This window comes from Scyliorhinus torazame, chromosome 1 (assembly GCF_047496885.1).
Source record: "Scyliorhinus torazame isolate Kashiwa2021f chromosome 1, sScyTor2.1, whole genome shotgun sequence".
Taxonomy (NCBI): Eukaryota; Metazoa; Chordata; class Chondrichthyes; order Carcharhiniformes; family Scyliorhinidae; genus Scyliorhinus; species Scyliorhinus torazame.
The window spans coordinates 99,746,988-99,819,076 of record NC_092707.1 but is presented as its reverse complement, the minus strand read 5'-3'; the positions used below and the strand labels follow the sequence as shown (position 1 = coordinate 99,819,076).

General features: G+C 49.0%; 1 long non-coding RNA gene across 1 annotated transcript; it reads right to left on the bottom strand.

Annotated features, from left to right (window-relative positions):
- Positions 1–17,461: 17,461 nt before the first annotated feature.
- On the bottom strand, positions 17,462–54,091 carry LOC140429589 (uncharacterized). The gene is made up of 4 exons (XR_011949132.1): positions 54,012–54,091; positions 47,881–47,974; positions 30,146–30,200; positions 17,462–17,806 (listed from the first exon to the last, which is right to left on the bottom strand). It is a non-coding gene; the product is annotated as an uncharacterized lncRNA (long non-coding RNA).
- Positions 54,092–72,089: the final 17,998 nt, after the last annotated feature.

Sequence of the window (72,089 nt, the reverse complement as noted above, 5' to 3'; positions counted from 1 at the left end):
GTCTCAAATGCCAGTATATCCTTCCTGAGATTTTTTATTTTAAAGTTTTTTTTCCCAATTAAAGGGCAATTTAACATGACCAATCCACCTACCCTGCACATCTTTGGGTTGTGGGGGTGAGACCTACGCAGACACGGGGAGAATGTGCAAACTCCACACAGACAGTGACCCGGGGCCAGGATTGAACCCGAGTCCTCGGCGCCGTGAGGCAGCAGTGCTAACCACTGCCCCACCATGCCGCCCTCATATCTCTCCATAGATAAGGGGACCAAAACAGTGTATAGTATTCCAGGTGTGGTCTAACTAGTGCCTGGTATAATTTTAGCAAGGCTTCCCTATTTTCAAATAAAGGCCAACATTCCATTTGCCATCCCAATTACCTGCTGAATTTGAATGTTAGCTTTTCATGATTTAAGCCCCCCCCCCCCCCCCGAAAATCCCTCTGTGGTGCAGCTTTCTGCAGTCTTTCTCCATTTAAATAATATTTAACTCCTTTACTCTTCCTTCCAAAGTGTGTAACTTCACATTTTCCTACCTTATATTCCATCTGCCAAGTTTTTACCCAGTTACTCATTTCACCGGTCTATACAATTTTGTAGACTCTTTTCTGTCATCCTCACCACTTGCCTTCCCACCTATTTTTGTGTCATCCGCAAACTTGGCAATAGTACAGTCCCTTCCCTTGCCCCTCATTAATATATATTGCAAATAATTGTTGCCCCAGCACTGATCCCTGTGGCACTCCACTAGTTACAGGTTGCCATCCTGAAAATGCCCCTCTTATCCCACTCTCCATCTTCTATCAGTTAGCCAATCCTCTCTCCATGCTAATGTACTACCCACAACACCGTGGATTCTTATCTTATTAAGTAACCTTTTGTGCTGTACCTTATCGAATGTGTTTTGGAAATCCAAGTATATATCTATCCTGCTCGCTACCACCTGATATGATTTTCCTTCATGAAGCCATGCTGACTCTGCTTGATTAGATTATACATTTCTAATGCTCTGCTATTGCATTCCATGAAGTGGACTCTAACATTTTTCCAAAGACTGATGTTAAGCTAACTGGCCTTTTTTTTTGTCTATCTCTCTTTTTGAATAAGTATGTTACATTGGCAGTTTTTCAATCCTCTGGGACTTTTCTAGAATTTAACAATTCTTGGAAGATTACGACCAGTGCATCCACTATCTCTGTAGACACTTCCTTTAACATCCTGTGATGCAACCCATCAGGTGTAGAGGATTTGTTAGCCTTTAGCTCCATTAGTTTCCCTCGTACTTTTTCCCTAATGATAGTTATTGTATTTATTTTGTCCACCCTTTTTGCCCCGATTATTTAGTATTTTTGGAATGTTATTACTGTCTTCCACCATGAAGACTGGCCAATGCAAAGTATTTATTTAACTCCTCTGCCATTTCTTGGTTCCCGATTATTATTTCTCCAATCTTATTCTCTCAGGGATCTATGTACACGTTGGGCCCTCTCTTCCTTTTTAGATATTTAATAAGCTCTTGTTGTCTATTTTTATATTATTTGCTAGTTTACCCTCACAGTTTATTTTCTCCTACTTTTTTGGGGGGTCACTTTTATTGGTTTTTAAAACTTTCCCATTCCTCTAGTTTACCTCATCTTTTTTGGGGGGGATTTGATTTATTATTGTCACATGTACTAGTATACAGTGAAAAGTATTGTTTCTTGCATGCTGTACAAACAATGCATACTGTACATAGGGCAGGAAGGAGAGACTGCAGAATATAATGTTACAGTTATAGCAAGGTGTAGAGAAAATACTTAATATGAGGTTGTTCCATTCAAAAGTCTGATGGCAGTAGGGAAGAAGCTGTTCTTGAGTCGGTTGGTATGTGACCTCAAACTTTGGTATCTTTTTCCTGACGGAAGAAGGTGGAAGAGAGTATGTCCGGGGTGCGTGGGGTCTTTAATTATGATGGCCGCCTTTCTGAGGCAGCGGGAATTATAGAGTCAATGGATGGAAGGCTGGTTTGCGTGATGGATTGGGCTACATTCACGACCCTTTGTAGTTTCCTGCGGTCTTGGGCAGTGCATGCTCCATACCAAGCTGTGATACAACCAGAAAGAATGCTTTCTATGGTGCATCTGTAGAAGTTGGTGAAGAGTTGTAGCTGACAAATTTCCTCAGTCTTCTGAGAAAGCAGAGTCGTTGGTGGGCTTTCTTAACTATAGTGTCGGCATGGGGGGACCAGGACAGGCTGTTGGTGATCTGTACACCTAAAACTTGAAGCTCTCGACCCTTTCTACTTCGTTCCCATTGATGTAGACAGGGGCATGTTCTCCATTACGCTTCATGAAGTCGATGACAATCTCCTTCATTTTGTTGACATTGAGGGAGAGATTATTGTCGTCGCAGCAGTTCACCAGATTCTCTATCTCATTCCTGTACTCTGTCTCGTCATTGTTTGAAATCCGACCCACTACGGTGGTGTCATCAGCAAATGTGAAAATCGAGTTGGAGGGGAATTTGGCCACACGGTCATAGGTGTATATGGAGTATAGTAGGGGGCTGAGGACACAGCCTTGTGGGGCACCGGTGTTGAGGATGATCGTGGAGGAGGTGTTGTTGCCTATTCTTACTGATTGTGGCCTGTGGGTTAGAAAGTTCAGGATCCAGTCGCAGAGGGAGGAGCCAAGGCCACGGAGTTTGGAGATGAGTTTCGTAGGAATGATGGTGTTGAAGGCTGAGCTATAGTCGATAAATAAGAGTCTGACATAGGTGTCTTTGTTATCTAGGTGTTCCAGGGTAGAGTGCAGGGCCATGGAGATGGCGTCTGCTGTGGACCTGTTGCAGCGGCAGGCGAACTGTAGTGGATCAAGGCAATCCGGGAGGCTGGAGTTGATTCGTGCCATGACTAACCTTTCGAAGCACTTCCTGATGATGGATGTCAGAGCCACTGGATAATAGTCAGTAAGGCCCGCTGCTTGGCTTTTTTTTGGTACAGGGATGATGGTCATCTTCTCAAAGCAGATAGGGACCTCAGATTGTTGTAAAGAGAGACTTCTGGGGTGGAGGGCTCGCTCTCGCTGACCTCTTGCTCAAAGCGTGCATAGAACGTGTTGAGCTCCTCAGGGAGGGGTGCATTGGATCGGCGATTTTACGTGCCTTTATCTTGTAGCCCGTTATGTCTTGCAGACCTTTCCATAGACGGCAGGGGTCCGTGTGGCTAGCCTAGGACTCGAGCTTGGTCCGGTACTGTCTCTTGGCATCTTTGATGGATTTCTTTAGATCATATCTGGCTTTCTTGTAGAGGTCCGGGTCGCCTGACTTGAACGCCTCAGACCTAGACTTCAGCAAGCAGTGGATATCCCTGTTCATCCAGGGTTTCCGGTTGGGAAACACATGGATTTGCTTCTTTGGCACACAGTCTTCTACACACTTACTAATGAAGTCAGTTACTGTAGTGGCGTACTCGTTCAGGCAGGTTGCAGAGTTTTTAAATACTGACCAGTCCACTGACTCTATGCAGTCCCGTAGGAGATCATCCGATTCCTCAGGCCAACAATGCACAACTTTCTTTGACGGATTCTCCTGCTTCAGTTTTTGCTTATAAGCCGGGAGCGGGAGCACAGCCTTGTGGTCAGATTTGCCAAAGTGTGGGCGGGCGATAGAGCGGTAGGCATGTTTGATATTTGTGTAGCATAGAGAGTTTGAGGCACTAGCACCTCATGTTGCCATGTTGTATGTTTTTCTTTCAGTTTAATGCCATCCTTAACTTCCTTGGTTAACCATGGTTGATTATTCCCTTCCCAGAATCCCTCTTCTTCACTGGGATATATGTTTGTTGTGAGCCATGAAATATTTTCAGGACCATCTGCCATTGCTGATAACTACCTTTTCCGATCCAAGATCATTTCTTGCTATTGTACTTACTCCATCTCATACTAACAAAGCTACCCTTTCTTTTCTGCTGTCCTTACAAAAGTCACATACCCCTGAAATATTTCATTCCTAGCTTTGATCTCCTTGTAACCATGTTATCATAATGGCTATAAGATCATACTCATTAACCTCAATTAGTGCCATTAATTCATTTATTTTGTGTGATGTGGAGATGCCGGCGTTGGACTGGGGTGAGCACAGTACGAAGTCTTACAACACCAGGTTAAAGTCCAACAGGTTTGTTTCGATGTCACTAGCTTTCGGAGCGCTGCTCCTTCCTCAGGTGAATGAAGAGGTATGTTCCAGAAACACATATATAGACAAATTCAAAGATGCCAAACAATGCTAGGAATGCAACCATTAGCAGGTGATTAAATCTTTACAGATCCAGAGATGGGGTAACCCCAGGTTAAAGAGGTGTGAATTGTATCAAGCCAGGACAGTTTATTTTGTGTTGAATACGACATGCATTTAAGTAAAGATCCATTCATTTTGTTTTCTTTTAACCATATTGTCCCTTTTTGAACCTATTTGCTGCTTTTTTTACGTTTGTATACTCTATCTCTTTCTGTCACACTCTGGGTATCATTACCAAAATAGCTGCCTTGCAATGCTGTCATCCTTTTGCTTTGTAAGCCTACATATCCCTTCTCCAGAACTGGCCCCCTCTCTAGTTAGTTTAAAGCCTTCTCTACTTCTCTCGTTGTGGTTTGCAAGAACACTGATCGCAGCATAGTTCAATGGTACAGCCCTCACTTTGCCCAGTACTGATGCGTGTCCCACAAAAAAAAACAGTTCTTCCACACCAGTCTTTGAGCTACATGCTCAACTCTCTAATTTTATGTACCCTGTGCCAATTTGCACGCAGCTCAGGTAATAATCCCGAGATTATAACCTTGCAGGTTCTGTCGTTAGTGCTAGCTCCTCAAACTCCCTATGCAGGACCTCTTTCCTCATTCTACCTATGTTGTTAGTACCTACATAGATAAAGAGACCCTCCCCTTCCCACTTCAAATTCCTCTCCAGCCTGCAGATGTTACGAACCCAGGCACCAGAGATAACACAGCTGTCTGGACTCTCACGCGTTAATACAGATGCTGTCAATCCTCTTCATTATACTGTCCCCTGCTACCACTACATTCTTGTGTGCTCTCCCCACTTGAATGGCTTCCTGTACCACAGAGCCATGGTCAGTCAGTTCACCCCCCCTGCACCCCCCCCCCCCCCCTCTCGTCCAAACAAGCTGAGAGAACCTCGAACCTGTGGGACAATTTCAGACACTGACATTTCTGCACTCTAGCTCCGCTCACCTACAAACACACCCTCCTGTCCCTGACCACTTTCCAAACCAGAAGTCCCGATCCTAAGGGATGTGACCACCTCCTGAAACAAAGCGCCCAGGTGAGATGTCACCGTGTCCACAGCTCAGCGTCTCCCTCCGTGAGATGTCACAGTGTACACAGCTGAGATCACAATGTTACTCAGGAGCTCCCACATTCTACAGCCTTGACACATCACCTGTCCTGCCATCCTTAATGTGTTTTAAACTATTACTTAAATGAATGAGTTACTATTTTATAGTGCTTTTTACATATTTTATTCAATAACCACCAAATTGTGCGCTGTTTTAAACAAAACCCTAGGGTACATTCTGTTTACTTCTTTTAAGTTAACTCTGTTTGATTTTGAACTACTTACATCGTCTTAGTATATGAGGCCCCAAGTTGACTTATTCCAGGCTCAAGTCTTTCACATACTGCCCCTTACACTGAGCAGTTATCAGCCAATCAACGTACCAGTTTCTTGTGAACTCTTAGTTGTTTTTGTTCACCAATAGTTGCCGAATACTCACCAAATAACTCACCTCGCCTCCTGCAACAGAGCAAGACCACTCTCTGAAGGGCGAAAAGTTAAAAAGAGTATTTCTTTCCCCTCTGGAGCGAATTCCCACTGTGCTCCAAATTTCCCAAAATACTCATTCGGACTATGTCTCACTCAGGATGTGCTCTCTCCCATGGCTCTTCCACCCAGATGTGAAACATGCCCCAGCCCCGCGTCAGAGTGCGCTATTCAGCCCTCTGCCTCAGAGACATTTTTCTGGAGGGTCCTGAGGAGAAGGGGAATTACCCATTGTAAGTTTAAACTTCCCAGTAAGTTTACAGTTCCCAGTACGTTGAGACCTCCCAATGGGGCCCCACAGTGCATCTTGTGGGGGAGAGGGGGTGGTGGACGGAGAAGGGGTGGAAATGAGGGTATATCTCGTCTCCCACAATCCAGAGATTGGAAGATCTGGGCAGAGGACTTTGTTCTGAGAGACCTAACCACATTTCAGCACCTTGTTGTGAATGAATGAGTCCTGCAGTAGCTTGTTTAATTAAAGCAGAAAACAAGCGAGTATAAATATGTAAACCTGCCCTTCAGTCTGCTGAGTTCAGTTGGAGCAGGATTGGAGAGGTGGGTGCACTCGTTTTCCTCCAGCATCCCTGAATCTAGGAGAGACAAGCCAGGTCCCCAAATTGATCACTGTTCAGCATTCCCATGTGTGTGTGTGTTGCGGGCAGTGAGAGGGACAAGTTTCACTGTGATAACCTACATACGGAGCACAGATCACATACACACATTAAAAAGCAAGCAGAACCAGTGGAACTGGCAGCCCTCGGGCATGTCTATTTGGACAGGAAAGAGGGAGGAAATCAAGATTTTTTTTTTAATAAAGCTCAATTATCACTGCTTTTATATCAAAAAATAACCTTTATTCACATTTATCAGCCAGAGTTCTCAAGAATGATGTGGTTAATAGAATTTTCACTGTGGGGGTTTTATCACTCCGGCACCATAACTAAAGATGATTAATCAGAGCGAGCAATTATTTCCATTAATGAATTCATTCCCTTTTATCTACTACACCCTTATTCTTATTTGAATACCTTCCACTGAGTCATGTGGAGTCTCAATCAGCAGGTCAGTTCAGTCCAGTTTTTGCTGCACTTTAATGAATATTTAAAATGCACTATCGATTTTCCTCCGCTTATTTGGGTTTGAGGCATTCTGACACCAAAACCTGAATTTCATTTAGCTTCAACTATTTTTCTTATCTTCTCCTGAGGTGCTGACCCGTGGATCCAAGAGCTCTGGTACCACAGCCCCCACCCCATTCCTCACCCGAGGTGCTGATCTACACTTCGGGGCAGAATCCAAGAGTTGTGAAGTCCAAATCCTCCCCAAATCCCTCCCTGCCTTGAGCAGCTACTCTTCACGTTGGCAGATTCTTCCGCAGTGAGATTTATCACACCCTAGATGCTGATCTTCACTGTTATCATCACTGAATCACGATCAAGAATGTGAACTCTGCCAAATTTAACCCTTCTTATAACCCTAATGATAGAATGGCAATTGTAACATACAAATACATAAAGCAGAATTATGAGTAGGCCATTCAGCCCCTTGAGCCTGATCTCTTTCAATAAGATCATGGCTGATCAACTCCACATTCCTACCTAACTCTAGTAATCTTTGACTCCCTTGTTAATCAAGAATCGAACTATCGCTGCCTTAAAAATATTCGATGATAAAAGGCATAACTAGTAGCACAGATTAGGGAATCAGCCTGAGTCTCCCTGGTCTATATAACTCAATATTACACCACAGTGTAATCACTGCACTATTTTTGGAGGTCCCAGATGAATGTAAGAAATTGTCACATTTTATATTTTTTTGTAGTGATGTTATTAAAACTTGGGTTAAGATGACTGCTAGAGCAGTGATTAATGTGTCATGAGTGAGATAATCATTGATTTGCAGGTGAAGTGTTTTGCTAATAGATCTTGAGAACCATTTACTTGTTTACAGTTAGCTAGCTAATGGAATATTGTTTAGGTTTGAAGGACAGAATGTTTTATGCTTTGGGTACAGATGACATAGTTAACGGGAGGAGCCAGATCTGTCTGAAGAGAACCTTATTCTGAAAAAAAGTTGTTTCAATTTTGGTCTTGAAAGCTTTTATCTCCAAAGATTCTGCACAGAGAAAAGCAAGTAAAACCCTGGGTGTTAACTTTATTCATGAGTGGCGTTTAGTATATATTGATTTGCTTAATTGGAACTGTAAAGCTATTACTTTGTTGCAAATGTGGTTAATTCTGTGATTAAAGTTTGTTTTAACATAAAAGATACCTATGAGTCAGTGTTATCACTCATGTGGTTCAGTAACATTTCCTCACAGTTTTACAAATTGATAAACAGTTGGGTTCTCGTTCGGGATCCTGACACGGATAAGATGCAACTTGGTTCAAATGGTACTACTCCTGACAGATGTTCATGCCCCACTCATCAGTCTTGTGCCTCTATACCCTAGATGGCCATTTCAGTAAAGTGGTGAGCTGCATTAGGGGAACCTTCTTTCTGTTCAGCTGGATGGGAAGGATCCCATCTCACTATTTGAGTCTTGGCCAACATTCATTCCTTGAGGAGCAACACGAAAATAGATAAAGTGATCATTTGTTTGCAGGGGCGGGCTGGGTCTGCCCTGAGTGCCTGCGAAACAAGATTGGCTACATTTCAAAAATTAATTAATTGGTTGCGGATGTGACAGTTGCTAAAGCAATGCAAGTTCTTTCCTTCCAGGAATTTCTATGAAAACAGATAATGGGCAATCGAGTCAGTCCCTTTTTTTCTACTTGGCTGTTGTCCTATGTTTACCCTCCAGTAAATTGTGCAGCTGGCCAAGATTCATCCAGCTATTCAATAGCATAGGGCATCACGTGGAGGCTGAAACTGCCCTGACACAATGATGTTTTGGACTGCAGTGAGACCTGGATGAATTTGTCTTCCTGAACTCAGGAGCTCATACAAATTATGCAAAGACCATCTTCAAAAAGAAAATGCCCAACCACCTCTTCCTGACCTTCATCATCACCATCGCTGACTGCACAGTCTCATCAATAACTTCAGGCAGAAACCTGACCAGAAACCTATCTGAATCAGAAACAATTTGCTGTGTAGACATACTTAGCTAGACTAGACATAATTAACTAGACCGTAAGTATTCAGTCGAATATGAAACTTAGTCATGCAATCATGACATACCAGATGGTTATGTATTTAACAAATTAAAAGGACCAAACAGAAAATTCTGGAATTATACATAAAGAATCTGAAAAGAGAAAACACAAGTTTACATTTTAGTTGACTGCCTTCATCAGAACCTATAGCTCAACAATCTAATTGCATCTACATTATCCATTTCTCTCAGGATTTTAAAATGGTGGATTATCCCACATCCCAGTCCTTCATTAACTTTTTAAAATCCCAATTTTAGTATTCCACCTTTGAAAGAACAATGTTTTGTGACAATCATTGAGCTGAGAGTAAAATAATCATTTTGGGCTTGGCACCTTCAAGCATTGAAGTTACATTGGTCGGTGTTAATTGACAAGATCGAGTATGTGAATGATTCAGGTTTTCATCATGCCCAGATGGAATCATGTTATGTAACTTGAACTGTAAGACAATAAGTTAGACTTGAGGGTGACACAGTGGTTAGTACTGTTGCCTCATAGCACCAGGGACTCAATTCGATACTGACTTTGGTTGACAATTTGGAGTTGGCACACTCTGTGTCTGCGTGGGGTACCTCCGGGTGCTTCAGTTTCCTCCCACAGTCCAAATATATGCAGGTTAGGTGGATTGGCTACATTTCACCTCAAGTGTCCAAAAATGTGTGGGTTGTGAGAATGGGGTGGGGGAGTGGGCCTAGGTGGGGTGCTCTTTCAGAGGGTCAATGCAGACTCAATGGCCTCGTTCTGAGCTGTAGGGATTCTACAGTAGAGAACCATAAGCAACAATTGAAATTAGAAGGGCCCTCTCCCACCGAGCACGGAATGCACTCACACATAATAATAAAGTGTTTCAACATCTTAGTCAAAAGGCGAAGACCTCTTTTTCCTTTAAGTAGGAAGACTATCTGATTAGAGTTATAAATTTAAATACAGAGACCATTGAATACTGGGTAACAGAAACTCTTTAAAAACTCTTACCTTTACAGGAGCAGCCCTTTGGATTTCGGCGGCAGCGGTGCGCAGGGGCCTTCTGGGAGGTGAGTAGTGAATTTAAAAACTCTTACCTTCACAGGAGCAGCCCTTTGGATTTCGGCTGCAGCGGTGCGCAGGGGCCTTCTGGGAGGTGAGTAGTGAATTTTAAAACTCTTACCTTTACAGGAGCAGCCCTTTGGATTTCGGCGGCAGCGGTGCGCAGGGGCCTTCTGGGAGGTGAGTAGTGAATTTAAAAACTCTTACCTGGTCCCGTGTCTGTTCTCTTCTGTTTTATTTGTTTTTATATAAGGCGGGAACCGGAAATTCGACCCGCGGACCTCTGGGAAGTTCCCCCCCCCCCCCAACCAATAAATTCTGGTGGAGAGGAAACCCGAGACACTACACGTGTAGTGTCTCCCACCTGCCCTCCTCCTCTAACCTAATAATAAGACCCATTGGTGTGAGGTAAGTGCCATATTATATTATTAGCATTGTGCAGGTCAAGGTTCGGAGGAGGAGGTGCAGTCTCTGTCAGCGAGAGAACCTGAGAACATCTAAGACACTCAGAAGGTAAGAAGGTAAGTAAGTGATTTTTACTTATTTTTACTTTTGTACCTTTTTTCAAATTGTGTGTGTCGGGGGAAACTGAAGTGACATCACAGAAAAGCTGTGGCTAGTATTTGGTAACTAATTAAACATAATAACTTAATTATAATTTAGAGGGATATCTAAGCCAGAGATCGGAGAGTACTATAGTTAGCTATCGCATTTCTATTAGAAATCTAGTGCTAGGAAACAGATAGTTGACAGTAACTTTGAAATTTAAAAAAAAATATTTGAAAAAAAAAAAGACAAATTTTAATTTTAATTTATTGATGCAATGTCAGTTAGAGGGGTGCTGTGCTCTGACTGTGAGATGTGGCAGGTCCGGGAGGCTTCCAGCGTCCCGGATGGCTTCATCTGCAGAAAGTGCACCCAACTGGAGCTCCTCACAGACCGCATGGTTCGGTTGGAGCAGCAATTGGATGCACTTAGGAGCATGCAGGTGGCGGAAAGCGTCATAGATCGCAGTTATGTAAATGTGGTCACACCCAAGGTGCAGGCAGAGAAATGGGTGACCACCAGAAAGGGCAGGCAGTCAGTGCAGGAATCCCCTGTGGTTGTCCCCCTCTCGAACAGATATACCCCTTTGGATACTGTCGGGGGGGATAGCCTATCAGGGGAAAACAGCAGCAGCCAGAGCAGTGGCACCACGGCTGGCTCTGATGTTCAGAAGGGAGGGTCAAAGCGCAGAAGAGTAATAGTAATAGGGGACTCTATAGTCAGGGGCACAGATAGGCGCTTCTGTGGACATGAAAGAGACTCCAGGATGGTATGTTGCCTCCCTGGTGCCACGGTCCAGGATGTCTCCGAACGGGTAGAGGGCATCCTGAAGGGGGAGGGCAAACAGGCAGAGGTCGTTGTACATATTGGTACTAACGACATAGGCAGAAAGGGGCATGAGGTCCTGCAGCAGGAGTTCAGGGAGCTAGGCAGAAAGTTAAAAGACAGGACCTCGAGGGTTGTAATCTCGGGATTACTCCCTGTGCCACGTGCCAGTGAGGCTAGAAATAGGAAGATAGAGCAGCTAAACACGTGGCTAAACAGCTGGTGTAGGAGGGAGGGTTTCCATTATCTGGACCACTGGGAGCTCTTCCGGGGCAGGTGTGACCTGTATAAGAAGGACGGGTTGCATCTAAACCGGAGAGGCATAAATATCCTGGCCGCGAGGTTTGCTAGTGTCACACGGGAGGGTTTAAACTAGTATGGCAGGGGGGTGGGCACGGGAGCAATAGGTCAGAAGGTGAGAGCATTGAGGGAGAACTAGGGAATAGGGACAGTGTGGCTCTGAGGCAGAGCAGACAGGGAGAAGTTGCTGAACACAGCGGGTCTGGTGGCCTGAAGTGCATATGTTTTAATGCAAGGAGCATTACGGGTAAGGCAGATGAACTTAGAGCTTGGATTAGTACTTGGAACTATGATGTTGTTGCCATTACAGAGACCTGGTTGAGGGAAGGGCAGGATTGGCAGCTAAACGTTCCAGGATTTAGATGTTTCAGGCGGGATAGAGGGGGATGTAAAAGGGGAGGTGGAGTTGCGCTACTTGTTCGGGAGAATATCACAGCTGTACTGCGAGAGGACACCTCAGAGGGCAGTGAGGATATATGGGTAGAGATCAGGAATAAGAAGGGTGCAGTCACAATGTTGGGGGTATACTACAGGCCTCCCAACAGCCAGCGGGAGATAGAGGAGCAGATAGGTAGACAGATTTTGGAAAAGAGTAAAAACAACAGGGTTGTGGTGATGGGAGACTTCAACTTCCCCAATATTGACTGGGACTCACTTAGTGCCAGGGGCTTAGACGGGGCGGAGTTTGTAAGGAGCATCCAGGAGGGCTTCTTAAAACAATATGTAGACAGTCCAACTAGGGAAGGGGCGGTACTGGACCTGGTATTGGGGAATGAGCCCGGCCAGGTGGTAGATGTTTCAGTAGGGGAGCATTTCGGTAACGGTGACCACAATTCAGTAAGTTTTAAAGTACTGGTGGACAAGGATAAGAGTGGTCCGAGGATGAATGTGCTAAATTGGGGGAAGGCTAATTATAACAATATTAGGCGGGAACTGAAGAACATAGATTGAGGGCGGATGTTTGAGGGCAAATCAACATCTGACATGTGGGAGGCTTTCAAGTGGCAGTTGAAAGGAATACAGGACCGGCATGTTCCTGTGAGGAAGAAAGATAAATACGGCAATTTTCGGGAACCTTGGATGACGAGTGATATTGTAGGCCTCGTCAAAAAGAAAAAGGAGGCATTTGTCAGGGCTAAAAGGTTGGGAACAGACGAAGCCTGCGTGGAATATAAGGAAAGTAGGAAGGAACTTAAGCAAGGAGTCAGGAGGGCTAGAAGGGGTCACGAAAAGTCATTGGCAAATAGGGTTAAGGAAAATCCCAAGGCTTTTTACACGTACATAAAAAGCAAGAGGGTAGCCAGGGAAAGGGTTGGCCCACTGAAGGATAGGCAAGGGAATCTATGTGTGGAGCCAGAGGAAATGGGCGAGGTACTAAATGAATACTTTGCCTCAGTATTCACCAAAGAGAAGGAATTGGTAGATGTTGAGTCTGGAGAAGGGAGTGTAGATAGCCTGGGTCACATTGTGATCCAAAAAGACGAGGTGTTGGGTGTCTTAAAAAATATTACGGTAGATAAGTCCCCAGGGCCTGATGGGATCTACCCCAGAATACTGAAGGAGGCTGGAGAGGAAATTGCTGAGGCCTTGACAGAAATATTTGGATCCTCGCTGTCTTCAGGGGATGTCCCGGAGGACTGGAGAATAGCCAATGTTGTTCCTCTGTTTAAGAAGGGTAGCAAGGATAATCCCGGGAACTACAGGCCGGTGAGCCTTACTTCAGTGGTAGGGAAATTACTGGAGAGAATTCTTCGAGACAGGATCTACTCCCATTTGGAAGCAAATGGACGTATTAGTGAGAGGCAGCACGGTTTTGTGAAGGGGAGGTCGTGTCTCACTAACTTGATAGAGTTTTTCGAGGAGGTCACGAAGATGATTGATGCAGGTAGGGCAGTAGATGTTGTCTATATGGACTTCAGTAAGGCCTTTGACAAGGTCCCTCATGGTAGACTAGTACAAAAGGTGAAGTCACACGGGATCAGGGGTGAGCTGGCAAGGTGGATACAGAACTGGCTAGGCCATAGAAGGCAGAGAGTAGCAATGGAGGGATGCTTTTCTAATTGGAGGGCTGTAACCAGTGGTGTTCCACAGGGATCAGTGCTGGGACCTTTGCTCTTTGTAGTATATATAAATGATTTGGAGGAAAATGTAACTGGTCTGATTAGTAAGTTTGCAGACGACACAAAGGTTGGTGGAATTGCGGATAGCGATGAGGACTGTCAGAGGATACAGCAGGATTTAGATTGTTTGGAGACTTGGGTGGAACGATGGCAGATGGAGTTTAATCCGGACAAATGTGAGGTAATGCATTTTGGAAGGTCTAATGCAGGTAGGGAATATACAGTGAATGGTAGAACCCTCAAGAGTATTGAAAGTCAAAGAGATCTAGGAGTACAGGTCCACAGGTCATTGAAAGGGGCAACACAGGTGGAGAAGGTAGTCAAGAAGGCATACGGCATGCTTGCCTTCATTGGCCGGGGCATTGAGTATAAGAATTGGCAAGTCATGTTGCAGCTGTATAGAACCTTAGTTAGGCCACACTTGGAGTATAGTGTTCAATTCTGGTCGCCACACTACCAGAAGGATGTGGAGGCTTTAGAGAGGGTGCAGAAGAGATTTACCAGAATGTTGCCTGGTATGGAGGGCATTAGCTAGGAGGAGCGGTTGAATAAACTCGGTTTGTTCTCACTGGAACGAAGGAGGTTGAGGGGAGACCTGATAGAGGTATACAAAATTATGAGGGGCATAGACAGAGTGGATAGTCAGAGGCTTTTCCCCAGGGTAGAGGGGTCAATTACTCGGGGGCGTAGGTTTAAGGTGAGAGGGGCAAGGTTTAGAGTAGATGTACGAGGCAAGTTTTTTACGCAGAGGGTAGTGGGTGCCTGGAACTCGCTACCGGAGGAGGTGGTGGAAGCAGGGACGATCGGGACATTTAAGGGGCATCTTGACAAATATATGAATAGGATGGGAATAGAAGGATACGGACCCAGGAAGTGTAGAAGATTGTAGTTTAGTCGGGCAGCATGGTCGGCACGGGCTTGGAGGGCCGAAGGGCCTGTTCCTGTGCTGTACATTTCTTTGTTTGTTTGTTTTGTTGTAACATGAATCAGTAGGACTATGGAAATATCATAGCAACAAATTACGTTCACTTGATGACGTATTTGAGAGGGCACTGGATGATTATTTGAATAGAACCAATGTGCAGGGATATGGGAAAAAGCACCAGAATGGCACTAAGTCATAATGCTCATTCGGAGAGCAGGTGCAGGCATGATGGGCTGAATGGCCGCTATATGCACTGTAACGATTCTGTGTGATTTCTAAGTTATATATAAGAATAGAGTTGGGTGTTCAGTTTGCTTTACCATTGGTATGTAGGGTGAAACCCTGCAGAACGTCACAAAGAGTTGACATGAGTCGGCTAGATTCCCAAAGGATTTCCCAGAAGGAAAAAACAAGTAGAACTTGAGAGGTGACTGGTACTGGTCCGAACTCGTCTTGTACACCTTAAAATGGAACTCCAGTTTGGACCAGTTTCCAAGTTTTCTCAGGTTCTCTTTCTGGGTTGATGGGTGGAATCAATCTTTCTTCCTGTCAGTGTTTGGGAAATCTTCTTGTGAGGTCTGAAAGCAGCACTTTCACACACCCAAACCATCAATAACTTTATTAACACAAACTTAGTTAAAATTTTCAAAAACCCAAATACAAAGTCATTTCAGAACATGAAACCTTCAAAATGATTTTCTCCCCTCCCCCAATGATCACGTTTCCCCTCTCGTGGTCACAACTTCCTTCCTGCCACCTTGTCTCATAATGAAGAAATCTACCAGATCGTATTTTAACTTGCTCAGGCCCAATTTTTTAGCGAGGAACGGGATGACCTGGCTGGTGGCAGGTGGCGTCTCCTCCATTTTGCATCCCAAAATCTTGCAATTAAAAAAATCTCAAACAACAAGCTGATAAGCAGCTCGACTTGGCTCTACACAGATTCTCTGTTAAACAGACAAACTCAAACTTTGGTTCAACAATTATACATCTCCACAGTTGAGAGAACACCAATAAAAATGAACACTTCTGAAACATTACTTTATGTCAATGTGCAAAACTAACAATTCAAAAGCACTTGGCCTGTTCAAGTCAGAAACAAACCTCGGAATTTGGACAACACAATAGAAAACCATATATAACCATATGTACAATCTGACGATGGCACAAATTTGATAGTATAATAGTGTAGGCAGGAGCATAAAATTAGAAAGCGACATTGATTTTGGGTGAGATTCTCTGGTTTCTCGGTGCGTTACCTAAGCAGCGGGAGGTGGCCTGCCGTTGCCGGTCAGTGGAAACTGGTCCCACCGGTCAATGGTATTTCCCATTGAATCGACCCTGTGCTGCCCGGAAACCTGTGGCGGGAGTGCATCAGCAGCGGGACCAGACGATCACGCCGACGTGCACATGCGGAAGACCTCATCCAGTGTGTGTGTGGGCAAAGCTGTGGCAGGTAGATTCCAAAAGAGGGTTGTCGAGGTCACACATTTTGGACCAAAGCACGGATCTGAGTGCTGTGAGAGTGAAAAGCTGGGAACACCGGAGGCCCAAAGGAATTTGGGGGTTGCATGTACACAGATCATTAAAATACAGTAGACAGGTATAATAAATAGTCAAAAGGGCAAGCAGAATACTCTTTTTTAGAAAAGGGGAGGAAGCTTTGGCTGACAAGACACTACCTGGGATACTTTGCACAGTTCTGGACATCAAGGATACAGTGGCCTTGGAGGACAGTGTCGATTCACCTGAATGTTACCAGGACTCCAAGGGTTAGATCATGAGGAGAGATTACATGAATGGGGCTTTAATCCCCTGGGACGTGGAAGGTCATAGGTAATTTAATTGAGGATTTGGATTCAGGGAATTGATAGGGTCGATTGATAGATACATATTCTGCTGCTGGGGAAATTTGGAACGAAGAGGACCAAAAAAAAATCAGTCTTTCACTCTGTCTCAGTGTATGGGAAATCCTGTGATTCAGACTTAATGGCCTTCCTCATCCATCATTCCACGTGACTTTGTTCATCACTGTTAAGAAATGGTCAATGTTAATGGTTCGACCCGCAAGTCTTCCGATCCTTTTCGAGTAATAATTCAGCTGACGCAAGTGGATTCTTTGTTGGCAAAGGAGAAGAGCATTAGAAATGGGAAACAACACAGGTTAGCAAGACAGTCATTGGCCTGGTGACCGGACCACAATGCCGAGTGACAAAGCAAATGTAGCTCTGCAAGTTTTAATGACTTTCCCCAAAAAGGTTTGTCACCTCTTGTAACATGCCAGTCATTCAGCCACCTCGTTGTGTCCTGTAACACACACCAGTCTCTACCTGAAAGCACAGCAATCCTTTCCTACCTCTTCCCATGACTGGTAGGAAGTTCGGGTTCGGGTTAACTCGCTCACACACCTTCCTCTTCCTCTCAATGAGGAGTGAAACCTGAAGCGAGAGTGGAGCTCAGTACGTCGGGACAACTGGTGCAAGCCCAGTTGTGAGGTTTCATAGCATCAAAATATTTCTCCTGGCAGGAGGCTCAGTAACCAAAGGACACAGACTTGTGGTAATTGGCAAAAGAACGAGCGAGGAGAGGAGAATTTATTTTATGCAGCCAGTTATTTGATCTGGAATGCTCTGTCTTAGAGGGCGGCAGAAGCAGATTCAATAGTAACTTTGTAAGAAAATTGAACATAAAGTTGAAATGAAAAAAAATTGCAGGTTTCGGTGCTAAGATCCAGTGAGTGGCACTTATTGGATCATTCTTTCAGAGAGCTGATACAGATTTGATGGGTTGAATGGCCTCCACCATTCAACAATGTGATTCTACAACTAGCAACAGCAGCCTGTTTACAATGCTAAAATTGGGGAGGGGCATGTCGTGGGACACGGATAAGAGTATTCCAACTCCACAGGAAACTGAGGTAACAGAAAAAGTTCGTCTTTGGTGACGGTAATTTACATTCCTTACAAAACCTGTGCTTTCTGGCAGCGTGTTGAAGTGTTAAGGTTTCACCCTTGAAGGGTCTCCAGCAGGTCTCTGAGAGAGTTGAATCAGGGCTTGAGCTGCAATATCCAGCTCTGCATCTTGCTGGATCTGAAAGACATAAGACAAGTCTCTTGCTGTTTCCTTTCATTGGCCCCCTTTTCTGTCCCGAGGTCGCGAACCCGGGTCGCTCCGTGGGCAGTGACGGCCTGCTGTTTTCTCACACCAGCTGGGGCCCCATTTTACAGGTGCACACCTCAATAGTGAGTATTGTAGCCATCTGGGATGGCCACTTACAAAGGGAAACATGGCCATTTACACGAGAAGTATGGCCACTTGCAAAGAATCACGGGAAATATGGCCAATGCAGGATCCAGACAAACTTGGAGCTTAAGTGTATATTTGCCACAAGATAACTAGACGCTATCGAAACCCCCAGCCGATTTGCATTCTAATGGCCCATTTCCCCAGAACAAAAGACTTGGTACTCAGGTATCAGATACAGATACAGACTCATCGGCGCCACTCCCTTCACCCAGGAAGCCCAAACAGCCAAGGTCAATGACCGCTCAGGACACGCCCAGCCATCAAGGCACCCGCCCCTTTATTGGCTAAAATCGAAGGCAGTAATCAAAGTGATGTAGGATAAACAGTAGTCTCCTTGTCCGCACCAAAACTCCCACAAACAGCAATGTGATCAGGACCAGATAACCTGTTTTTGAATTCATATTGGACAGGACAGAAGGGGAACTCTCCTGCTCTTATTCAGAATAACACCGCAAGATATTTTATATTCACCTAAGCAGGCAGACAGAGTCACAGATTACATATTCATCCAAAAGGCGATCTCGGACCAGACCCCAACAGTTGCTAGGATACCGGACAGAAACCCCAATATTATATTTTAATTTTGTAAGACTGTGAGGAAAGGATCACTCCAGCAGTGATTACACGGAGAAATAGGGATATGGTATATTAAATAGGGATATGGTATATTAAATAGGGATATGGTATATTAAAACAAACTTTATCACCTAACAGAGTATTAAAATATCTTTTTTTTAATTTTAAATTTTTTTTTTTTATTCTCCTCCTTCTTCACATTTTCTCCCACATTTACATCCATCAACAATAAACAATAATCAGCAAGATATGTCAATCCCCATAATAACAACGATCCCATCCGCCCACCAACCCCCAAACCTCAGCCCAGATGTTTACATAAACAAATGACAAAAAGGAATCAGGGATTACCCATAGTCACCCTTAATCTACACAGCCCCGCTCCCCCCCACCCCACCTCCCCCCCCCCATTAATGCTCGATGTTATCCAGTTCTTGAAAGTGCATAATAAATAGTGCCCATGACTTGTAGAACCCCTCCGAGCTGCCCCTCAGTTCGAACTTAACCTTCTCAAGGGTCAAGTATTCCAACAGGTCTCCCCGCCACGCCAGGGCACTGGGTGGAGAGGCTGCTCTCCATCCCAGCAGGATCCGCCTTCGGGCGATCAACGAGGCAAAGGCTATGATATATGCCTCCGCTCCCGTTTCCAACCCTGGCTGGTCCGACACCCCGAATATGGCCTCCTGGGGACCCGGGTCCAGTTTCACACGCACCACCTTGGAAATTACCCTAAACACCTCCTTCCAGTACTCCCCTAGCTTTGGACAGGACCAAAACATATGAACGTGATTCGCAGGCCCTCCCCCGCAACGCTCACACACATCCTCTACTCCTTCAAAAAATCGGCTCATCCTCGCCCTCGTGAGGTGCACTCTATATACCACCTTCAGCTGTATCAGCCCCAACCTCGCACATGAGGTGGAGGCATTCACTCTCCGGAGCACCTCACACCAGACCCCCTCCTCTATAACCTCTCCCAGCTCTTCCTCCCACTTTGCTTTGATCCCTTCCAGTGGTGCCTTATCCTCTTCCAGAATAGCTCCGTACACCGCTGACACTGCCCCCTTCTCCAGTCCCCTTGTCGACAACACCTCCTCCAGCAAAGTGGAGGCCGGTTCCTCTGGGAAGCTCTGTATCTCCTTCCTGGCAAAATCCCGAACCTGCATGTACCTAAACTCTTCTCCCTGCTCTAGCCCATACTTCGCTTGCAGCTCCCTCAATCCTGCAAACCGACCCCGAAGAAACAAATCTTTTAGCGTCTTAATCCCCTTCTCTTCCCATTTCCGAAAACTTCCATCCCACCTCCCTGGCTCAAATCTGTGGTTCCCCCGAATCAGCATTTCCCTTGACCCTAAACCCAACCCGAAGTGTTGGCGAAACTGCCTCCAGATTTTCAATGAAGCTATTATTACCGGACTCTCTGAATATTTCCCTGGAGCTATCGGTAGCGGCGCTGTTGCAAGTGCCTTCAGCCCCGACCCCCTGCACAAACTCTCCTCCATTCTGACCCACTGAGAATCCACCCCTCTGACCCAGCTCCGCACTTTCTCCACATTCGCCGCCCATAGTAGTACAACAAGTTCGGGAGACCCAAACCCCCTGCCTGCCTTCCCCTCTGTAGCAGCACCTTTCTCACTCTGGCCACCTTCCCTCCCCATATGAATGAGGTAATCCTTCCCTCAATCTCCCTGAAAAAAGACTTTGACAGGAAAATCGGTAGACATTGAAAAATAAACAGGAATCGCGGCAACACATTCATTTTAACCGCCTGTACCCGACCTGCCAGTGACAGAGGAAGGCCGTCCCACCTTGCCAGATCGGCTTTCACTCTCCCCACCAAACTAGTGATGTTGTACCTGCGAAGCCTCCCCCACTCCCGGGCAACCTGCACCCCCAGATACCTAAAATGAGTCCCTGCTCTACGGAATGGCAGCCCCCCCCACCCCCGGCCGAGACAACACAAAGTACTCACTCTTGTCCAGGTTCAACTTGTACCCCGAGAAAGACCCAAATACCCGCAGTAGCTCCAATATTCCTCCTATCGACGCACTCGGCTCCGACACATACAGCAGCAAGTCGTCAGCATATAAGGACACCCTATGCTCTATCCCCCCCCCCCACCCCCCGCACTATTCCTTTCCATGCTCCCGAACTTCTCAATGCGATGGCCAACGGCTCAATCGCAAGTGCAAACAGCAGGGGGGACATAGGACATCCCTGTCTCGTCCCACGGTGGAGAGAGAAATATCTCGAACTGATATTATTTGTGCGGACACTCGCCTTCAGCTCCTTATATAATAGCTTTACCCAGTTCACAAACCTTGGTCCAATCCCAAACCGCTCCAGCACTGCCATCAGGTACCCCCATTCTACCCGATCAAATGCCTTCTCGGCGTCCAATGCCACAACTACCTCTGTTTCCTTTCTTTCCGCCGGTGCCATAACAATGTTCAAAACCCTCCTAATGTTCGAAAACAGCTGCCTCCCTTTCACAAACCCCGTCTGATCCTCACCTATTACCTTCGGAAGGCACTCCTCCAGCCTACCCGCAAGTACCTTCGCCAACACTTTTACGTCCACATTCAGAAGTGACATGGGCCGATACGACCCACACTCCGTCGGATCCTTATCTTTTTTTAGTAACAGGGAAATCGATGCCTGCCCCAAGGTTTGCGGCAACACCCCCTTCCCTAGCGCCTCCTCAAACATCCCCACCATCAGGCGTGCCAACCTATCCTTAAATTTTTTATAATATTCCACCGGAAACCCATCCGGCCCTGCCACCTTCCCCGACTGCATCCTCCCAATCGCATCCTTTATCTCCTGCTCCACTATTGCTCCTTCTAGTGTAGCCCTGTCCCCCTCCCCTAGCCTCGGGTACTCCAACCCATTGAGAAATTCCTGCATCTCACGGTCTCCTCCGAGTGGCTCTGACTTGTACAACCTCTCATAAAACTCCTCAAAAACCTTGTTAATCAGCACTGGGGCCACCATCAACTTCCCTGCCCTATCCTTCACCTGAAGAATTTCCCTTGCCACTGCCTCCCTGCGGAGCTGACCTGCTAACATACGCCTTATCTACATGTTCATAAACTGCACCCCTTGCTCGTCTCAGTTGGCGCACCGCCTTCCTGGTGGACAGTCGGTCGAAGCTCGCCTGTAGTTCCTTCCTCTTTTCCAGCTTCGCCGGGTCCCCATCCTCTGCATACCTCCTATCTACCTCCAACATCTCATCTATTACCCTCTGCTGCTCCAACCTCTCCTCCTTATTCACCCTGGCCTTAAACAAAATTACCTCACCTCTCACCACCGCCTTTAGAGCCTCCCAGACGACTGCCTTCGACACCTCACCCGTACAATTGAAACCTACATATTCCTTAATTACCTTTTCAATTTTCTCACAGAATACTTGGTTCTCCAAAAGCCCCACATCCAGTTTCCATCCCGGTCTCTGCGCTGCCCCCTTCTCTAGCACCATATCCACCCAATGTGGAGCGTGATCTGACACTGCAAATTGCAGAGTATTCCGACCCCTTGACTCCAGCCAGCAAAGCCTTCCCCACCACAAAAAAGTCGATCCGCGAGTATACCTTATGGACCGCTGAGAAAAACGAATACTCCCGTTCCCTTGGGTGCAGGAAGCTCCAAGGGTCTACCCCTCCCATTTCCACCATTAGCCCAGCCAGCGCCTTCGCCCCCCCTGATGGGACCAGCGAGCGTGGCCGTGATCTGTCCAACCTTGGCTCCTGCACCAGATTCCAGTCCCCCCCCACAATCAGCTCATGCGTGTCTAAGTCGGGAATAGCCCCAAACACCTTCCTCGCGAATCCCACATCGTCCCAATTGGGACTGTATACACTTAACAGCGCCACTAATCTCCCCTCCAATGCCCCTGTCACAATCACATATCTACCCCCCTGATCTGCCACCACCTTCTCCATCTAGAAGTGTACCCTTTTGCTGACCAGCACCGCTACCCCTCGAGCCCTTCCATCAAATCCGGAGTGAAACACTTGGCTAACCCAGACCTTTTTAAGTCCCACCTGGTCCTTCACCCTCAAGTGAGTCTCCTGCAGCATTGCTACATCGGCTTTCAAACTTTTAAGATGTGCAAGCACCCTTGACCTCTTGACCGGACCTCCTAGCACTCTCACGTTCCACGTGATTATCCTTACTGGGGGTCTCCCACCCCCCCCCACCTTTCTTATCCACCATCACCATACCACCAGGCCCTGCCCCATAAGCCTGACCCGCCCCTGTCCATTGTTAACATCGAACCCCTTCCCCCCCCTCCCAAGAACCTCCCCCTACAAAACATCCCCCAACATCCCTCCCTCCACCCCCTCTTGCTCGCCTCTTAGGCCCATTGAAGCCGGCTATCCAGGCTCCAACGTCCTCCTCTCACCTCACCCCCGTTCACTAACTGACTCTAGTTAGCTAGCGCGGGTGGCTCCCCCCCGCCAATACCTCTCGCCCCCTTCCGCCCAGTCCCAGAGAAAGAAACACCAAAACAAACCCAACAATCCACCCCCTATAATTCACTAACATAACATTTAACCGTTGCAACACAGAACGCCATTAACTTGAACTCTGTAACAATGCGAAGAGAAGTAAATTTCAATACAAATCAGTAAAAAGAAAGTTGTAACATTTGTACATTTTCCAGCCGCTCAAACACAGTCCACAGTCTTTCTTCCAGTTCCGCTCTTCACGTCTGTCCCAAGCCTTCTGCCCTCACGAACGCCTCAGCCGCCTCCGCTGTCTCAAAATAAAAGTCTTTGGCTTTATATGTTACTCTCAACTTCGCCGGGTACACCACACCAAATCGCACCCCCTTCTTGTACAAAGCCGCCTTCACTCGCCCAAACGCCGCTCGTCTTTTTGCCAACTCCACCGTCCAGTCCTGGTAGATCCGAACCGCAGTACCATCCCACAGCACCTCACGCTTCTGCTTCGCCCAGCTTAATACTTTCTCCTTCATGCAAAACTTATGGAAACAGATAATTACTGCCCTTGGCGGCTCGTTCACTTTGGGCTTCGGCCTTAATGACCGATGAGCTCGGTCTAGCTCGTACAGGGTGGGGTTCTCACCCTCCCCCATCAGCTCTGCCAACTTCTTAGCAAAGTATTGCGTTGGCCTTGGGCCCTCTGTCCCTTCGGGCAAGCCCACAATTCTCAAACTGTGCCGCCTTGAGCGGTTTTCCAAGTCTTCCAGCTTTGCTCGGAGTCCTCTGTTAACCTCCACCACCCTCCGCAGCTCGTCCCCCATCGAGGTGACCTGGTCGCTGTGCCGTGTCACGGCCTCCTCCACCTCCTTCATCTTCTCGCCCTGCTCTCTCACCTCGGCCAATGCCTTTGCCACCTCCACCCTGATCAGGCCGATTGCCTCCTCCAACAGTGATCTCACCACGACCACCATCTCTTTCCTCAGGATCTCCATGTGCCTCACCAAACGTTTTTCCAGCTCCACCACCATCACCTCGGTCATCTTCTCCACCGTAAGTAGTGCGGTCCCGCCTTGCAGTTCCGCCATCCTGTCAACACTTTTGCTTTTGCTCGTCTTCTCCTTCGGCTGCGAACCCGCGTTTCCTCCTTTCTTTGACGCTGCTTTTCGCATCTTTTAGCGGCTTATTCTTTTTTATCTTCTTTCTTTTCTCCTCTCTCCCCCTTCACCCTCCTGCCCTTCATCAATCTGACATTCTTCTTTTTTGAAAAAAAAACTTTTACCAAACTTCCATAAATCTTCTTTCTTTCTCCTCTACATTCACCTGGGACCAGGATTCAACCTTCTTCTTCCTAGGTGGGAGCCATCCGACGTGGAGCACCCTCCCTACATGGCGCTCGGGCCTGCCGCCTCGACCTCTTTGAAGCTCCGCCCCTGCTGCTCTGACCTGCCGGGCCCGGCACCTCAGCCGCTGCTGCCCGACACCCGCGCGGGGTTCATCGCCGGCTTTTAAACAGGCCCCGCTGGCTGCTCGTGGTGGCCCCAAAGGCCGACGATAGTCGGGGGGTGCATGAAGACTCTGGGATTTCCCCGAAATCGCCGCGAATCGCGGCCACCGGCGGGAGCTCTTTTTCTTGGGGCCGCCCTGCTCGCCCACCCCACCGGAAGTCCAGTATTAAAATATCTTTAACATCACAAAGAAAATAGCTTAAAATTACTCCTTAAACAATGCTAATCAATATGGTGACACAATAACCCTTAACTGCTATCTTTATTCCCACTCAAACAACAAAACCATCGCAGCTCTCAATCCACTTTTAAATACAGTTAGCACTCAGGAATACCTGCTGTAAAGAGATGTCTGGATACTCTACTTCGGGACTGTTGAAAGAGATAGACCTGAATCTTGTCAGAACAATTTCTAACTGAAGTCTTCAGAAACTACTCTCATTATTTGACTTCCATCTCCAGAACCAACTGCAAACTCCTTTCTATCTCAACTCAACTGTTGAAACTGCCTATCCTGTTTACAGGCAAATTCTGCTTCTGGTCTGTCCCCAGTCAGATCTTTCACTGACCCGCAGCGAGAGCGGTTGCTTGACTTCTGCTCACATCGCAATCTGAAACTCACCTAAACTGCTTTTCTGCAAAATGTTTGATTACCTTAGTTCCTCCCATTTATTACACCTTCTTAACAAGCTGAAACACAATGGCCAGGATCCTCCCTTCTGGGGACTAAGTCCCCACGCCAGCGGGAAAACCGGCGCCAATGACTCCGGCGTCAACAACCCCCCAAGGTGAGGAATTCTCACCTTTCTAGGGGGCTAGGTTGACGCCGGAGGGGTTGGTGCCGCTCCAGCCGGCGCGAGTTTGCGCATGCGCAGACCGGTCAGCGTATTCTTGCGCATGCCTGGGGGGTTCTCTTCTCCGCACCGGACCCCGGGCAATATGGCAGAGCCCTACAGGGACCCAGCGCGGAAGGAAGAAGTACCCCCTCGGAACAAGTCCACCTGCAGATCAGTGAGCCCCGATCACGGGCCAGGCCATCGTGGGGCCCCCCCTCGCTGCCCGATCCCCCGCGCCCCCCCACGAGGACTGCCCACGCATACTCACCTTGCAGGTCCCGCCGTGCGTGAGTTGAGTGATTCACGCCGGCGGGACTGGCCAAAAATGTACGGCCGTACGGACCATCGGGGCTCGGAGAATCACCGGGGGGGGGGGGGGCGCTGTCAACGGCCCCCGACCGGCGTGGCGGCGATTCCGCCCCGCCCAAAAAACGGCAGCAGAGAATACGTCAGCCGGCGTCGGGCGGGATTCGCGCCTCCACCAGGGATTCTCCGACCCAGCGGGGGGGTCGGAGAATCCCGCACAATGTGTCTAATTAACTACTCCACAGGGCACCCTCTTAATCCAAACAAAACTCCATTAGCCTAAGCTTTTGCGATGCTTTAATTGCACCTCTGGCTGCTAAAAACCTTTCAAACCAAGATTCTTTAAAACACTACTGCAGCAGTCATACGCACATTAACCAGGCTTTTAACCCTTTACTGCACCAAATACCTATAATACAATATATATGAAATTTCTACATTTATCATACATTGCAGCACTCCTTCAGTACTATCTGCAACTTCAGTTGATATTCTGATGGCTCAAGGCTATGGAGTAATGAACAGTGAGGGCACTGTTGAATATTCCCTCTCCCCACAAGAGGGTTATGGAGATTGGCTATAACATCCCTAATGTCTTTTTAATAGGGAAATGCATGATCCTTCATTTCTTATTTCACAGCTTGCATCAGTTGTTAGCGCTCTCATTACCGAGTTACAAGATAAAGCTCACTAGACGTTTTTGCACCACATCTAAATTAACAGAAGTGCTGCATTAGCGATGCAAAGCCCTGAATTAGATAATAATCTGCCTATTTAGGTGGACATTGAAGTTCCCATGGCACCTCAAGGAAAAGCAAAGGAGTTCTCCCAGTGCCTTGGACAGCATTCCTCATTTGTCCAACGCCAGCAGAAATGGAATAGCTGGTTATTGAACCGTCTGTTGAACCTTGCTCTCCTCAAATGTCTACTCAAATAATAAGTCACAAAACTCTGAAATGCCTCATTCCCAATTACTTTGAGATGTTTGAGAGGTGTGATAAGCTACAATGAAAGTCAAACTTTTTCTTTTAGTTTTTCTCTGACACATACCGTGCATGGCCAAGAAACAAAGTTTTGTCTTGTGGATACAAACCAGTTAAAAGTGTGATTTGATAAGCAGAGGTTCCTTACAGCCAACAGGCAAAAGGAAACATTCAACCTATTAGTCTGAACAGAATTTCAAAATATTCAAATTGAATGTACCTCCCACATGGAATAGTCTTTCTTAATCATTCAACGTGGGCATCGCTGGCTAGGCCAACATTTATTACCCATCCCTAATTGCCCTTCGGAAGGTAGTGATGAGCCCCCTTCTTGAACAGTCTTGGTCCCCGTATCCAAGGAATGATATACTGGCATTGGAGGCAGTCCATAGACATTTCACAAGGATGATCCCGAGTATGGAGGGATTTTCTTATGAAGAGAGGTTGAGTAGGTTGGGCCCACATTCATTGGAGTTTAGAAGAATGAGAGGTGACCTCGCGCTTCTCAAGGGGCTTGACAAGGTAGATGCTGAGAGGTTGTTTTCCCCTTGTGGGAGAGTCCAGGACCAGAAGGCAGAATCTCAGAATAGGGGCTCGCCCATTTAAGACAGAGATGAGGATGAATTTGTCTCTCAGAGGGTACTGAATGTGTGGAATTCTTTACCGCGGAGGACTGTAGAGATTGGGCCATTAAGTATGTTCAAGTATGAGACAGATCTTTAATCAGTAAGGGAATCAAGGGTTATGGGGACAAGGCACGAAAGTGGAGTTGAGGATTATCGTATCAAATCAATCATGTTCTCATTGAATAGTGGAGCATACCCGACGGGCCAAATGGCCCACTTCTACTTGTACATCTTACGGTCTTATGAGCCACTTGTAGTCTATGTTGTGATGATGGATGTTATTGATTTTAATTTCGGGGCGAAATATGGTGGTATTCTGTAAAGAATTCTGTGTGTGCGTGTGTCCATGATTAATTTAACTAAGGGAAGATTAAAAGAAACAGCTTGTCTGTGAGAGCTGAGAGATAAACGGCTAAGGCACAAGGTGCATACTGTTAGGCTGTTGGTGAGGTTGGGTTTACAAGTAAATAGGTTGGGTTTAAAATTTGCATTAAGAGATAAATAATGACTTGGTTTTCAGCTGTTAAATTTCAAAGGAGTTTAGAAATGACAAAGTGGTGCTGAGGACAATGATGAAGGGGAAAAAGGTTATTTAAGGAAAGATGGTGAACAAAGTTATGCGGTGGTGTGGAGGAATTGTCCTGAGACAAGCTCCTGAGACTTCGCCAGGACACCCTTTTACACTGGTTTCCACAAATGTGGACCAGGCGTAATGGCACCTGGGGAGATCTCCCAGGCCATTAGAGGACCCAGGGTGGTAGAGCTCTAAGCAGGGTATTCTCTCATACTCTGGCTGACACCCGGGCACTTTGGCACTGCCAGACTGGCATCTTGGCATCATCAGCTGGGCACCCTGGCAGTGCTGCCCTGACTCAGGGTACTGCCAGGGTGCCTGGCAGGCAGTACCAAGGTGCCCGGGTGCCAAGTTGCTACTACCAGGGCTCAGGCTCAGAAGTGCTTGCCCTTAAGAGGTGGGGTGAAGGCTCAAGGACCCCCTAAGGGGTAGGTTGGGTGCAGTGGGGGAAGCCGGAGGCCACCGTGGGGGAATGAAAGATCGGGGCAGCATTTAAAAATGGTTCCCTGATCCGCGAGTCGTCTTCATGAACTGAAGTGCTGAGCTGGTCAGTGCAGCAAATGAGGTAAGTGCGTATGTATTTATGTTTTATCTTCTTGTCAATAAATCTTTTAATTTTTAAAATTCTGACGGTGCTACAGGAGTTCTATGCTTCTGTGATCAGTAGCCATTCCTCCTCATTTCAAAATGCAGAAAAAAGGTTATGATGAGTAAGGTAGGTTTCCCACTGGGATCTGGCTTGTTGGGCAAATAGCATCTGCTTTGGTCATTACAATGTGGTGTAAGTACACCCACAGTGCCGTTAGGAGGGATTCTTCCAAGGTTTTGACCCAGCGACAGTGAAGCAATGGCGATATTGTTCCCAGGGAAGAGACAACATGTTCAAGGAGTTTGGAGAGAGAATGGAGGTTGGAGATGGTTGGGTGAGTTTGAGAAGTGACGACAGCAGGTTTGAAGGGAAGCAGTACAGTGTCGAAGGAGAGGGAACCATTAACAATGCCAGCTAACCTGGGGATGAGGAAAGGAGGTTGGGTGGTCAATGGTTTGGTGGGAATAGGGCCAAGACAGAAGGAGATGAATCTCAGGGGCAAACCGAGCTTGGAGAGAAAATGGCAGGTGAAGGGATAGCTTCTAGTAAGATGTGAATTGGGGGTTAGGGTGGGCATAAGCAGGAGATTGGTCCAATGGTTAGGGCAAAGGAGGGAAACACAGGCAGCAGTATGGAAGGTCTTGATGTTTGTATCAAAGGCCCTGAACTTTTGCACTTTTGTAATCAAAATGAGTGTGGAGGAGACTGAAACAGAGTGGGCATTGACGTGGTGCTGTATTCCCCACCTCCCCCTGACTGAAAAGTTGTTCGAGAGCCCTGCCACCTAAAGTCCGGCAGCCCAACAGCCATTTTATACTGGGAGCAGCCCAGAGATCTGGGTTTAATTCTGGGCTTGAGTGACTGTGTGGTGTTTGCATGTTCTCCCCATGTCTAAGTGGGTTTCCTCCAGGTGCTCCGGTTCCCTCCCACAGTCCAAAGATGTGCTAGGTGGATTGGCCATGATCAATGTGCAGGGCTATGGGAAGGGCCGGAGGGGGGGCGAGGGGGAGGAGTGAGCCGAGGTATAGTGCTCTTTCAGAGGGTTGGTGCAGACCCGATAGGCCTCCTTTTGCACTGTAGGGATTGTGATTCTGCCTCCATGTGGGAAGGATGTCCCATGTTAGAGAGCTGCCGGCCAATCTCTGTACGTTCGAGTGATGGACACTGCTGGGGGTTCCCAAAAAAGAGGCTCTGGAGCTGGATAGTCAGCTAACAGACCCCAACAAGAGAGGGGAAAGGTGGATTCAGGTTTGAGAGGCCCGTTGTGGGAGGGACAGGGGTTAAAAAAGGGGGTTTGACCTTGGGGAGGGTCTCTCACTTGGGCACAGGCAACTCTCCTCTCCTCTTGCCTGACCCCAACTTATGCAGCATGATCTTCCGGACTAACCTCCTGGCGTGGGCCTCCCTGCGGCCGTGGGTAAAATAGTGCTGGAGGTGGAGTGAGACACTCAAATGGCCTTTTAATCGGCCCATAGGCGAGCAGGCTGTATGAAACTTCCCCCAACCCCCCTGTAAAATAGGAGGCAGGTCGGGTGTGGGTGGGGAGTCACGTGCTGCATTTTACAAGCACACCCTCCCCAGCTGGAAGACTGTAAAATAGAGCCCATTCTTTTAATCCCCCAAACTGGCAACCTTTGCTTAGAAAGTGCGAAAGGGGAAGCTCAAACTGATCTGACTGACCTGGCTGTGTTCAGGACTGCTGTTTTCATCTGTCTCAACTTTCAGATGTGTGAACCTGTAAACGTAATCGTAAAATGAATTGTCACCGTTAGTTAAAATGTCATCTTTCATTGGGAAGTGATATCCAAGAAAAAGCTTTTACATGGATGCCAATTGTTAAATGAGGATTTAAAGCAATATGAAAGAGATTGAAGTATAATGCAGAGACAGTCAACGGGATTCTCCGTCCCCCCGCCGGGTCGGAGAATCCCCGGGGGGCCGCGTAAATCCCGCCCCGCCGCCGGATTCTCTGGCGTCGGTTTTCGGAAGAGGGCGGGGTTCACGCCACACCAGTCGGGGGCCGTTGGCAGCGGCCCCCCCGGCAATTCTCCGGGCCCCGATGGGCCGAGCGGCCGTCCGTTTTTGGCCAGTCCCGCCAGCGTGGGTTAGATATGGTCGCACATGGTGGGACCTGGCAGATAAGTCGGCTGGGGCAGTCCACGGGGGTCGCAGGGGGGACCGGCCCCCGGGGGGGCCCCCACGGTTGCCTGGCCTGTGATCGGGGCCCACCGATCTGCGGGTGGGCCTGTGCTGTGGGGGCACTCCTTCCTTTCGCGCCTGCCGCTGTAGGGCTCCGCCATGGCCGGCACGGAGAAGACAACCCACCTGCGCATGCGCCAGAATACGCTGGCCGATCTGCACATGCGCGGGATCACACCGGCCCTTTGGTGCATGCACAGACTCGCGCAGTCCCTTCGGCGCCGGCTGCAACCCCTCCGGCGTCCACCTAGCCCCGAAAGTGCGGAGAATTCCGCACTTTCGGGGGCCGTTGACGCCGGAGTGGTTCCTTCCTTTGTCTTGGCTCCTGCTGGCGTCGAGGAGTCTGGCTTGGCTTTATTCACCTTACATATTTTAATTGTGAATCGCTCATTACTATGCAGATGGCTGCATGTTTCAGTGCTGTCTGGTTTTTGCAAGTTCCAATACACAGGATTTCTGCACTTGCTCGTTTTTGCCTGTTTTGGCTGAATTTCCCTTCAGTCTTTGCGGTTCTCCATTTTAAGTCGGGAAGTGGCCAACCCAGGTGGCTACACACCCTCCTTGTGATCCCTAATGCGAAGCATGAAGGATCACATAACTGCGTTGTCTTCATTCCCTGACCCAGCGAGCACTCTTCCATGGCCTCTACACTGACCCTAACTATGCAGTAAAACATTTTTTAACTAACATTCTAAGTGCCGCTATGTCATAAAGGAGCATGCATTACAAAATAAAACAAAACGGGACCTCTAACCGTCCTCAATAAACTACACTCACTAAACATTCAGTCATATTAACTTCCTAACAATACAAAAATAAAAGCAGCATTCACATTTTTCCTGGCTTGGCAGTCAAGCACAGGGTTGTACAATCTTTCCATCGTAAATGAAACACACATTTTTTTTTTTTACACAAAGAACGCAAACGAATGTCCTTTATTATAGATCGAGGGGTTCGGGGTCCTGGTGATAACCGAACATAGGGGATCTTATTCTGTATACCGGGGTGCGAGCGTGGTAGGCTCTCCTTCGCCATTTCCTCATGCGGATAGTCTGCACGATGCTACAGAGTATCACCAACACTAATAGGGGTTCGACGAGGTAGGAAAGGGAGTACCACGTGATGAGCTTATCACACCATGATGGTGTGGTGTTGCCTGTTATTGGGCTCTGGGTGCTATGAGGAAGTGAATCATTAACGGCCGGGGGGGGGGGGGGGGGGGGGGGGGGGGGGGTTGGGGTCAGGGGGTTCGCGTTCGCGCGCAACCGAATACACATTATAATGGTGGTGATCAACACGGAGGATGTCCTCATTGTTCTTCTTCTTTCTCTTCTCTTCTTTTCTTTCCTTGGGGCTTCTGGAGTTCTGTGGGATCAAGCATAGTTTCTGTTACGATCTTGGTTAATATCTCGTCTGTTAGTATGTCTGTCCTTTAGTGCCAATTCCCCTTTACAATTTGTCACCATGTGTGACTCCCTCATTTTTTTTTTTTAATCGAATATTCAGGACAAGACACACTTAAAAATACCGAAACAGACTTCCGGTTGCGGCTATGCGGAGCTGAGCCGCACGATTCGGCAGCTCCCGCTACCACAGACTTTCAGGCTCGTTAGAAGAGCCCCAACGGAACTTTTTTTGATACTAACCCGTGGAGAAGGTAAGAGGGAGGTCCCCCTCCAACTTTTATGAAACGGACTCGAAGTGTAACGGCCACAAAAGTGGCATTGGAGCAACGGGAAAAACCGGGGAAAAAAGACAAAATGGCGGCGGCCAGAGACAAAGTGGAGCTGCAGGAGTTTATCAAGCACTGCTTCGAGGAGCAGCGTGAGGAGATGCGTAAGGAAATGCTGGCGCCTATGCTTTCGGCAATCGAAGGACTAGGGATCACCCAGAAGGTCCACGAGGTCCAGGTCCAGGAGGTACAAAAAAGAGTTGGTCAGAACGAGGACGAGATCTCGGGCCTGGTGGTGAGAGTGGAGCAGAACGAGGCGCTACACAGGAGGTGGGCGGGAAGACTCGAAGACCTGGAGAACAGGTCGAGGAGAGAGAATCTGCGGATCCTGGGTCTCCCTGAAGGAGCAGAGAGGGGCCGATGCCGGGGCATACGCGAGGACGATGCTCGGGGCGATGATGGGCAAGGAGGCCCCTTCGAGGCTGCCGGAGTTGGACGGGGCACACCGGGTGCTGGCGAGGAGTCCCCGGGAAAATGAGCCGCCAAGGGCGATGGTGGTGAGGTTCCACCGGTTCACGGACAGGGAGTGGGTCCTGGAATGGGCCAAGAAGGAGCGGAGTAGTAAGTGGGACAATGCAGATATCCGAATATACCCAGACTGGAGCACGGAGGTTTCAAAGCGGAGAGCGGGTTTCAACCGGGCCAAAGCGGTGTTGCATCGGAAGGAAGTGAAATTCGGAATGCTGCAGCCAGTGCGACTGTGGGTCACATACAAGGGCCAACACTACTACTTTGAAATGCCTGAAGAGGCGTGGACATTTATACAAACCGAAAAGTTGGACTCCAACTGAGGGCTTGTGAGGGTGGGGAGGATATTTGAGGTTTGATGTGTGATGGTTGTTGTATATAGGGGGTCAATCACAATCACGCGCAGGAAATGTTACATGGGCTGGGGGAGAGGGACAAGGCCGCGACAGGAGCTGCGCCAGAGGGGGGAGTGGGCTTTGGAAAGCGCGGGGTTTTTGTTTTTCCCATGTGTGGGAACAAAGGTGGGAGGGGGAATTCCCACACGGGGAGGTCAATGGGATAGCGGAGGTAGCCGGGGTCAGCAGATGTCAGCTGACTTACGGGAGTGACATGGGGGGAGCAAAAAAGCTAAACAGGGGTCTAGCGGGGGGGAGGGAAGGGGGGGGGGAAAGGGTTGCTGCTGCACTGGCCGAAAGGGAATGGGACATAGAAGAGGTGGTCAGGACGGGGGTCCCCCGTCTGGGGGACTGGAGGGTGAGGGAGGCGTGGACACGGGACTGGCCCAGAAAAGGAGATGGCTAGTCGGCGGGGGTGGGGGGGGTGAGAGCCCCTCCAATCCGGCTGATAACGTTGAACGTGAGGGGCCTGAATGGGCTGGTGAAGGGGGCTCGCGTGTTCGCGCACTTAAAGGGACTGAAGGCAGGCGTGGTCATGCTCCAAGAGACACACCTGAAGGTGGCGGACCAGGTCAGGTTAAGAAAGGGATGGGTAGGACAGGTATTCCACTTGGGACTGGATGCGAAGAATAGAGGGGTGGCAATATTGGTGGGAAAGCGGGTGTCATTTGAGGCCAAGACTATTGTAGTGGACAATGGAGGGCGATATGTAATGGTGAGCGGTAGGCTGCAAGGGACGTGGGTGGTGTTGGTAAACGTATACGCCCCGAACTGGGATGATGCAGGATTCATGAAGCGCATGTTGGGGCGCATTCCGGACCTGGAGAAAGGAGGCCTGATAATGGGAGGGGACTTCAATGCAGTGTTGGACCCAGCACTGGACCGCTCCAAATCAAGGACTGGAAAGAGGCCGGCGGCGGCCAAGGTGCTCAGGGGGTTTATGGATCAGATGGGGGGAGTGGACCCATGGCAGTTTGCAAGGCAGGAAATTTTCTTTCTTCTCCCATGTACACAAAGCCTACTCCCGGATAGATTTTTTTTGTTTTGGGCAGGGCGCTCACCCCGAGGGTGGAGGGGACGGAGTATTCGGCCATAGCCGTTTCGGATCATGCCCCGCACTGGGTGGAACTGGCGCTGGGAGAGGAGAGGGACCAACGCCCGCTGTGGTGGCTGGATGTGGGACTGCTGGCGGACGAGGTGGTGTGTGGGAAGTTGAGGGGGAGATTTTGAGAGTGGACAGGAGATACGCAGAGGCCCCGGATGAAAGATTACTTGGGGAAAGACGACGGCTCCAGACCTGTTGACCACAGGGAAGGCGGAGGCACAGTGGAGGAAAGCGCAGGGGGCGATCTACGAGTATGGGGAAAAGGCTAGTCGGATGCTGGCACACCAGCTCCGTAAGAGGATGTCAGTGAGGGAAATAGGGGGAGTCAAGGATGGAAGGGGAGCCACGGTTCAGAGTGCGACGAAAATAAACGAGGTATTTAAGGCCTTCTATGAAGAGCTGTACAGATCCCAGTCCCCAGCGGGGGAAGAGGGGATGAGACGATTCCTAGACCAACTGAGAATCCCGAGGGTGGAAGAGCAGGAGGTGGCTGGCTTGGGGGCACCAATTGGGTTGGAGGAGCTGAGCAAGGGTTTGGGGAGTATGCAGGAGGGGAAGGCCCCGGGACCGGACGGGTTCCCGGTAGAGTTCTACAGGAAGTATGTAGACCTGTTGGCCCCGGTACTAGTGAGGACCTTTAACGAGGCAAGAGAGGAGGGGACCCTGCCCCCGACAATGTCGGAAGCAACAATTTCTTTGATCTTAAAGCAGGACAAGGACCCACTGCAATGTGGATCGTACAGGCCGATTTCGCTCCTCAATGTGGATGCAAAGTTGCTGGCAAAAGTGCTGGCCACGAGGATCGAGGACTGTGTCCCGGGGGTGATCCATGAAGACCAGACGGGATTTGTAAAGGGCAGGCAATTAAACACAAATGTGCGGCGGCTTTTAAACGTGATGATGATGCCATCGGAGGAGGGAGAGGCGGAGATAGTGGCAGCTATGGACGCGGAGAAGGCCTTTGATCGAGTAGAGTGGGAGTACCTCTGGGAGGGGCTGCGTAGGTTTGGGTTCCGGGGAGGGTTTATTAGTTGGGTTAAGCTCCTTTACAGAGCCCCGGTGGCGAATGTAGTGACGAACCGGCGGAGGGCGGAGTACTTCCGACTGTACCGAGGGACGAGACAGGGGTGCCCCCTGTCCCCCCTGTTGTTCGCATTGGCGATCGAACCATTGGCCATGTCATTGAGGGAGTCTAATAAATGGAGGGGGGTGGTCCGAGGGGGAGAAGAGCATCGGGTGTCGCTATATGCGGATGACCTGTTGCTGTGTGTGGCGGACCCAATGGAGGGGATGGTGGAGGTCATGCAGACTCTAAGGGAGTTTGGGGAGTTTTCGGGCGTTTAAGCTCAATGTAGGGAAGAGTGAGCTCTTCGTATTACAGGCAGGGGACCAGGAAAGAGGGACAGGGGACCTACCGCTGAGGAGGGCGGAGGGGAGCATTTGGTATCTGGGGATCCAGTTAACCAGGAGTTGGGGGGCCCTACATAAACTGAACCTGACGAGATTGGTGGAGCAAATGGAGGGGGACTTCAAAAGATGGGACATGTTACCGCTCTCGCTGGCGGGTAGAGTGCAGTCGGTCAAAATGGTGGTCCTCCCGAGGTTTCTGTTTGTGTTTCAGTGCCTCCCCATCGTGATCACCAAGGCCTTTTTTAAGAGAGTAGGTAGGAGTATTATGGGGTTTGTATGGGCGAATAAGACCCCGAGGGTAAGGAGAGGGTTCCTGGAACGCAGTAGGGACCGAGGAGGGTTGGCGCTGCCAAATCTAGGGAGCTACTACTGGGCAGCAAATGTGGCGATGATCCGCAAGTGGGTTATGGAGGGAGAGGGGGCAGCATGGAAGAGGATGGAGATGGCGGCCTGTAAAGGAACGAGCCTGGGGGCGTTGGTGACGGCACCGCTGCCGCTCTCGCCGACAAAGTATACCACGAGCCCGGTGGCGGCGGCAACGTTAAGGATCTGGGGCCAGTGGAGACGGCACCGGGGCGCAATGGGAGCATCGGTATGGTCCCCGATCAGAGGTAACCACCGGTTTGTTCCGGGGAAGATGGACGGGGGTTCCAGAGCTGACATCGGGCGGGGATTAGAAGAATGGGGGACCTGTTAATTGACGGGACGTTTGCGAGCTTAGGGGCACTGGAGGAGAAGTTCGAGTTACCCCCGGGAAATGCCTTTAGATATATGCAGGTGAGGGCTTTTGTGAGGAGACAGGTGAGGGAATTCTCGTTGCTCACGTCACAAGAAATTCAAGATAGGGTGATCTCGGGTGCATGGGTCGGGGAGGGCAAGGGGTCGGCAATACACCAGGCGTTGAAAGAAGAGGGGGAAGCGCTGGCAGAAAAGTTGAAGGGTAAATGGGAGGAGGAGCTGGGGGAGGAGATCGAGGAAGGTCTGTGGGCTGATGCCCTGGGTAGGGTTAATTCCTCCTCCTCGTGTGCCAGGCTCAGCTTGATACAATTTAAGGTGGTTCATAGAGCTCACTTGACGGGGGCGAGGTTGAGCAGGTTCTTTGGGGTAGAGGACAGATGTGGAAGGTGCTCAGGGAGCCCGGCGAACCATGTCCATATGTTTTGGTCATGACCGGCACTGGAGGGGCTCTGGAGAGGAGTGGCGGGAGCAATATCTCAGGTGGTGTAAGTCCGGGTCAAGCCAAGCTGGGGGCTAGCAATATTTGGAGTAGTGGACGAGGAGGAGACACGCCCGGGGAGGGGGGGGAAGGGGGCGCTGCCTGGGGGGGTGGATGAGCAAGAGATAACATGAAGAGTCGGGGAAACTGGCACGTACGGGAGAGCCAGTGTACAAAGCTATGTAAATATACTATTTTGCCATGTATATATCTTGCTCCGCGCGATTTCTCGTTTCTTTTTTTTGTTACGGGGCGGGGGGGGGGGTTATTGTTTGTAAGGAAGAAAAACTGTGTTAAAAACTTTAATAAATATATATATATATTAAAAATACTGAAACATTGCGAGCCGTCTCGCAGGCTGTGCGATTTACCATCCAAATGTTTGAGGATGTAAATAGCATAGGGATGGCAACCTAAGGGTTGCCGGAAAACAAAACAAAACTTTTTGAACCAAAAGTGCCGAAATGAGGTGCGTATGGGCCGCGACGGGTAAGAATTGGATGGAATCCCCGGGTAGGACGGTGACCAATGCCATTTGTGCTCTACCCGAGCGTAGCTGACCAGAGGGGGGGTCCTCAGGCAGGGCGGAGACCAATGCCGTTTCTCTACTGCCTGAGCAATCGGCAAGAACGGGAAAGAAATGTGTCATCGTGGGGGGTTGCTGTATTGGTTCTACCTTCGAACCAGAAGAGCAGTTATGAACGAGGGCTGGCAAGCCCTCAGCGGTTTCTGCCGATGAGCGTGCTGGCAAGTTTTCATAGGTACTTGTAACCATTCCTGCAAGGGGGCAATGGTCCTATAAAATCAATCTGGAGGTTAGTCCAGGGGCCATTAACGGGGCGGGTGTGGCTAAGTTGAGCTTTCTTTGCGTATCTGTCCGGATTGTTCTGGGCACAGATAAGGCAATTCTCAACGTAGTGCAGGATCAATTCCCTGATGTCCATGACTGTCATGGAATAAACAGGTAAGTTGATTCCTGTCCTGTTCAGGAACCACATAAAGGGTGTCTTTTAACACCACACCGTCATGTGTGGTCAGTGCATTTTAAAATCTAACATAGGGTGCTGTAAATTGTCCTTTCAAAATCTCCCTGAGATTGCTATCCTACTTCTCGGCCTGTACTAAATCCTCGATATTTGTCTGCGAGACCTGAACTGCATTCACTGGGACGCTTTCAGGGGGTGTCCAAAAATATCCATGCCTGGAACCTGCTTTGGCCAGTGCGTCGGCTTTCACTTTTCCAAGGGGGGGAGGAACGATGGTGACTTCGAACTTTAATAATTCCGAATGTCCTGTCCTGTGCTTTCTCTAAAATGTGGCGGAGCAATGGGGCTGAAGGGAGGGGTTTTCAGTCTGCGGAAACAAATCCTCTTGCTTTCCACAGGGGTAGGAATTCTGTAAGACTGTTGCAGACATAGAGGCTGTCCGAGTATATGTCTGCTGGGCTGGGGAAGGAATCTGGGTGATCTATAATATACGCAACGGCTGCTAGTTCTGCCGCCTGCGCACCTAAGTGGCCTGGTAGCTTTAAGGAGCTCTCTTCTAGGGCGCGTCCCTGCACGTCCTCGACATATATGCCGCATCCTGTAATGCGCTTCCCTTCTAATACTGTGGAAGAACCATCCACATATATCCTTAAGGGTTCGCACTTGTCTGTGGGCTGGAGGCTCTGGGGTGAACTACCTATCTTTCTGGGGGGTGTTTTCGCAATAAAGGGGCCTGTGTTGTGGTGCGGTGAGATAATTTCACATTCGTGGGGGGTGCCTGGGTACTGAAGGTTATCGGCTAGGAAAGTGTGGGTCTTGGTCCGTTTAACAGTGATGTCCCGTCACTGCAAAAGAAGGGTCCATCTTGCTGCTCTAATTTGGCTTACTGTACCGTCCTTAAGTCGTCCGTCAAGTAAAAGTTGGGTGGGGGGGGTGTTCCGTGAGGATTGTGATAGGGTTTAGTCCGGTTATGTAGGAAAAATACTGAACCGCCCAGAAAACTGCGAGCAGGTGCCTTTCACAGGCCGAAAATCCCTGCTCCACAGGATCTAAAAGTCTGGATGCATAAGCCACGGGTCTTAATTGTTCGTGCCGTTCCTGGAGGAGCACGGCCAAAAGGGTGCGGTCGGTGCTAGCTATCTCTATAGCGTAGGGGGAAAGTGGGTCTGGAACCTGTGGTGCGGGGGTTGCAATGAGGGCTCTTTTCAAAGCATCCACAGCATCCGTATGCTGCGGAAGCCATTCCCAAGGGGCTCCTTTCTTTAGAAGTTCCGAGAGGGGTGCTGCCTTGCTGGCGAAACCGTCGATATGGTTTCGGCAATAGCCAACCAGTCCTAAAGACGACCGGAGGGCTGAAACATTCTGGGGAAGGGGCAATTTGGCAATCGAGTCAATTCTTTTATGCTCGATCTCGCGTTTACCGTGCGTGATAATTGTACCCAAATATATCACTTTGTTTTCCAAAATCTGGGCCTTTTTGGGGTTTACTTTGCAGCCAATCTGTTGTAGGAGTTCCATTAGTTCAGACAGAAGCTCGATGTGCTCTACCTTGGTGTCTGTCTGCAGTAATAGGTCGTCCACATACTGGACCAGACATTCGGAGCGAGAAATTTTCGATAATCCATTTGCCAGCTGTCGGTGGAAAATGGAGCGGGAGTTGTGGAATCCTTGTGGAAGGCATGTCCACGTGTACTGTTGACTTTTAAAAGTGAAGGCAAATTTGTATTGGCACGCTTTTGCCAATGAAATGGACCAGAATCCGTTACTGACGTCCAAAACCGTAAAGTATTGTGAGTTGAGTCCCTGTTTGAGCATGGTCTCGGGACTTGTGGCTACCGTGGGGGTTGCTGCGGGGTGACTTTGTTGAGTTCCCGGTAATCGATGGTCAGTCGCCATGATCCATAGGGCTTTCACAATGGCCAAATCGGGGCATTATTAGTGGAGGCTACTGATCTGAGTACGCCCTGCTCTAATAAGCTGTCGATAACTTTTGCAATTTCTCCCTCTGCCTCTTGGGGAAATCCGTATTGCTTTTGGGGTCTAGGGTCAGGTCCTGTGATTTGAACGGAACCAGTCATCCGGCCACAGTCGTGTTTGTGGGTCGCGAATGCTGTCCTGTGCTTCTGCAGAACTGCCCTAACCTGCTTGTCTGTGCTAATTGTGGTCGGGTCAAACCAGAAATCGCCGACTGCGCTAATCTTGTTTGCGTATTCACCTATTGTGAGCGTTGCGGGGGCTCTTGCGGATTTTGCCATTATCCAAACACATTGGTTTACCGGATCAAATGAAAGGTGGTGGGAGTTCATAAAGTCAATTCCCAAAATGTGTTCTGCTGTGGGGGGCAGGTCGACTAAGACTATGGGGTGCTTGGTGGTTATATTGCCAATCTGAATGGGTACAGGGGCTGTGATGTGTCCCTGCTGTGAGTGGCCTGTAAAGCCGCTGAGGGTGATTGTGGCTGTAGTGGGCCACGTGTCTTTCTGGAATATGGTGGAGGAATTGATTGTGGTGCGGGACCCTCCTGTGTCCCAGAGAAATTCGATGGGCTGTTCCCGTATCTTTGCTGCAACTACTGGTCGGCCGGACCTATCTCAAAGGGTGTCGCAGTCCCAACTGGGGGAGCCCGAACACCGTCATTCCGTTCCGTTCAGGTCCGTCTGGTCTGAACGGGTGCTCACGCTATGTATGGGCTCTGTCCTATTCTTATTCAGAGTGCCTGCCTGCTGGGCTCTCTGTGGCTTTCATGAGGCATTGCATTCTCGTGCAAAGTGTCCTAACTGTCCACAGTTGTAACACCCCTGTGGCTTTTGTGGGGGGCTGTTCCAGCCTTCGTTCACCCATGAGGGGTTCTGGTGCATTTTCACCGCTTGGATGTCTGCTTCTGCCTGCTGGTCCTCGGGTTTCCTAACTGCGGGTTTGTTTTGGACAGATTTCTCCCAGGTGCGGGACAATCTTTTTAAAACCCATTTCTCATTGTGGGCTTCCTCTGAGGTGTCATAATTCGTACAGGCTTTTTGTCCTGCCTCTGTGGCATGGGAGATAAGGGTGCAGGTCCATTTGGCCATACCGTCTTGGGACAAATGGGCGCGGTCTAGATTACCGAAAACTGCTGTGAAATGGATCCACAGGCGTCCAGCAAATGCTGTGGGGTGTTCCGTCTTTTTCTGCCTGCACTTATTCAGGCCTTCTTTTGGGTCACCTCTATTGTAACCGATCGCGTCTAGGATCGCTGTGTGCATCTCTGCAAGGGTGCCTCCTCCTACATTCTGTGTGTCGGGAAAGGCTGCTACGACCGAAGGGTCTAAGCTCAAAACTGTGAGCTTCACGTGCTCACGCTCATCCAGGCCGTATATGGTCGCCTGCTGCTTTACTCTAGCAAAGAAGTGGTGGGGGTCTGAGGTGGGGAGGAACGGTGTGATTTTCTCGCACGCGTCCCGTAATTGGGTCACGGTTAAGGGGGTCCTGTACAGGAATTCCGTGTCTCCTTCCGATGTGACTGTGCAGTGGGTGGTTACTGGGTTCATTGATGCCTGAACTATCTGCTCTGTGGAGGGTTGGGGCGCTTTTCTCTTCTGGGCTTTCCTTGCGCACATGTTCCCTGAACATATCTATGCGCGGTCTCATTTAATTCTTCCCAATCCGGCCGTCTTCTGTATCTAACTGGGATCCAAATGTGCTCTGGAATCCATTCTGAACTGAAAGCAAAGACTGTAGTTCTGCAATCTGCTTCCTGCACTTTGCATGATCTAGTGAGCTCTGTCTGTGCTCCATGGAGTGCTCATAATGCTGCTTTCAGGTCGCTACACTGCCTTTGCAATGCCTCTACCTGTTTCTCTGTTTCCTCTCTTACCAAGACTGCACGTTGCGTGTCCTGATAGGCCTTTTCGTACTGTGTCTGGAAGCTGCTTAAATGCGCCAGACAAGACTGGTGTGCCCACTTGGCATCATCCACCTCTCCGTCCTTTGCTGCTAACTTCCTTCTCAACTCTATGTTCTCTTTCTCAACCTCACTTACATCGACCTTGCTCATTCGATGTACTCCTTCTATCTCTTTACGGAGCTCATTGTCACAGAATTCACTCCAAAGGGGCCATCCTTTCCCTTTGAGATATTTCCTGATCTCTTCTTCCCAAACGGGACACTGACCTATTCTGCTGCTGGTCGCTGCGACCGCAAATTCTTCAGAGTTCACGAGGCGTTGCATTGCCATCTTTCCTCTCTCAATACTCTCTTAAAATTTGGAACGAGGGGTACTAAGGCAGTGCTGTAATTACGGGTACGGCTTTCGCTATTTTCCGGAATTCAAACTCCCGACAGTTTTTCGCAACAAAAATCTATCCGTTTTACCTTATCGCCCTGTTAGTTACGCATGCATTAACACACTTCCGAATTATGAGTATTGATCAGAACTGCTTGAACACTTGTGGTTTTTCTGTTCCCAATTGGATTTCTAATTCAAATTTTTGGGTTCTCCCGAGTGGTTAAGCCACTTCTAAGTCGGGTCTCGTCATGATGTCGCCAGTAATATGTTGCTAACTTCTGGTTGGCTCTTAATTCGTAATTTGCTCTGTTTGTTTAACCTTTGCTCTAGAGTCGCCAGGTATCTTTATGATACCGCCACGAGGTTCAAGTTCAAGTACTAATCAATAACTCAACACACCAATTAGTAAGATTCAAATCAAAACACATTTATTATATACAGTAAGTCACTACTTATGCATATAACTCTACTTTCTAGACTATTTCTATCACTAAAGGGCCTATACTTCGCTTCGGAATTGGCCCACTAGGTCAGGGGAGCAAATGGCCTTTCGTTCAGGTCCTGAGTCTGCAGGATTCAAAAGCTGGTATGGACTTGTAGCTAGGAGCGCCTATCTCGTAGCGAGCGTTGACTGGAGACTTACTTGGTTGGTGCGGCAGCTGGGCAGGTCACTGTCAAGGGTTGATTCGCGTTGCTGAGTGACCCTGCCAAGAAGGACGATTTGAACTTGGGGACTCTATTTTATAGTCCCCAGGGGCATCCCACCCTTCGGGGCGGACCCCGTACCTGGTTCCAAATGATTGGACTGCGTTCCGATCACTTGGATCGATTTCTCCAATACTGGAGCGGTTCCCTGATCGCTGGGCGGTCCCTAAATGTCCGTTGGTCTTCCTTTGTCTTGGCTCCTGCTGGCGTCGAGGAGTCTGGCTTGGCTTTATTCACCTTACATGTTTCAATTGTGCCTGGGAATCGCTCATTACTATGCAGATGGCTGCTGCATTACTATGCAGATGGATGCTGGTTTCAGTGCTGTCTGGTTTTTGCAAGTTCCAATACACAGGATTTCTGCACTTGCTCGTTTTTGCCTGTGTTGGCTGAATTTCCCTTTAGTCTTTGCGGCTCTCCATTTTAAGACGTGGCCAACCCAGGTGGCTACAATCTTCAGGAGCAATATTTTTAATGTAAATGAGTCTATCAGCAGTCGGGAAACATAACGGAGGTAATATTTGTTTTAAAAAAGAGAAAGGCCTCAAAGCAATTAAGCCTCTTGACTCTCCCAATGCGAGTGCAATCCTCTTTCTCCTGATTACAGAGAATCGTAGTCCAGCCTCCAGGGCAAGCAGCCTTCAGAGGGGCACTTACTAAAGATCTACTAAGGAGTCAAAAGTAAAATGCCAAAGATGGAAATCTGGTGCGGGATCCTACGCCGGCGTTTTGCTCCGTTTTGCCGGCAGGCCGGGGGTTTCCCGACGGCGTGGGGCTTCCCCACAATGGGAGACCCCATTGACCTGCCAGCGTAACGGAGCATCCCGCCGGCGGGGTGAACCAGAAATGTGGCGCGGCGGGGCGGAGAATCCAGGCCCTGATTCAGGAACAAGATGATGCAAACACTCAGCAGGTTGTCAACGAGTGTGGAGAAAGAGAGAGAGAGAGAAAGAGAGAGAGAGAGAGCATTTCAAAGTCAATGACCTTTCTTCAGAGTTTACTGTGTTCTGACAAGAGCTCATTGATTTGAACGCCCTGACATTTCTAGAGAGGCAGTAATTGGGAGGGGGGTAGGGTTGAACTGGCTTGGGACAGAGGGGGTTACAGGATTGGGGCTCATGCCTGAGTGGGAAAAATAGAAATGAAAATTGAGACAGTGACGACCAATATCGGCCAAACCAAGGAAATGACCTTTGACCTCCGTGGTCCCGTTTGATCCTCGACTCAATCCCAAAGTTCTCCAACTTGTGGGAAGAGGAGATCGGGGAAAGAAAAAGAGGAAGCAATCAGTTATTCATCAGACCAGCAGGAGATACAGCTTTGAGGTGGTGTGGACAACATTATAATTTTAATCACTCTTTACATGCTCGATGGGCCACACTGTCTTCTGTTTCACTAATACAGGGACTGAGAAACATTGCTTAGATGTGCTATTGTGAAGGAAGAGTGATGTATGTGTGAATATTTACGGTGTAAATCTCTTGATATTAGTAAGTATTCACGATACAGATGTACTTATGAATATTTAATTTGTAAATTTGTTCTTGTGAGTGATTATTCGTCCGTGCAAGATGTATTTCCGAATGTTTACTCTAAATCCTCTACAGTTGGCCCACGCCTCGTCCCTACGTTCATGACACTTATTATCATGTCTTTGTTCCCTCTAGAACATTCCAATGTCCTCCTGGCTGACCTCCCACCTGCTACCCTCCATAAACGTGTCCATTCCGAAAGCTGCCTGTATCTTAATTTGCACCACCTCTGTGCTCACTAACCTAGACTGGTTCCCAGACCAGCAATGACTTGATTTTGAAATTCTTATCCTCATCTTAGAACCATGGCCTTGGCTCTCCCTACCACTTGTAATCGCCTCCAGCCCCACATTCCTCCAAGATGTCTGCGTCCCTCTAACTCTGGCCTCTTATGCATCCCGGATTTTAATTGCTCCATTGTCAGTGCCATGCCTTCAGCTGCCAAGGCCCAAGCTCTGGAATTCCCTCCCTAAACCTCTCAATCCTTTGAAGACACTCCGTAAAACCGACTTCTTTGACCAAACCTTTCATCATCTGCCCTATCTCCTTTTGTGGCTGAGTGTGAAATGTTTATTTATCTAACGTTCCTGTGAAGCTGTTTTACTACATTTAAATTCTATATCAATACAAGTTTTGTCGCGCTGTCACTGTCCTCTCCTCCAGGACACAGTTATAGAAATACAGCAATTGGGCAAGATATTCCAAAGTACACAGAACAAGATAGGGTGGTAGATTTTTTTTTAAATTGTTAATGTCTTGTCAAAGTATATTGCTATGGTCTGTTAATGTCAATTGTATTGTTACAGTTGAGAGAAACATGTGGTGGTGTTAATTGTATTTGAACATGTATAAATAGGGGATGGCTGGGACACTGTGTTGAATGGGAGATCTGTGAGACACAAGAAAGTCAATAAACTCTCTCAATACAGAAAAGCTCCTGTGTCTTGCTTTCTGCTTCACGAACCAACTTGGACTCTGTTAACATTACTCAGATGGGCAGAACATGCAATGTAAAGCCTGTGGGGAAGAATTATTCTGGTGTCAGAACCCACAGGAGTTTCCCTCTGTTGAATTTAATGGTTGAAAAATCTGTTACAGATGAAAATTCAGACCCAGTCAGAATTCTAGATATTGTTTCATCCAGCAGACAATAAGAAGATTGGAGTTATGACAAGAAGTTACTGCAGACTGTGACGATGTTTGGGTGGAACTGAGGCCGCACGACAGACAGAAAGTTTGCGCTGTCTCTCCAGTTACCAAGGAAACCTGCCTGCCTGTGGGGTGGGAAGAGGACGTATTGTGAGCAATTATGGATTCCTGGAGCCTGCTTTTGGGAGGGCAGGGGCAGGAATACCAGCTTGCAGTGTCCTGGTGATTGGGGAAGGGTGGCGGATGAGGTTGGATAGATGGAAGTTTCTGGTAGCCTTGTTTTGCGTTTTTCTTTCATTTGTTTTTAAGAGGTAGGGGAAACTTTGACTTAAAAGAAATTGAAAATGGGACTTCCGGTGATGGCAGGTGGGAGGCAGCCGCACATTGGAGGGCTCCCGCTCGGGAACAGCATTTTCGGGGTCTAACGCCCGGTCCCAGGAGTAACAGAGGCGGCAAAAGCAGGGTGAAGAAAGATGTCGAGAACAAGTAAAAAAGCGGCCGTGAAAAAAACAGCTGAAAGTCTGTCGGGGAGTGGAAAGGTCACCGCGGGGACGGCAAGAAAAATGGAGGCTGGGGCACCAGGGGAGGCCGCATTGCCCACGGCTGAAGAAATGACTAAGGTGATGGCCGCGGAACTCGAAAGGCAGTTCACAAAACACATGGAGGCGCTGAGGAAGGAGATGGGGGCGGTATTGAAAGTGCTGGTGGAGGAGGCGATTGCCCCGGTGAGGGCGACGGTATTGAACGCAGTGGCGAAGGTACAGGAGCAAGGTGAGGCGCTGAAGGAAGTGGAAGAGACATTGTTACAGCACAGTGATCAACTTACCTCGATGGGGAAGGAGATGAGGAAGGTGATAGAGATCGACGAAGGTCTGCGAGCCAAAATGGATGACTTGCAAAATAGATCCAGGCGACAGAATCTGATTGTGGGTCTTCCCGAAGGAGTGGAAGGCCCAAGGCCGACTGAGTATTTTGCCACGATGTTGGCGAAGCTATTGGGGGAGGGTGATGATCCCTCCCGATATGAACTGGATCGGGCTCATCGGTCGTGGAGGCCTGTACCAAAGGAGAGTGAGCTGCCAAGAGTAGTGACTCTGTGTTTTCGGAGGTACAGTGTGAAGGAGAAGGTCTGTGCTGGGCCAAGCAGAAGCGGGTGGTGCAGTGGGCTGGAGCTGGTATACGTGTTTACCAGGACTTTACGGTGGAGCTGGCGAGGAGGCGGGCGGCCTTCAGCCGGGTGAAGAAGGCACTGTACATTAGCAAGGAGACCCAGCTAAGTTGAGGGTGACCTACAAATCCAAGGATTTTTATTTCGGGACGGCGGAAGCAGTGGAGGAGTTTGCGAAGGCGGAAGGACTGTGGCTGAATTGGGAAGTGGTCATGTACCGATGTAGCCTCACGTAACTGTATTTTTTCACTACGTGCTGGTGTATGTGCTAAATGAGCCAACGTTGTATGTACTTGGACAAGGAAAGAGAGGGGACTTTCACTTGCAATGATGGTTCTTTGGAGCCTGGGTGTGTATGCGGGGTTTGTGTGCTGAAGGGGATTTCTTGGTTTTCCTGGGGTCGGACAAGGGGGAAAGAGACCGGGCGAGGGCCTCCACGCTGGCCGGTTTAAGCCGGCCAGTGAATTGGAGTGAGGTGGGGGGAGGGGCTGCGGCCATCAGAGCCTGGCAGAATAGGTCCCGATGAGTCTAGCCAGGGTGGAAGGATGGGGGGTAGGAAGGGAGTTTGGGGGGAGGATTTTTGTAAGAGGAAGTGGAGGGGAGGAGTCAGGGAGAATGGGGGGGGGGCTTGCAATGCATGGGTGTCATCTACGGTACTCTTTTGGGGATTGGATGGCATTTAATGTTAGGGGGGGGAGGGACTCTATAGGTTAATGGTGACCATAGGCGATTCCTAATTCCTTTCTCTTTTATTTCTCCTTTGTTTGTCCCACCGTGGGAGGGTTTGTTCTATTTGATGTTTATATTGCCAGATGGGCCGTTGCTTGGGGTGGTGGGAGGATGGGATTGTTGTTGTTGATAAGGAAATTGACTTTGTATTTGTTACCGTTTACTGCTTGTGGGTGGGGTGTAAATTCTGGAGAAATGTGAAAATGGAGAATAAAAATATTTTACAAAAAAAAAGAAATTGAAAATAAATCTCAACACAAACTAATATTGTAGGTTATTCAGATGCTTTGTTTAAAATATGATTCATTGGAAAACACATCAAAGACCCAAGATGTACCAAAACCCCCTGAATATACTTACCCCCTGCAATCTATCTCAAAATGTTCATCTCTGTTTTGTGGACCTGCATCTAGACAGACAGCTCCAAGGGTCCATTGTGATGGCAGATTTAATCCTGAGAGAAGATTAGTGCATAAGAGTGACTCAATTAGAATGTAAATATTACATCTCAATGGTGAAAAGAATTCTTGCACGCTGTTGTAGAATGCCTCAAAACCAGAGCCTGTTTTATTCTGGTCCTGTGCTAAAGCCCAGGTCAAATTGAGCCAGTTTTCTAAATGCATTCATGGGATATGGGCATCGCTGGGACAGCATTTATTGCAAATTTGGACGGCAGATTTCCTTCCATCAATTTATGGACCAATCCAATGGAAGTCCATGATCACCAATGTCCTCTGAGAGTCATAGAGGTCTACAACACGGAAAAGACCAACGGCCCATTGCATCTACGCGGGTTAAAGTCTAATCCCATTTACCAGCACTTGGCCCATAGCCTTGTGTGCCTTGGCATCGCAAGTGGACATTTAAATATTTATTAAATGTTATAAGAGCCTCTGCCTCTACCATCCTTTCACGCAGTGAGTTCCAGACTCCCATCACCCTCTGCGGGAAAAGATTTTTCCTCACATCCCCTCTAAACCTCCTGCCCCTTACCTTAAATCTATGCCCCCTGGTCATTGATCCCTCCACCAAGGGGAAAAGCCTATTCCTGTCTACTCTATCTATGCCCCATATAATTTTAGACATCACAATCATATCATATACCATCTCAGTCTCCTCTGCTCCAAGGAAAACAATCCCAGTCTATCCAACCTCTCTTCATTACTAAATTAGTACTGATTGGTACTCCTTTTTAAAATGTGAAGCTGGCAGAAGGGCTGTTGCAGGGACCAGAGGAGGTGAGTAGCCATCTCTGCTCACAGGCAATGAGCCCGGGGGTTGCTGCCCCAGTGCTCGGAGGGGGTGTGGGAGCCCCCAGTAGATGGGTGTTTCAGCGCCCGCGAGTCTGCCATGCCACCCCCTGAATCATGTGTTCCCTTCTGGGGTTAACCTCAGCCACAGCCCACCTGTCCCATCCACCACCCATAGCTGTCAGGGCGAATCAGCTGGCGGGACCATCATTTGCGGCATGAAGCCCGTGAAGCCTCGTTAAGTGGACCCATTAATGTTTTATAGCGGTGACAGCCGTTCCCACTCGCTACCATAAATAGAAACTGTCATGATATTCAAACACACACATCATGATAGACACACCAACAGACAAATCAGAACACACACCACCACAACCAATCACAGAAAGATATAAAAGCACAAACACGACACCTGGTGGTCAGTATTAGCTGGAGAGGAGGACCAGGACAGACCTGCTACACGACACACTCAGGGAGACAGCACGTGCAGAGTATCCAGAACGAACTGTATTATAAGAGTTAAAATAAAATAGAGTTGTACCACATACAACTGTGTTGGCTCATCTGTGCACCAGAGCACCCAACACCACATGGTACAGGAGTGGATCGATACCTGCCGGCATACCTCAGTGTACACAGACAACCAGCAGTGCCCAGGCAAAATGATAGAGCTCCCGGTTCCGCAGCCGCTCCAGTGCTACGGCGATCTCCGCGAAAACTGGCGGCGATTCCGGCAAGTGTTCGAATTGTTCCTGGTGGCAGCTGAACTCCAAGACCTGGATGATAGCGAAAAAATTGAATTTCTCCTCACCATCGCTGATGCAAGGGCAAGAGAAATATTCACAAGGTTCAGGTTCTTCAGGAGGCAGCAAAGGTACGATTACCAGGCAGTCCTGGACAAATTCTCCAAGTACTGTGAAGAAAACGCAATCCAATCGGCAAGTAAAGGTAAGAAAAGCGGCAGTACTCACCTCGTGGCTGGGATCCCAGAGCCCGAATTCCCAGAGGCCAAAATCCCGGGCCTGAGAGAGGGCTGGGTCGAGGTCGGTGGCCATCTTGCTAAAGGTATCACGCTAGCACAGTTGCGCGAGCAGTGCGCAGAACCGGAAGTTTCGGTTGCGCATGCGCGAGATGCTGCGCATGCGCAGTCAAGAAAACGGCCATCGGTAAAGGAACAGCGATCTGAGCATGCGCAGTCGCTTCCTACGTGCTACATACCGAGCGTCAGGATGTCAGAGGCCCCAGACCGCACCAATTTAAAGGGGAAACGTCCCAAATCCAATTTAAAAGGGAAACGTCCCAAATCAAAAAAACAAAGATCTGTTAAAGCTGTAAAACAACCTTCCCTCACCTGGAATGACAGCACATTGCCGCAAATTGACCCAGGAGATGAATTTGACCTCCGAAGAACCCTCCGACAAGCAGTTACCTACGCACAAGCCGATGATTCCGACCTCGAATACTTAGATGACGATCTTTACAGTGTTTACGGACCTCGCGAGCCCAATGATAGCTCCGTGGTCCTATACGACTATGACTCGGACGAACCTTTCGTGTTGCACATTGGCGGCCCCCACATTGAATCCGACGCAGATGCGGATTCATTTTTCGGATTTGAGGATCTTCAATCCAGCAGATATGACGTCCCAACTTATCAGTACCGGATGATGCTGCAGCCTGACATTAACAGACAGGGAGCGCTGCAAGCACACGGAGAGCGCCCTGCTGCCACACAGAGCGTGGTCCACGTCCCGCTCAACGTTCCCGACTCTATGAAAGAAGACATGCAAGACTCCAGAGCGCAGTCCTCGCATGAACCAGAAGTGACTCCAGTGTCACAAGCCTCCACAGCAAGCTCGTGGACAGACTCCACAATTGCAGAAACGCAAGACTCCAGAGCGCAGTCCTTGCACGAACAAGAAGTGACTCCAGTGTCACCAGCCTCCACAGAGAGCTTGTGGACAGCCTCCACGATAGAAGCAACGCAAGACTCCAGAGCGCAGTCCTTGCATGAACAAGAAGTGACTCCAGAGTCACAAGCCTCCACAGGGAGCTCGTGGACAGCCTCCACGATAGAAGCAACGCAAGACTCCAGAGCGCAGTCCTTGCACGAACAAGAAGTGACTCCAGTGTCACAAGCCTCCACAGAGAGCTCGTGGACAGCCTCCACGATAGAAGCAACGCAAGACTCCAATGTGCGGTCCTTGCAGGAACAAGACCATGAGGGTCTAGCAACCTCTCCTGACCAACCAGCGGCAGACGATGCAAGTCTGCCATGCTCACGTGAACAGCAAGAAGGCTATAACAGCCTACCATGCTCCACTACACAGCAGCATGACCATGACGGTCTCTCATGCTACAATGAAGGGCACAGCGCTGAAGACTGTTCAAGCCCAACTGAAGACAAGCCAAAGGAATCGCCTCTTCCAAGCCCGAAGAAAAAAGGTTTATGCGCTGACCTTCAGGATCATTATAGCCGAACAGAGATTAATAATGCTGCACGGTCACAGAAGGATGCTGAGGATTTGCTAAAGAAATTAATTGAATGTTTAACTTGCAAGGAGCAGACTGAGAATTGCCAGTGTTTTAGTACGGATCGAAAAAATGGACAAGACATTGATCCTCAGGTAATGGAAATAACACAACCTGAATCATATCTACAGCAGGGACAAATGTCTCCCTTCAACACAACATCGCAAAGTCCCAACTTCGGAGACCAGCAGTTAGTCAGTAATGACTCTTCAAACCTTGAGGGGAACATTAATTGCATTGAACCTATACACACTCCACTGATAAATGAGCAGAACATTGGAGCAAGAATCCTGAGGACACCGACATCGAGTAGCCAGATCACGAATTTAAAACCCGCAGCAGTTTCAAGTGAACCAAGTGTGCTTTCCACTAATGGTGAAGATGCAGATAAGGTCGACCCGATTATCCATTGTACCACACTAACCCCAGTGATTAAGCAGTTATGTATGGGGAGTATAATGTGGGCAATTGAGAACAGTAAAAGAGAGACTGTGACCATGCCAGTCCCAGCAAAATCAGACCCAGAGACCATGAAGGCATGTACATTAGACAAAGATACATATGAGGTACCTGAGAAGAAAAGTGAAACGGAATGTTCTTTGGAAAATAGTACAATGTCGATAGAAACATTGGATCCTATATTCGAGACCATACATATGGGAGAATTTGGGGGTAATAAACAAGGTTCTGCAATGTCTGGGGGAAGATTTAAAATTCCAAAGAAGAAAAGCCCAAATGAAGGACAACGGCAAGACAATGACAGTCCACCGACATGGTGTGCACCACCAGATGAAAACTCTGACAATTTACCCAACCCTAGTGAACAGCAAGCTGCTAATGAGGATCTATCCACGGGATGTGAGACGAGTGACGACAGCATCCCACTTCCCATGCAAAAGGTGCAAGGTGACAGACCTCGCCTAGTGCGTACCGAGGCACTCGACGATCACGGTGGGACCACTGACGACTGCGGTGGCGGCGCACCGCTTCCACCCTCGATGGCTCGAGCCTCTCCACTGGTTGGTGCATTCCTGCATGTTCCGACTCCAGAAGTGCAGCTTCAGGGAATCTCGGCTGCCTCCAGTGAACCTGTTGAGACTCCGGACGGGGAGCATCGACGGAAGGCAGACCGGACTCCAGATGGGGAGCAGCCAAGCGCCGACTCTGATTCGCGCACGCCAGACCTTGCTCCGGACGGGCGGTGTCGCGGCCTCGGTGATGGCACGCTCAGGGTGACGGCGGATGCCACGGCGACAGGGAATGGATCGCGTGGCAGTCCCACTGGGTCGGCAGTGGCGACCAGCACCGGCGGTCCAAGACGGGCACACCAATTCGCGCCATCGCCAGACGTTGATGCGAGCAACAATTCTCTCTCCAAGGCGACATGCTTCGACGTTTCTCTGCGGAGTCGCCCTTCCGGCACAGCAGGTGGCCGGAACCAGCGCGCACGGTCTCGGCCAACTTCCACATCTGGCACAGTCATCGCCTTGCATGATATTAGTGATGGTGCTACTTCGATGGCAACGACCCATCGGCTACAAGATGCCGTCCACCACAAACATAAAAAGAAAAAAGACTCCACCTTGTTCCTGGCATGCAGGGCGGATGGATTGGTGCATAGGCGCAATCAGCGAGCTTTGCGCCGCCTTCCACGCTAGCAACTGAACCGTACACACACGCCGGATCCTCCACTGGTTCCCAAGGATGACTTCGTGGAGATGCCACGGATCATGCCCCTTCCATCGCCACCAGAACCAAACCACAGCCAAGGCAACACTAACAAAGATGTTGAATGTTATATTTGCACGAATGAAAAACCAAGCACTGCACGAAGTACAACAAATGGAAAAGTAGAGACTTCGGCAACAGCATCACCTCCAACAGTCCAAGGTGAACCAGTGTGAACCCAAATCTCCACAGCTGAACCGGCTTGAGGACCAGCCTATTCTTGAGGCGGTCACCCATTAGACTGGACTTATAACGCTGTTCATACGTTCAAAAAGTCAAACACTTCTGTATTATAACCTGTTGTTGTTTATCGTTCCAGATATCGTCTGACCGGACCACTGTTCAAGTTTTTTTTTTTTTTCTCGCATTCATGTTTTGTTATAGTACAACCTTGTTAGTGTGACGCACCCGACATCGCCCCATGTAAATAGTTACGTCATACACACACGCTGTACACAACACACGCACACACTCTTAGATGCACTCACGACACGATTATATTTATAACCACGTAGGCACATATCTTTGTAAAAAGGGGGGATGTCATGATATTCAAACACACACATCATGATAGACACACCAACAGACAAATCAGAACACACACCACCACAACCAATCACAGAAAGATATAAAAGCACAAACACGACACCTGGTGGTCAGTATTAGCTGGAGAGGAGGACCAGGACAGACCTGCTACACGACACACTCAGGGAGACAGCACGTGCAGAGTATCCAGAACGAACTGTATTATAAGAGTTAAAATAAAATAGAGTTGTACCACATACAACTGTGTTGGCTCATCTGTGCACCAGAGCACCCAATACCACAGAAACTTTTTGGTTAAATCGCGCCCAGTGCCTTGCAATTAATTTGAACACTACTGGAAATGATTCTGCAGTGTTTTGGTGTGCAAATATCACTCAAAAATAAATAAACGGCTGTCAGAATATACCACAAAACACAAACATATTCCTGCCTTACCTTCTCTCTCAATCCATCTACTGGTTTCATCTTCATCTCCAGCCACAGCACAAAGCACCTGCTCAGTCTTTGCTGCACTCTTCACAGTGTCAAGAGCGTTGTACCCAGCCCGAGCTGTCACCATCCCTTCATCCAGTACAGGAGCTGATGGGCCAAATATAGAGAATGATCATTAAAAACACATTCAAGGCCTGGAGGCTGCCTCACTTCTTTCTCCTGTGACGATTTGGCTCATCGATTAGACACAAAGTAAAGCTCCCTGTGTACCGTCCCCATCAAACACTTCCAAGACACATACCTCACAAAGTTTTAGACAGAGTTAAGCTCCCTCTACACTGTTCCCATCAAACACTCCCAGGACATATGCAGACCAGCCAGCCTCCAATTAATCTTTATTGTCACAAGTAGGCTTACATTAACACTGCAATGAAGTTACTGTGAAAAGCCCCTAGTCGCCACATCCGGCGCCTGTTCGGGTACACAGAGGGAGAATTCAGAATGTCCAAATTACCTAACAGAGTGTCTTTCGGGACTTGTGGGAGGAAACTGGAGCACCCGGAGGAAACCCATGCAGACACGGGGAGAACGTGCATTGAATTTTCACCATCTGCCATGGCGAGATTTGAACCCAGGACCCCAGAGCAATAGCCTGGGTCTCTGGATTACTAATCTAGAGACAATACTACTACGCTACCACTTCACGATCACTATCCAAAGGTGTGTCTGAGCCTCAGAGTACGTATTGTACCTGTGTGAGCTCTTCCCTTTCTCCAGGTCAGTTGCCCTCCCTGTGGGTTCAGACTGAGGTAGTCAATCTAGTGCCAAGTGAGGCCTCGCTTTAGACCCTGAGGCGATGGTCACTGGGATTTGTGTTCAGGCGTTGGCAAAGGGAGGCTTTCAGTGCATTATTCTAGGCTAGATTTAGCGGGAGGTGAATTTTATATCCAGTTTGAAAGGAAACATTGGTCTAAGGCTTGTATTTTAAACAACAGCAACTATGTGGGCATGGAAGCTGAACTCGCTGAAATGAACTGGGACACTAGCGAGTGGGTTGATCGATAGAGAACAGTAGCAGACATTTAAGGGGATATTTCAGAATACTCAGAGTAAGTATATTCTGACCATAAAGAAAAATTCTAGAGAGAGGACCCACCATCTGTAGTTAACTAACCAAGTTAGCAAAAGCATCAAAGTTAAAGAAAATGCATATAACTGGGCAAAGATTAGTGACAGGTCAGATGATTGGTCGGAATATAAAGAACGGCAGAGAATGACTGAAAGGTTAATCAGGAAAAATAAATTAGAGTATGAGAGGATTCTAGCTGGAAAGGTAAGAATGCAAAGCATGAGTTTCTACGGGTATTTAAACAGCAAAAGAGCCAATAAAGTGAGTGTTGGTCTTCCAGAGAGTGAGAATGGGGAGTTAATCGTAGATAATAAGAAACGGTGGGTGAAATGAACAAATATTTTGCTTCAGCTTTCACCATAGAGGATACAAAAACCATTCCAGTAATAGCTGTAAATCAGGAGATGGAAGGGAGGAACATGGTGAAATTACAATCTCTAGGGAAGCGGCACTGAGCAAACTCATGGAGCTGCGGGCGGACAAATCTCCCGGTCCAGATCAACTTCATCCTACGGTCTTATAACTGGTGACCTAATGAGATAATATAACCCCTCTTTTCAAGAAGGGAGGTAGGCAGATACAGGAAATTAAGGGCCAATTAGCTTGATGTCCATCATGAGGAAGGTGTGAGAATCAATCATTAAAGAGGGTTATAGCTGGGGTACTTAGAGGAACTTTGAAGGAGTAACTTGCACTGTGGATAAGGGGAGCCTGTTGATGTACTGTATTTGGATTCCCAGAAGATATTTAATAAGGTGCCACTCTAATGTTATTGCAGAAAATAAAAGCTGGTAGTGTAGGGGGAAACATATTGGCATGGAGAGAAGGTTGTCTGACAGAAAACGGGGTATGCAAAAATGGATCGTTGTCTGATTGGCAGGATGTGATAAGCGGTCTTTACTGGGGTATCAACGTTTTATATCATTTTCATAGATGAGGAGAGTAAAGGCATGGTCGCTAAATGCGCAGATGACAGAAAGATAGGTAGGAAAGTACGTTGTGACGAAGACATAAGGGGCGGGATTCACTCCGGAGGGCGGCGTGAATCCCGCCCCGCCGCCGGATGCCCAATTCTCCGGCACCGTTTTTTTTGCGGAGGCGGGGAGAATCCCAGCCAAGGAGTTTACAGATGGATATTGATAGGTTGAGCGTGTGAGTAAAAATCTGGCTGATGGGAATGATGTGGGAAAATGTGAAGCTGGCAGAAAGAATTAAAAAAGCAGAGTACGACTTGAATGGAAAACAACTAGAATTCTGAGGTGCAGAGGGATCTACATGTTCTAGTGCATGAGTCACAGAAAGTTAGTATGCAGGTACAGCAAGTAATTAAGAAGGTTAATGGAGGTCAGCACTGTGGCTCAGTGGTTAGCACTGCGGTCTCACAGCGCCGAGGTCCCAGGTTCGATACCAGCTCTGAGTCATTGTCCGTGTGGAGTTTGCACATTCTCCCCGTGTTTGCGTGGGTTTAACCCCAACACAAAGATGTGCAGGATAGGTGGATTGAACATGCTAAGTTGCCCCTTAATTAGAAAAAATGAATTGGGTACTCTAAATTTATTTTTTAAAAGGTTAATGGAACCTATCCTTTATTACAAGAGGAATTGAACATAAGAGGAAGATGTTATGCTCCAATTATACAGGGCATTGGTGAGACCACATCTTGAATATTGTGTGCAGTTTTGGTCTCCTTATTTAAGGATTCTAAGGAAGTTTCTTTTTAAATTCAGAGTGCCCAATTCATTTTTTCCAATTAAGGGGCAATTTAGTGTGGCCAATCCACCTACCCTGCACATCTTTGGGTTGTGGGGGTGAAACCCACGCAAACACGGGGAGAATGTGCAAACTCCACACGGACAGTGACCCAGGGCCAGGATCGAACCTAGGACCTCGGTGCCATGAGGCAGCAGTGCTAACCACTGCGCCACCGTGCTGCCCGATTCCAAGGAAGTTAACTGGAATGAGTGGGTTATCTTATGATGAAAGGCTGGACAGACTGGGCTTCATTCCACTGGAGTTTGCTAGAGTGAGGGGTGACTTGCTTGAAGTATATAACATCCTGGACAGTCTTGATCAGATGGATGTGGGATGTTTCCTCTTGTGGGTGAGTCCAAAACTCGGGGCACTATTTTAAAATTAAAATCACCCTTTTAGGACAGAGATGAGGAGAATTTCTTTTCTCAAAGGATTGTGCGACTTTGTAACTCTCTGCCTCAGAAGTGGTTGAAGCGGGGTCACTGAATATGTCTTAAGGCAAAGATAGATAGATTCCTGTCAGCCAAGGTGATCAAAGATTGTCAGAATGTAGAACTTGAAACCCAAACAGCTCAGCCATGATCTTATCAAATGGCGGAGCAGGCTTGAGGGGCAGAATGGCCTACCTCTGCTGTTGTTTAATTTGTTAGTAGGTAATGGTGTAGTTTGTCACTGGTCTAGCATTCCAGAGGCCCAGGTTAACACTCTGGGGACACAGTTCAAATCCCACCATGGAGGTCGGTGGTGAAATCTATCTGCCGCTGTCCCTTCTCCATTGTGTTAGCTGGGTTATGAATAAATATGGTGAAAAAAATCCTCATGAGAGGGTGTTTCCTTCTAATCAAGTGCACATCCTTAATCCCTACTACCTGTTTTTGTCTTTCAAACCTTTCTAACCAGGTCAATAATTTGCATACAATTCCATTTTAGCTTTCAGTATCTTTAGTGGAACCTTCCTGAATGTCTTCTGGAAATCCAAGTATACTACATCGATAGACAGGGCCCACCGGCGCCGCGCCCCCCCCCCCCCCCCCCCGCCCCCCCCCCCCCCCGCCCCCCCCCCCCCCGCCCCCCCCCCCCCGCCCCCCCCCCCCCCCAAAAAAAAAACATCTACTACTTCAGTTTCAACTTCAAAAATTTCCATTACTTTAACTGGCTGTCACCACTCAGCATGATCACAACAGGATAAGTGGGCAATTGGGTGAGGTACTAGGCAAAGCTGGTGGAACAGCTGGTGGAACAGCTCCAGTAACAGTCAACTTCTTTAGGGAAGGAGGCTAGTTCCCCTCCCTAGTGAGGGAGTGCTGAGGCCCCCCACAATAACCAGTCATTAAACGGGCTCCATACAGACTGGTAACGCTCTGATCTGTCACATTAAACAAAGCCTTTACCCACAAGGCCTAACGGGGCCTCAGCCGTCCTGTCATTAGCTAGGGAACAGCTGCCTTTACTCAGAGATGCCTTTAGCCAATCGTGGTATTTACCATCATTGATGCTGCCTACTGGCTGTATCTGGCTGGCATCAAGAACACTATACCCTGGGTCCACTGGACACATCAGCAGGCATCTTTGCAGATGTCCATCAGGAATCAGTTCCTCCTTTTGCTGTGCCCAGATAACGGATGACTGTCCACTTGACAGGAAGGAATCAGTGGATGAGTGGAACTGGCTGGCATTATTTGGGAATATCGGCAGGGGGACCTGCCACTTCTCTGAACTGCTGAATAGACTCAAGCCATCTTGATTGAGAAGCTCTTCAGTCAGATAGAACTGCTCAAGATTCGACACTCTCTCAAACTTGCTTCCCGACAGCGTGTATTGTATGAGTCCATCGGGATAGGCTGGCTGTGAAGGGTGCATCACTGGACTGGGACGGGTGAGATCTGCAGTTGTTGATAAGCAGGGGCAGAGGGCCATGTTTGTCCGGGCAACGGTGTCCAATGCTTCTGGTGACCTGCACCAGTAACTTGAAGCAGTTGTATTCAACAAGGTAACTGGGTCCGCCTCAGGCAGCAGGAGATGATGGCAGGAAAGTCCCAAACAACAGCATCTGCTTAACAGAAAGATTTACATTAGGCTCCACAGCACATTGAATATTCACTTCTCCCCCAGCCTCCCCTTCAACCCCAGACCTTACCCCTCTTCGTTTCACATCACCCTCCACCTTCCCCTCCTCCCTCTGCCTTCCTATCCTCCCTAATCCTCCCTGTGCCTTGCCGTCCCCTCCTCCCACCTTCATTCCCTCCTTTCCGTCTTCTTCCCCTACTCCCGTCTTCCCCTCCACTCTCCGCTTTCCCCTCCTCCCTCCCCTCTTCCCACCCTCCCCTCCTTTCCATCTTCCCCTCCTCCCTCTATCTCCCCCTCCTCCCTCCGCCTCCCATATTACCCTCCATTCTCCGCCTTCCCCCCTCCCTGCGCCTTCCCCTCCTCCCTCCGTTTTCTCCTGCTCCCTCTGCCTTCCCCTCTCCCCCTTCACTTTCCATCTCCGTCGACCCTCCACCCCTCCCTCTGCCTTCCCTTCCCCCTCCGCCTTCCCCTCCTTCCTCTGACTTATCCTCGTCCCTCTGACTTCCCCTCCTCCCTTCCCCCTCCCTCCGACTTCCCCTCCTCCCTCTGCCTTCCCCTCCTCCCTCCCTAGTAGCAGACATACCGCTCCATTTTCCTCACTGCCACCATTTTAACCAGCCTGTGTTTAGCGAAGGAGACGGAGCCCACTGGAACCTGGAGTCCAATATCCAAAAGATTAACATGGTCCTGGGTCTCCCACCAGCTCAGTGATGGAGTCTTCCAATACAAAATGGACACTCCCACCATGGTTAAAATTGAGACTTTTATTTTAAAATTATTTGAACCTGTCTTTTCATTATAACATCCAATTGATCTGGAAAAATCCCGGTATTTCTTTCTCTGCTCCATCTGGAAGTTTATTTCATATGTTGATCAAATCATTCATGGATCTTTTGATATCAGTCCTAACATTAGCATTTAACTGTTTGAACTTGCTTTGAATGTCTCAATTTAAAGTAATATTCTGAGTCAGCTTTCAGGGCAGCCTGAAGAATTTATCTAAGATCACCTCAGAGATACCAGCTTTCTGCTGGGCCCAGGGGTTGATTGGTTTGAGAAAAAAAATGGCTTCTCCTCCAAAGGTTGGAATGTCTGAGGGGCATCAGAACTGACTGTTCCCTGTGCCCTCGCCTGACACCACCCAATCGACGCACCTCACTGATCCTAAGGGTCACACTGTCGCATCACCCCTGAGCAATCTCTCCCCACCCCACCCCAGCCAGATGGAAAAAACAGTTCGGACCAGTATTCCTATTTTCCCATTTTTAGTGTTTTTTTTCCTTCTGGGAATCTCTCCAACACTTCCAGGCTCTGCTATGTCACAACCGGGTGAGCGGCAAATAGACTGCAGCCACCCATCACTGCGAAAACAGAGGTGGGGACAGAGATCCCACCCCCCTTCCCCTCCCCATTCCTCACAGCAACAGTGTGACATTGCCGAGCCACTGGGAGCAACTTAGTTCACACTGGGAGCATTGCTGAAAGGCAGAGAAACCTGTGTTTTGAAAAAGACACGGGAGGCCATTTTGAATTCGGGCACTATCTAATTTCTCGTGAATAATACACCTTTCACAATTTTCTTTCCCATCTCCCCCTAAGCAAAAGGGGAATGAAGGCATGAGGCACGGCATTTCACAGCTTGTTACCTTAATATCACCCCTCCCCACAAATTTAGAGTTAGCTCCAGAAATTGCTACCTTTACCCAGCATTACGTAAGCTGCCTAGATTTGTTGAGTTGGAATTATTCATTGAGTGATTGATCAGCTTTCCCCACCGCATCGAGATGTGTTTTCAAAGCTATGCTCGGCTTACTGTAGTCTGGACAGTGCTGGTTGCTGGGCTGCAGTGTAGTCTGTGTCCCGGCTTTGCTCATCCTCTGCCTGCTCTTCCTTAACATCATGAGGGACGTCCGCAGAAGTGTCACCACCTGCTGAAAAAACAGAAGCCTAGGACATGACTGTTCACTGAGAAACAGCTCCCGTCTTATTTGAAGATGGGGAAGTAGGAGATGGGGTGGTGCGGCAGGAAGGGGGGGGGGGGGGGAGGGGGCGCTGGTCAATTAAAATAAAGCGAGTGGCCAACCCACCACCTTCATGCCCATCCCTGATCCTTTCCCCCATCTTACAGAGGGTGGGTCAGGTGCCAGTCAACCCACACACCCTTAGGCCCATTGAGGTCCGTAAGTGCCATGTAAAGGCCACTCAAAGGGCCGGCATGGTGGCGCAGTGGTTAGCATTGCTGCCTATGACGCTGAGGACGTGTGTTCGATTCCGGCCCCGGGTCACTGTCTGTGTAGAGTTTGCACATTCTCCCCACGTCTGTGTGGGTTTCACCCTCACAACCTAAAGATTTACAGGTTAGGTGGATTGGCCACACTAAATTGCCCCTTAATTGGAAAAAAATAATTGGGTACTTCAAATTTATTTTTAAAAAGGTCACTTAAAGGCCTCATTCCATCTCAACTACAAAAATCCGTGTGGCTGGGGAGCAAAGAACAAAGAACAATACAGCATAGGAACAGGCCTGCGGCTCTCCAACCATGGCCAAAACCCTAAGGAACAAAGAACAATACAGCACAGGAGTGAGGAGAAGGGGATCTGGTCTGTCCGAGCAGCTTTTACTGCACGGGGAAAGGGGAGTGGAAAGGGGGCTGGGGTGCCTCCTTTGAGGAACGGGGTGGGGGTGAGACCCCTCCCCCACATCACTCCCCTTGCCATTTTGATGCTTCCCCGGCCAAAATTCCTGGATGTATCCGTGTTCTTCCTTCCCGGGGAGTGCATGTCATCCCAGCAGTTGGGACTACAGAGGTGTTGGTCAATCAGATTGCTCAGCAACTCTCGAGGTTGGGACCTTCTGTGCCCCAGGGGTGGGAGTCCCGCTCTCACCTCAGGATGGCTGCCCCCAGCGTATTATCCCTGTGCAGTGGTCAGACATAAAAGCTGACAAGGGGCCATTCATCCCATTGCGGTCATACTGGCTGACCATGGAGCAACCCATTCAATCCCACTCATCCTCTCAATCCCTGTAGCCCCACAGGTTTATTGACTTCAAGTGCCCGCCGATTTTCCTTTTGATTGATTCCGCCTCCACCACCCACGTGAGCTGCAAGTGCCAGGTCAGTGTCACTGTGTTAAAACGTTTCGTAGAATCACTACAGTGCAGAAGGAGGCCAGTCAGCACATCAAATCTGCACCAACCCTCTGAAAGAGCACCCTACCCAGGTCCACTCCTCCCCGCCCCATCCCTGTGACCCCACACCGGAGAAGACCCACGTAGATATGGGGAGAACGTGCAAACTCCACACAGACAGTGACCCAAGACCAGAATCTAACCCGGGCCCCTGGCACTTTGAGGCAGCAGTGCTAACCACTGTGTCACCGTGCCGCCCTCCTCACAGTCCCCCTGCACCTCTTATCCAAACCTTAATCCAGCTAATGGGAATGGTTTTTCCTTGTCTACCTTATCCAAACCTGTCATAATAGGAATAGGAACACAGGATTTAGGAGGAGTAGGCCACTTGGCCCTTTGAGCCTGCTCTGCCATTCGATAGGATCTTGGCTGATCCAATTGTGCCTAAACTCTACTTTCCTGGCTGCCCCCTTGACGCCCTCATCGATCAAAAATCTGTCTAACTCAACATTGAATAAATGGCCATTGCTGCTTCCTGGGAAAAGAATTCCACTGACTAACCACCCTCTGAGAGAACAATAAATTTGCCTCATCTCGATCTTAAACGGGAGATCTCTGGTGGGATTTACCACGCAACCCTCTGCGTATTTTGCGGAGGCTGCCTGACATTGCCCAGCGGCGGGATCTCCTAGTCCCGCCTCTGTCAATGAGGTTTCCCGCTGAATGTACCCCTCGCCGCCGGGAAACCGGCAGTGGGGTGTAGCAGGATCCCAACGGTGTGAACGGCCGGAAAGTTATGGCCCTTGTTTTTAAGCTGTGTCCCCTGGTTCTAGTCTCCCCCACAAGAGGACCTATCCTCCCAGTATCCACCCTATCAGATCCTCTCAGGATATTAGATGTTTCTATATGATCGCCTCTCATGCTTCTAAACTCCAATGGGCAAAGGCCCGGCCTGCTTAACCTTCCTTCATCAGGCAACCCCTTCATCCCAGGAATGAGTCGAGCGAATCTTCTCGGCAGGGCATGATGCCGAACTCCTCTTCCACTCTTCTCTATGTCTGTGCCCACTTATTTGGCCAGGAGACAGCCCCATTACTCTGCACATCAGACCTTTCAGCCCATCTCCCTCTACCTGGACCCCTCCCTCTGACGTTCAGGAGTCTCTGGATCGTTCCATTGAGAACTGCCGATTTGATGCTGGGTCCCTGAATTTCTCGGACTTAAACCTCTGAACTGGTAGAATCATAGAATTATAGAATCCCTACAGTGCAGAAGGAGGCCATTCGGTCCATCGAGTCTGCACTGGCCCTCGGAAAGAGCACCCTACTTAAACCCGCACCGCCACCCTATCCCTGTAACCCATTAACCCTACCTAACCTTTTGGACACTAAGGAGCAATTTAGCATGGCCAATCCACCTAACCTGCTAATCTTTGGACTCTGGGGGGAAACCGGAGCATCCGGACGAAACCCATGCAGACACGGGGAGAAAGTGCAAACTCCACACAGTCACACAAGGCCGGAATAGAACCCACGTCCCTGGCGCTGTGCGGAGCAGTGCGAATCATTGTGCCACTGGCCCGCCCTGGTAGCAGTCTGTTTTCTCAAGGTTCGAAGCCCTTCACCTCAATTATGGGAACAGTAACATAAAGGTAATGTTAGTGGACCAGTAGGTCAGGGGTCCAGATGAATGCTCTGGAGATATGAGTTCAAGTCCAATCACAGCAATTTAAATTTAATTAACTGATAAGTTTGGACCAATACATCATGTACATCTCTATCAAATCTCCCTTCAATCTCCTTTGCACCAAGGAAAACAGCGCCTGCTTCTCCAACCCTAACCTTGGAACTGAATTCCCCCATCCCTGGGTCCAATCGGTAAATGTCCTCTGTGCCCTGTCAAAGACCCTCACATCCTTCCTGCAACTACCTTGCCTAGCCCTGTTAGAATTTTGTAGGTTTCTATGAGATCCCCCCACATTCTTCTGAACCCCAGCGAATATAATCCTAACCGACTTGATCTCTTACAGTTCTGCCAATTCACTTGCAGTAAGACCTTCAAGAGCTGACTGGTAAGGGGCCCATGCGGGAACCTACACATTTCTGTGTGGGCACACAGCTTAAGAGAGATATGTTGTGGGTTCCCCCCACCACCTGAAGGGTGAGAGTAACAGGGCCACTGCTGTTCTTGTTATAGAAAAGACTCCTTGATAGACAGTACCATTTAAAACTTTGATACAAACTTAGCAACATAATAAGCAAGAGCAAGTTATAGTAGCAGATTTCAAGAGGACATGGAGACAGAATTGCGAAACGAGCAGATATCCGGATAAATACAATTTAATCTGGATGAAGTGATGCATTTTGGGAAGAACCACATGGAGAAGCAATATAATCACATGGGAATGGGATGTGGGTGTCGCTGGCTGGGCCAGCACCTTTGGCCCATCCCACCCCAGGGGCGGCATGGTGGCACAGTGGTTAGCACTGCTGCCTCACAGCACCAGGGACCCGGGTTTGATTCCGGCCTTGGGTGACTGTTGAGTGGAGTTTGCACGTTCTCCCCGTGTCTGTGTGTGTTTCCTCCGGGTCACCACCAATGCCTCCACAATCTCCTCAGCTATCTTCCTCAGAACCCTGGGATGTAGTCCTTCCTGTCCGGGTGATTTATCCACCTTCAGACCTTTCAGTTTCCCAGCATCTTCCCCTTAGTGATGGCCACTACATTCACCTCTGCCCCCTGACTCTTTTGAAGTTCTGGTAACCACTCGTGTCTTCCACCATGAAGATTGATGCAAAGTACCTATTCAATTCCTCTCCCATTTCTTTGTTTCCTATTACTAATTCTCCAGCCTCATTTTCCAGTGGTTCAATGTCCACTCTTACCTTTCTTTTACCTTATGTATATCGAAAAACTCTTGCAATCTTCTTTTATATTACTAGCTAGCTTACACTGATATTTCATCTTCTGTCCCCTTATTGGTTTTTTAGTTGTCCTCTGCTTGCTTTTAAATGCTTTACAATCCTCTGGCTTCCCAATAATCCTCGCTACCTTTTATGCTTTATCTTTAAGCTGTCCTTGACTTCCCTTGTCAGCCATGGTTGCCTCATCCTCCCCTTAGCGGCAGAGATACAAGGACAGAGGTTTTTGAGTTCTCACATTTTTGACGGTAGTAGGGTAAGTTGATAAGGTTATTCAGAAGTATATAGGTTGTTTTGTAAGTATGCTCATTGAATGAAAAACACAAGGAAGTCTTTACCTTTGCAAATCTCTGGTTCAACCTCAGTTGCACCCTGATGCACGATCAATTAAACTCAAAGACGAGGTTGGAACATAACTGAAGGCTTTAATAGACTAGATCTGTTCCCCAGCAGCTTCGGTACAGAATGAGGGCTGCTGGGACGGCACCGGTTCTTATACCCCGCCTGTCAGGGCGGAGCTACATACCAAACAGCCAATGGTATACTCCTAGGTTTACCCAATAGTGTACAGCCTCTCGGGTACTGCAATACCTGATAATACCACATTCACCCCCTGTTAAAAAAAGAGTCCGGCGGGGGTGGTGGCCAGAGGTTACAATTGCATTTAACATGGTATGATCAAATATGGAGGTACCGTGATACCTCCTTACAGGGTTGTCGAGAATATTTACAAGCGTGGAAGATATCAACAGTCATTGTTCATTTACAGTTACAGTTACAGAGAAGCAATCAGTCGGTCGGGTGGCCTGGTCGTCCTCCTGGATCGTCTGAGCCTCGGTGGTGATTCTGGTGGGGGTCCGGGCGTCTGCGATTCCGGGAGCGTGGCCTCGGCCTCCATGGCAGCTTCGTCACCCCTAGACGGCGCTGGTGGGGCAAGTGGTTGACACGAGAGGGGGGAGCCTGTAGGGGGCGTCGGTGGGTGGGATGGCCTAGGTAGGAGCGGCGGGAGGACCGACCCTCCAGTGAGGTGCTGTGGGGGGAGAGGGGGTGGAGGTAATGGTTCGGGTGCGCGTGGGGTTCCGGCGGGCGCCAGGTCCCGGAGGGAGATTATCTTGCCAGCCGTCAGGGAACGCCATGTAGGCATACTGGGGGTTAGCGTGCAGCAGGTGGACCCTCTCGACCAACGGGTCCGACTTGTGCGCCCCACGTGCTTCTGAAGCAGGATGGGTCCGGGTGTCGCTAGCCAGGTTGGGAGCGAGGTCCCGGAGGAGGACTTCCTGGGGAAGACAAGGAGACGTTCATGAGGTGTCTGATTGGTAGTTGTACAGAGCAGCGGCCGGATGGCGTGGAGGGCGTCTGGGAGGACTTCCTGCCAGTGGGAGACGGGGAGAGTCCTGGACCATAGGGCCAGTAGAACGGTCTTCCAGACCGTTCCGTTCTCCCTCTCTACCTGTCCGTTACCCCGGGGGTTGTAACTGGTCGTCCTGCTTGAGGCGATGCCCTTGCTGAGCAGGAATTGACGCAGTTCGTCGCTCATAAAAGGAGGATCCCCTATCACTGTGCCTGTACGCGGGGAACCCGAACAGTGTAAAGATGCTATGGAGGGCCTTGATGACAGTGGTTGTGGTCATGTCGGGGCAGGGGATAGCGAATGGGAACCGGGAGTACTCATCAATCACGTTCAGGTAATAGGTGTTGCGGTCGGTGGAGGGGAGGGGGCCTTTGAAGTCCATGCTGAGGCGTTCAAAGGGACGGGAAGCCTTTATCAGGTGCGCCCTCTCTGGATGGTAGAAGTGCGGTTTGCACTCCGTGCAGGTTTGGCAGTCCCTGGTGACTGTCCTGACCTCCTCGATGGAGTAGGGCAGGTTGCGGGTCTTAATGAAGTGGAAGAAACGAGTGACCCCCAGGTGGCAGAGGTCCTCGTGGAGGGTCCACTTGTGCGGTGGCACACGTGCCGCGGGACAGGGCATCGGAAGGTTCGTTTAGCTTCCAGGGCGGTACAAGATCTCATAGTTGTAGGTGGAGAGTTCCATTCTCCACCGTAAGATCTTGTCGTTTTTTATCTTGCCCCGCTGTGCATTATCAAACATGAACGCCACCGACCGTTGGTCAGTGCGGAGAGTGAATCTCCTGCTGGCCAGGTAATGCTGCCAATGTCGCACAGCTTCTACTATGGCCTGGGCCTCCTTTTCGACCGAGGAGTGGCGAATTTCCGAAGCATGGAGGGTATGGGAGAAGGCCACGGGTCTGCCCGCTTGGTTGAGGGTGGCGGCCAGAGCTACGTCGGACGCATCACTCTCGACCTGGAAGGGGAGGGACTCGTCAATGGCGCGCATCGTGGCCTTTGTAATGTCTGCTTTGATGCGGCAGAAGGCCTGGCGGGCCTCCGTCGACAGGGGGAAGGTTGTGGACTGGATTAGGGGTTGGGCTTTGTCTGCGTAGTTGGGGACCCACTGTGTGTATTAACTGAAAAACCCGAGGCAGCGCTTCAGGGCCTTGGGGCAGTGAGGGAGGGGGAACTCCATAAGGGGGCGCATGCGTTCAGGGTCGGGGCCCATAACTCCATTTTGCACTACGTAGCCGAGAATGGCTAGGCGGTCGGTGCTAAATACGCATTTATCCTTATTATACGTTAAGTTAAGGATTTTCGCGGATTGGCGAAATTTCCGGATGTTGGTGTCGTGGTCCTGCTGGTCATGGCCGCAGATGGTGACGTTATCCAGATACGGGAACGTTGCGCGTAAGCCGTATTGGTCAACCATTCGGTCCATCTCGCGTTGGAAGACCGAGACCCCATTAGTGACACCAAAGGGACCCTTAAAAATTGGTAGAGCCGCACATCTGCTTCGAAGGCAGTGTACTTGCGGTCACTAGTGCGGAGGGGTAGCTGATGATAAGCAGACTTGAGATCCACCGTGGAGAAGACCTTGTATTGCGCGATCCTGTTCACCAAGTTGTATATGTGGGGGAGAGGGTACGCGTCCAGCTGCATAAACCTGTTGATGGTCTGACTGTAGTCAGTGACCATCCTATGTTTCTCCCCGGTCTTCACCACCACTACTTGAGCTCTCCAGGGACTGTTGCTAGCTTCAATGACCCCTTCCCTCAGTAGCCTTTGGACCTCTGACCTGATGAAGGTCCGGTCCTGGGCACTGTACCTGGTGGCGACGGGTTTGCAATCCGGGGTGAGGTTCGCAAACAGGGAAGGCGGGTCGCGAGGCTGCAGACAGTAAGGGGGGTATGGGGCCGCCGAATTTAAAGGTCAGGCTTTGCAAGTTACATTGGAAGTCCAACCCCAGGAGTGTAGCCGCGCAGAGGTGCGGTAGGGCATAAAGGCGGAAATTGGTGAATTTCCTGCCTTGGACAGTGAGGTCTGCTAGGCAGAACCCCTTTATCTCCATTGAGTGTGACCCGGAGGACAGGGAGATTCTTTGGTTGACAGGGTGGGTAACAAGTGAACAGCGCCTTACTGTGTCGGGGTGTATAAAGCTCTCCGTGCTCCCAGAGTCGATCAGGCAAAACGTCTCATGGCCGTTGATGAACGCCGTCATCGTTGCAGTCGCGAGTGTCCGAGGTCGATTTTGGTCCAGCGTCACCGAGGCAAGATGGAGCAGTTGCGGGTTGTGATCGGGCAGCGTGTAGTCGGCCGTGCTGGGGGCCTGGGGCCCCATCCAAGATGGTGTCTCCCATGGATCGCACTTGAGCTCTCCAGGGACTGGTGGTCGGGGATGGACAAAATGGTGGCAGGGATGGACAAAATGGCGGCGCCCATCTGTCCAGCGTGGTGTCCGAGGGGCAAGATGGCCACGCCCGTGGGTCGGACGTGGCCCTAGAATAGGGGGATGGCGGTGAGTGCTGGCCGCCTGGGGCCCGAGGGGAAGATTGCTACGGCGGTCCGGAGTCGCTGGAGACCGCGGCCACGGCTCGTGCTTGGCAGACCCCCAGAAAATGGCCCTTCTTGCCGCACCCTTTGCAGGTGGAGGTGCGGGCCGGGCAGCGCGTGCGGGGATGCTTCGCCTGCCCGCAGAAGAAACAGCGGGGCCGGACGGAGTTAGCGGGCCGTCTTACAGCGCAGGCCTGCGGGGACAGAGGGAAAGTCAGTGGGGCTGCCGCTGCGGGATGCCATGCAGCCCAGGGGGCCGCCGCGCGGTCGGGCGCATAGGACTGCGCGTTTCTGGAGGCAACATCCATGGACCCTGCCAGGGCCCGTGCCTCTCTCAGTCCCAGGGTGTCCTTTTCTAAGAGTCTTTGGCGGATCTCTGAGGAGCTCATACCTGCTACGAAGGCATCCCGGATGAGAAGTTCCGTGTGCTCGCTGCCCAAAACTTGCGGGCAGCCACAGTTTCTGCCCAGCACCAGTAGCACACGGTAGAAGTCCTCCAGCGATTCCCCGGGGCTTTGCCATCTAGTTGCAAGCAAGTGACGTGCGTAGACCTGCTTTACAGGGCGTATATAATGTCCTTTTAACAGTTCGATCGCAGCATCGTAGTCCTCCGCCTCCTCGATGAGGGAGAAGATTCCAGGGCTTACTCTCGAGTGCAGGAGATGCAGTTTCTGTTCTCCTGAGGGGGTGCCTCCGGCCGTCTCGATGTAGCCTTTAAAACACGCCAGCCAGTGCTTAAATATCGCCGCCGAGTTCTCCGCGTGGGGGTTGAGTTGTAGACACTCCGGCTTGATTCGGAGATCCATTCTTTCAGCTTAAGAGTAGTCTATTAAATTGATGCACGATCAATTAAACTCGAAGACGAGGTTGTAACATAACTGAAGGCTTTAATAGACTAGATCTGTTCCCCAGCAGCTTCGGTACAGAATGAGGTCTGCTGGGACAGCACCGGTTCTTATACCCCGCCTGTCAGGGCGGAGCTACATACCAAACAGCCAATGGTAAACACCTAGGTTTACCCAAAAGTGTACAGCCTCTTGGGTACTGCAATACCTGATAATACCACACACCCATTGTACAATTCAGGCTGCTATCCTTCAGGAAGGATATCATGGTCCCAGCGAGGCTGCGGAGGGGCTTTACCAGGTTGGCACAAAGAGTACATGTCCTCTGGGTCGATCCCCTTACAATAAAGGTGATGGGGAGATTATTCAAACTTCTGAGGGATTTTGATCGGATGAGCAGTGCATGTGTGGATTGGAAATAAGAGGTTAGATATTTAAAATAATTGGCAAAGGAACTAGAGGGGAAATGTGAAGTATTTTCACACTAAGGGTGAATAAATCTGGAACGCACTACCTGATGGGTAGGAGTATCAATGTACCATTGATCACTGTATATGGTAATTACCCTGTCACGGAAATTGTTAGTTAAACATGGGACATTGATTATCCTATAAATACAGACAACTGGAACACTTTGGTGAGGAGGCTTCTTGTGGGTTAGTAGCTGTGAGGAAGTGGCTTACAATAAACCAGCTTGAACTGAAAAGGCCAAACTGGATTGATTCTTCAACCATAGACCCTGGCTGTAAGTAACACATGGTAGTGGAGGATGAGCGTTAAGCTTGGTGATTAACTACTGAATATGAAGCCCTGTGTTTCAATCCTCGGTGGAAAACGAGTGCACGGTTGCTGACAATTTAAGTTACCAAATAGCGGAAAGATGGACAAAATTTCAAGTTTTGACTATCAACCAATGTTTGCTGACTGAACCATATCAGAAATGGAAAGCGGATGTTGAAATGTGGGTCCAGGTTACTTCCAGCCACTGAAAGAAGCAAGGTATGGCATTAGAACGATCAAAAGAGAGTAAGGTATTTTTTGGAAAGTGGATGATCTGGATCTGTATTGATGTTTAAATTACTGGCCTGTGCCCATATTTCCCATGTTGACAGTCTTTTGGTACTAGCAGGGGTTTAGTCCCGGGGGAAAGATTCTCTCTGAGATCAAATGACTGCAGCCCTAAAAGAAAAATTCTGGGAAAACGGTCATTCCCAGCCATTTTCTGAGCGTATGCAAATAAAAATGCCGTAACATAGAGGATTCAAAGGTGGCTCAATTCCAAGGTCGATCACACATTAGATGAAAATTCCAAAACAGAGATGGGATTAATGACAGGAGGTTTGAAAACGGCCATAACTCTAGCCAGTTTGAAAGTTGGGATAAAAAGTGTGCCTGGGATGGTGACCACAGGCGTGAAAACCAAAATAAATGTTCGGTGCATGGTTAATCGGTGTTTCCGGTGTGATTCCCAGCATCATTATGTGATGAACTGCCACTGGTGAAAGAACAGAGTCTGTGAAATAACCCATGAGACGTACTTATCTGAGACTGAAGTTGATGATGGTGACTGCCATGATGGAATTGTATTGGTCACAGATTTTGAATCCAGTAATGAGCAGATTGATGGTTGATTCCCTCAACTGTGCAGTTTTGGACAGTGGTTGCCCTTCTCCAGTGTGTGGTGTGGACTGATTTAACTGATATCTGGGGTCTCTCGTGGAGACAGACCGACCGAAGTTCAGGGAGTATGAACGCAGCTCCAGCTTCAGGTTCGGAGATCACAAAACATCAACATCCTCTAAACAGGTGGTCCTCCCTTGTAAGATTGCTGGGATCAATTTGTTTATCGGTATTGATGTGGTTTCTAGCGAGATACCACTATTGTTTAGTTGGTCTGCGATGAAAAAGGCTCCGATAACGCTTGATATGAAGAATGATCGAGCTATAGTGTTTGGAAAATGTGTAGATTGGCATTTTACGCGATCTGCCCATTATTGCTCTCCACTAAGGAAGCCAGATATTTTCAACAGAAGAATCATGAAGTATTGTTAACCATTGAAAAAAAGAATATAGTAGAAAAAAAGGCCATCAGGGATACAATTTCAGCAAGATTTCGGCGGGAGCGGTGCGCAAGGCATTTCTGGGAGGTAAGTTTTTCCTTTAAAAAACACTTACCTTCACAGGAACAGGCCGTTGGATTTCGGCGGGAGCGGTGCGCAAGGCATTTCTGGGAGGTACGTTTTTCCTTTAAAAAACACTTACCTTCACAGGAGCAGGCCGTTGGATTTCGGCGGGAGCGGTGTGCAAGGCATTTCTGGGAGGTAAGTTTTTCCTTTAAAAAACACTTACCTTCA